Source organism: Callorhinus ursinus, unplaced genomic scaffold, assembly GCF_003265705.2.
Source record: "Callorhinus ursinus isolate GAN/ISIS: 27379988/994484 unplaced genomic scaffold, GSC_fseal_2.0 scaffold4, whole genome shotgun sequence".
Lineage (NCBI taxonomy): Eukaryota > Metazoa > Chordata > Mammalia > Carnivora > Otariidae > Callorhinus > Callorhinus ursinus.
In genome coordinates, this window is record NW_027397066.1 from 154,508,851 (window position 1) to 154,580,939 (window position 72,089).

Below are 72,089 nucleotides of genomic sequence, written 5' to 3' on the forward strand. Positions count from 1 at the left end.
ACCGAGCAGTTTTGCCACTTTCTTTTTATTTATTCCTTAGGAACATCTGGCAGCAATTTATTCCCTACCTGTGAGCTGTATGGACTATACTTCTTAGTGGCAGCCACAGGAGCCAGGAGTCATTCTTGACGTGGACTAGGCTTTTTTTTTTTTTCTTCTAATTTGTTCATGAACTCAGTTTTCTGCTGGCCTTTGTCTCTTTCTGCCAACATTATCTGCATTGAGGTTTACCAGATGCTTCCACTGAGCTTTATTTATTTAGGTTAAGTCGTTAATGCTGTTGGCCCCTCTGCTTTTCCTACTAGACTGTGATTCTGTGGAAGAGACTAGTTCTTAGTCAGCCTTGTGGTTCTGGTAACTGGTATGGGCCTGACATGGTGGGTGTGGGTGTTCAATGGAACTTAGCGGGGGAGAGTGGAAGGGAGGAAGGAAGAGAGCAAGTCAGGGAGGAAGATGGGGTGTTATTATTATTTTTATTATTCCTATTATTAATAGAGTCTGTTTTCATACTGTATGATTTCTGGCAAAGGAAACTGAAACCGAGAGAGAACAGAGAGGAGGGAGATGAATTCCTCCACCTGACCTCTTGGACGTTTTGAAAGAAGTGATTCAGTAGGAAGTTTAGAGCTTTGACTCTTAAAGCAGACTATTGGGGTTCAAGCCCCAGCTCTACTGCTCACTGCTTGATGAGCTTGGCCAAGTGTTTTAACCTCTCTGTTCCTCAGCTCTCACATCTATAAATTGGGGGAAAATGGAAGTGCACCTTTTTCATGAGGGTTTGATGGGAAGCAATGGGTTAACCTATGTAAAGTCCCAGGCAAATTGCCTGCACATGGGAAGCACCATTTTACTATTGTTGTTATGAGAGAGGGTTGAGCAGCCAAAATTTAGGGACTTTCCTGTAGGAAAAACATCTATGATTTTTTATCGATCATTTATCATATTTATTGGACACCTCATATATGCCAAGCATTGGGCTAGGTGTTAGAGAAGCTTAATCAAGACAGGAATGACATGAAGGCTTTATCATGAATTATACTTTGAATCATCAGAGGTACAAAGGAAAAAACAAAGTGCTGTAATAGTGAATGAGGTGGGGGTGGGACAAGGGAGGTGGTACCCTGAGGCACAATTATCAGACTTCCCCAATGGCTGTTCCAAACAGTACAGCACAGAGCTTCTCCAAGGCATCTCCGAAAGCAGAGGACATGGGCCAGCGCACGTGCATAACAGGGCAAAGTTTGGTCACAGAAGAAGCTGATGGAATGAGCTGTGAGCATGAGTGAAGCATCCCCTGGGAAGTGCCAGGGGGATGAAGTCCTGCCTTCTTGGTGAAGGCTCAGAGCCAGTGTCATTTGCACATTCCTGTTAGCATGTCCTCATTTGTACGCAGAGACTGGTGATGTCCAAGGATTTAGGTCACCCAAATAAATGAGAGTTCAGCAATTCTTTCTGTTGCCTCTGGCCTTTTTCAGGAGAGCTTCAGTTTCTTCCCTGTAGGTTTAAGAACCACAGAATTAAATTATAAACTGGATTTCCAAATTCTTAATTTTTTTATTTGGGGTATGTAATATCTGGTAATTATCCTTTTTTTTTCTTTTAGGATATTATTAAGAATTGATCTCTATTTTCTTTTATTTTTAGCACATATTTTCTGTTTCTGTGCTAAAATTGCTATATTATTGTGTATTGCGTGGGTGGGATTCATTTTTCAATCTTTTTAGCCTCTGGCAATATTAAGACCCCTTTGGTATCTCTGAATCTTTATATGGACAAGATGTCAAATTCCTGATTCTAGTAAGTCATTTAAGGACTAGAGAAGCTTGTGTTTGTGAGTAATAATAAAGATCTGGTTTTCTTTAAAAAAAAAAAATAAAGAGAGAAACAGCAATAAGAACCAGGAATTATTCATATACGCTTTTATACGAGAGTTCTCTTTTCTTCTATATTTGAAATTTACCAGATATTCTCTCCAAGAATGAGATCTATTTAAGAGAACTGGTCTGATGAACTTGAGAGCTAATACTACCTTATTTATAGAAGTTAGTTCTGTTTGCATCAAATTTTATTATGACAAGCATATATATATATCATATCATATTATAAGGTAATATATATGTATATTATTTTAGGAAAGAAACCCTCTCTTTTATTCTCTAAATGTATTATAATATGTAAAATATAGTAATATATATTATATGTCATAAATATCTTACTATGTAATCTTACTATGTATCTTACTATATCTAGTATACATAAATTTACTACATATAGTATATATGTAAGTTATTTACTATAAATAATATAGTAAATATTATTAATATTATTAACATTATATACCATTTTTATCTAGTAAATATTGTACTGAATTAATCAATGATTTTCCACTTGCTTTTCTTTTTTTTTTTTAAAGATTTTATTTATTTATTTGACAGAGAGAGACACAGTGAGAGAGGGAACACAAGCAGGGGGAGTGGGAGAGGGAGAATCAGACTTCCCGCTGAGCAGGGAGCCCAATGCGGGGCTCAATCCCAGGACCCTGGGATCATGATCTGAGCCGAAGGCAGACGCTTAACGACTGAGCCACCCAGGTGCCCCTCCACTTGCTTTTCAATACCTGAACAGTTGACATGTGTGCCCATGGGAAAATAACCCAGTCATGGGCTAAGTCTAGGCAATTAATATGATTTTTGGAAAAGATGCATTTTAATTTATTTATTAAGATTTATTTATATATTTGAGAGAGCAAGAGACAGGAGGGAGGGGCAGAGGGAGAGAGAATCTCAAGGAGACTCCCGGCTAAGCTCGGAGCCCAACGCAGGGCTGCATCCCACCATACTGAGATCATGATTTGAGCTGAAACCAAGAGTCGGACACTCAACTTACTGAACCACCCAGGCACCCTGGAAAAGATGCACTTTTAAAATACTATATGTTGGCTAACTGGATATATATATATATGTAATATATATATAATATAATAAATAAATAAATAAATAATAAATAAATAAATAAAAGTAGTGCTCCCAGAGCCAAAAAATTGCTACAGGTATAGCCAACATTAAGCCTCCTCCCTAAATATGACTTTACCCCAAGGAGACCACCTTCCTCCTCTGTGCCCTCAGAATTGCACCATCTTACAACTAGCTCTCCCAATAACCCTTTGGTCTCTCGAAAGTGTCCACCCCCGTCTGCCGTTTGCTGCATGATTCCTGCCTAAAAGCAGTCCTCTACGATGCCAATTTTTAAGAATGATCAGAAATGACCTGGCAGGATCATGGCTCAGATGTAGAACACTTAAAGTAGGTTTTGAGAGTGTCCGCTTTGTAAATACTCCCATTTCCTGCAGCGGGCAAGGAGAGTGTTCCCTCCTTCAAGCCCTGGGGGCAAGTCGCTTGTATTTTTCTTGTGGCATTGAGAATTGGTGAGTTCTTGAAGAGCTGAAAATTAACCACCTTTGGGCTATCCCTTCCTGTCCCCAGCCCCAGGTAATAAAGAAATGGTTTGGAATGAATGAATGAAACAGAATGGAACAAAGTGTCAAGTATGATCAAGTGTGAGTCCCCCTTTGATGAAAAAAAAATTCATCAAGATGAAAAGCTTCTGCACAGCAAAGTAAACAGTCGACAAAACAAAGAGGCAACCCACAGAATCGGAGAAGATATTTGCAAATGACACTACAGATAAAGGGCTGGTATCCAAGATCTATAAAGAACTCAAACTCAACACCCAAAAAACAAATAATCAAGTCAAAAAATGGGCAGAAAACATGAACAGACACTTCTCCAAAGAAGACATTCAACTGGCTAACAGACACATGAAAAAACGTTCATCATTACTAGCCATCAGGGAAATTCAAATCAAAACCACATTGAGATACCACCTTACACCAGTTAAAATGGCAAAAATTGACAAGGCAAGAAACAACAAATGTCGGAGAGGTTGTGGAGAAAGGGGAACCCTTACACTGTTGGTGGGAATACAAGTTGGTACAGCCACTTTGGAAAACAGGGTGGAGTTTCCTCAAAAAATTAAAAATAGAGCTACTCTATGACCCAGCAATTGAACTACTGGGTATTTACCCCAAAGACACAGATGTAGTGAAAAGAAGGGCCATATGCACCCCAATGTTCATAGCAGCAATGTCCGCAATAGCCAAACTGTGGAAAGAGCCAAGATGCCCTTCAACAGATGAATGGATAAAGAAGATGTGGTCCATGTATACAGTGGAATATTACTCAGCCACCAGAAAGGATGAATACCCAACTTTTACATCCACATGGCTGGGACTGGAGGAGATTATGCTGAGTGAAATAAGTCAAGCAGAGAAAGTCAATTATCCTATGGTTTCACTTATTTGTGGAACATCAGGAACAGCATGGAGGACATTAGGAGAAGGAAGGGAAAAATGAGGGGGTGGAAATCAGAGGGGGAGACGAACCATGAGAGACTGTGGACTCTGGGAAACAAACTGAGGGTTCTAAAGGGGAGGGGGGTGGGGGGATGGGTTAGCCTGGTGATGGGTATTAAAGAGGGCACGTACCGCATGGAGCACTGGGTGTTATACAAAAACAATGAATCATGGATCACTACATCAAAAACTAATGATGTACTGTATAGTGACTAACATAACGTAATAAAATTTAAAAAGAATTCTCTTCTGGGTTTTGTCAAGTGCACAACACACCTTGCAAGGAACTGGTTTTGTAATTTGATGCTTTTTTTTTCCTCTCTGGAAGCTATTGTTACAATCACTGAAGTTCACTCTCCTCTCTCTTCCCCCCCCCCCCGCTTCTCCACCACCTCCTCCTCTCCGTAGGATAGCTGGGCTAAACACTGGGCACTCGGTTAGGTTTTAAGGTTTCAGATGACAAATTTTTGATATAAGTTTTTACCACCTCTTGCATGAGATATACTAATACTAAAAATTATTCATTTTTTAACTGAAATTAAATTTAACTAGGTGTCCTGGGTTTTTATTTGCTAAATCTGGCAAACCTACACATTTCAGCTTCTTTAACTATCTTTAAGAGAAGGGAAAGTGAAATTCTGTGAAAACCCTGCAGCCCCTGGACCTATTATGAAAGCTCCAAATCTACTATATTCTTAAAAGTTTCTGAGAAAAGAAAGCACACATTTTAAATAAAAGTGGGCAATAGAATCAGAGATCATCTATTCCTAACATTAAGAGCATTGTGTATTTGCTGATTATGCTTTTGTATTTGAAAAAAGGGGAAATGTGGTACAGAGGAGGAGAAGCAAGACATTAACCGTTCTAAGGAGAAGTATGTGCCACTCAGTTTAGAGAAAGGGTCAGTAAGAGAAATTCAACAGGGACACTTTTCCTTGCAGTTTGTCTTTTCTCAGGCACGCTGTGGATTGGTGTCCCTGAGAATTCAGCAGATTCAGAGCTACTGAACAAGGACCACCTTGAGGATGGTATTTAATTTTTTTCTGTCTTCTTTCCCATTGAAATAATGATCTCATCTTGATATGAGAAAAACAGAAAGTATCCACAGTACCAGGTTTTTATATTTTTCAGTTAGATTTTAAAAGGCATGCACTTCTAGAATGCTGTCTAACTTTGATCATATGGTGAATGGCACAGCAGTTTTTTATCAAGAACAGAAAGAACCCTTCACTGGAGCCAGGAGTCCAAGGTTCCTGCTCGGCACTGTGGCTCACTGGCTGTGTGATCTAGAACATTCCAGCCAGCATCTCTGATCCCTATCATGGAGGGAGCATGAGATCCCTAAGGCCATTTCCTGGTCGTAGTCCTCTGATTCCATAATGACCCAGGAACATTAGCAGCAAGTCTCCTTTGTGAAATTTTCCCTTCCAAAATGCTAGATTACTGGCTTTTTCCTATCTTATTCTGCATCTCTCCCCTTTGCTCCATATAGTCAACAGTAGGGAAAAGTTCTGTGAAAAGCCCTGAAATAGCAACAGCCAAAAAGCTGACATGGAATCCACTGGTCTCCGCTGGGGCCACATCCTGCCAAATACTTGTCATCAAGTCACCAGTAGGACATGGGAAGGAACCAATGCTCGGGTGGCAGTGGCTCAGACTTGTGACTTGTGTCATTAACCTCCCTAGAGAACCCAGGCCAATGAGGAAGTCACTGGAAGAGCCACTAGAATGCCAAAATACCAACTAGAGGAAAAATGCCCTCTGGGATGGCAGCCAGTTCACTGCCTGTGTCTTGGCAGGGCTGGGAGCTGAAACGGTATCTGGCATCAGCCTCTCAATCCTGCCCCCCAAAACTCCTCAGTTACTACGGCAACTCAAGAGAGCTCTTTGAGGGGTGCCTGGGTGGCTCAGTTGTTAAGCGTCTGCCTTCAGCTCAGGTCATGATCCCAGGGTCCTGGGATCGAGCCCACTCCCGGCTCAGTGGGGAGTCTTCTTCTCCCTCTCCCACTCCCCCTGCTTGTGTTCCCTCTCTCACTGTGTCTCTCTCTGTCAGATAAGTAAATAAAATCTTTAAAAAAAAAAAGAAAGAGAGAGAGCTCTTTGAAAGAACTCTGAGGCTGGGAAATTTTATTAATTGTGTGTCCTGGAATCAGTTCTGGGCATCACCCCAAATCTACAGGAAGTAGAATCCCAGACCTTGAAAAATGGCTCCTGGTACCCACAGGCTCCAAACTTTCAAAAATCACCATTATATGTGCCACATTCTGGCCCTTGAGATCACTTGCTAAACGTGAAATAAATGAACTGCTTAGTAGAGGACTAGCTCACGAAGAAAATGGTTTCTAGTTGGTACCACCAGAAGAGGAATTCCCTGGTCACCATCCCCAGCTACTAAGCACTTCAAGAGTTGGACCTAAAGCCCTGAAAATAAAGGTGGCTCTAGCTCTACAGGTTGGAGGTGTGTACCTTCTTCTGACCCAGTCGGGTACAAGTTCTCTGGAATAATTACCCTTTGAAATACATATTTATATAGTGCCCTAAATTCACTTTATTGCACATCTTAAAACTGACCTTACACGCACAGCTTTCTCCTGGCACTGAACAGTGGAATGCGAAATGCTCTGAAATACAGATTGTAATTTCCATTAAGAGAGAAAAGAATTCATGTCTTTGAAGATAAGCCATCTGCAATATAAATCACAAGGTTACTGCATTCGGAATGCAATGCTACTGTAATTTCAGTGAAGAGAGGAAAATATTGCAGCTTGCTTTCTCAGGGAGCTTGCACTTTCCAGCAGACTTTCACTTACATACCTCAGCAGTTCATTTTAAGTCTACTAATATGTATTAAGTACCTATGATCTGCTGAATTTCACACCAGGCACTGGAGCTATGGACATAAACAGAAAATTAAAATACGATGCATTCAATGCAAGATATGTATGGTGTGTTGCGTGAACAACAGAAACACTTAGTCCAGGAGAACTTAATCTTTTGAAGTAATGTTGATATTTCTACTTAATAGAGAAGAAAACTGAAGCCGAGGAGTTCACGTGAGTACTTCCTAAAGAGCAGGGCCTACAGGCGAATCCATATTGAGATGAGTCCACGCTCTTTGCAATGTCTCTGTACCAAATCTTTCTCACTTTCACTTTTCACTAAAAAATTACCAAATGCAATGAGCTCAATCATTTTTTAACAGTGAGAATCAATTTCTTTTCTCCTACACTCCTCTCCCATAAGCTTTCTTGTCTCAACAGTATGCTCCCGATTGAAAAATCTCACCCATCAAGAAAATAGAATAATCTGAACATCTAACAATATTAGCTCTTCTCTGTATTCCATCAGCATAGAAAATCTTCTAAATGTTTTCCTCTGGAAATAGCAGCCTTGGGGCTGAACATCAGCAGTGCCCTAGTGTTCAACCTTGACCTGTGAGGACCCTGACTACTGAGTGAGTGTAAGGAACAGGTCTCAGCTGAAGTTTGAGGCATACATTGTGCCAGATGATAGTCTTTTAGGAGAACACCCTTCACACTGGAAATAAGGGGACTTTAGTCAGTTGGCATGACCGGAATTTCTTTGACCATGAATTTTAGTGTGATAGGTGGGGAAAAGTAGAGATGTGCCTCCCATACATTGACAACCCAGCAGGTAGATGAGGAGAATTCCAAATAAAGGTCTATAAAGTGTATGAGTCCCTTGGAGCTAGAATGTATCTCAAGCTACAGTATTAAGAATAGAATAAAGCTTGTAGGAATCAGCCCATCCTGGAGCACCTTGGTAGCTCAGTCAGTTAAACATCCATCTCTTGATTTTGGCTCAGGTCATGATCTCAGAGTCCTGGGATGGAGAGCCCTGTGTCAGCTCTGTGCTCAGTGGGGAGCCTGCTTGTCCCTTCCTTCTGCTCTTTCCCAACCCTTCTATCTCTCTCAAATAAATAAAGATCCTAAAAAAAAAAAGAATCAGCCCGTTCTGTATGCAGGCTATGGATTTTCAGATGGTAGCTTAAAAATATTGCTGTTTTAGGACACAAAAGGGAAGTACGGAATAAATTAGGAAGAGTAGGCAGAATTTATAAGTGTTAGTGCTAGTGTTAGAAACATGCCATGATCGTGCAGCCACTCTGGAAAACAGTATGGAGGTTCCTCAAAAAGTTGAAAATAGAGCTACCATATGACCCAGCAATTGCACTACTGGGTATTTACCCCAAAGATACAAATGTAGGAATCTGAAGGGGTATGTGCACCCCGGTGTTCATAGCAGCAATGTCCACAATAGCCAAACTGTGGAAAGAGCCAAGATGTCCATCGACAGATGAATGGATAAAAAAGATGTGATATATGTATACACACACACACACACACACACACACACACACACACACACACGCACACAATGGAATATTATGCAGCCATCAAAAGGAATGAAATCTTACCATTTGCAATGATGTGGATGGAACTGGAAGGTATTATGCTGAGCAAAATAAGTCAATCAGAGAAAAACATGTATTACATGACCTCACTGATATGAGGAATTCTTAATCTCAGGAAACAAACTAAGGGTTGCTGGAGTGGTGGGGAGTGGGAGGGATGGGGTGGCTGGGTGATAGACATTGGGGAGGGTATGTGCTATGGTGAGTGCTGTGAATTGTGCAAGACTGTTGAATCACAGATCTATACCTCTGAAACAAATAATACGTTATATGTTAAAAGAAGAAGAAGAAGGAGAAGAAGATAGCAGGAAGGGAAGAATAAAGGGGGGCAAATCGGAGGGAGAGATGAACCATGAGAAACTATGGACTCTGAGAAACAAACTAAGGGTTTTAGAGGGGAGGGGGGTGGGGGGATGGGTTAGCCTAGTGATGGGTATTAAAGAGGGCACGTACTGCAAGGAGCACTGGGTGTTATACACAAACAATGAATCATGAAACACTACATCAAAAACTAATGTTGTAATGTATGGTGATTAACATAACATAATAATAAGTAAAAACAAACAAATAAATAAATAAATAAAAAAGAAACATGCCATGATATTTAGGGAATTTCTAATTGGATGTAGAGCAACTGGATCTGAACTAAAGAAAGGCACTCTCAGGAATTCTGGGAACTATCCATGTCTCAGTTTTTGCCAATGTTGAAAGAAGGAGAATTAATATCTACTAGTTTTAACTAGCAAACTCTTGGACTACAAATGAGAGTGTTAATGTCTGGCAGTCACTGACTGATCTTTTCATTGTCTCTACAGTTCTGGGTATCCAGAATGTCATACAGTTGGAATCATACAATAGGTAGTTCTTTCAGACTGGCTACTTTCACTAAGAAATATGCATTTAGGGTTCCCCCATGTCTTTCCGTGACTTGATAGTTCATTTCTTTTCAGTGCACGTAATATTCCATTGTATGGATATACCACAATTTGTTTATCCATTCACTCACTGAAGGACATCTTGGTTGCTTCCAAGTTTTGGCAATTATGAACAAAGCTGCTAAAAAACATTTGTGCACAGGTTTTCATGTGGACATAAGTTTTCAACTCATTTGGGTATATACCAAGAAGTGCAATTACTGGTTTGTATGATAAGAGTATGTTAAGTTTTGTAAAAAGCTCTCAAACTGTCTTCCAAAGGGGCTGTATCATTTTGCATCCTCACCAGCAATGAGACACCACATCACCACACCATTTAGTGGTGTCAATGTTTTAGATCTTAGCCATTCTAATATGCATGCAATAGTATATCGCTATTGATTTAATTTGCAATTCTCTAATGACAGATGATGACATATGATGTGGAGCACCTTTTCAAATGCTTATTTACCATCTCTATGTGTTCTTTTTTTTATTCGTTTCAGAGGTAGAATTTAGTGGTTCATCAGTTGCATATAACACTCACTGCTCTTTACATCAAGTGCACTTAGTGATGTAACTGTTCAGATCTTTTGCCATTTTTCAATTGGTTGTTGTTGAGTTTTAAATTTCTTAAATATATTTTGGACACAAATCCTTTAACAGATAAATGTTTTGCAAATATTCTCTCCCAGACTGTGGCTTGTCTTTCCATTCTCTTAAAAATGTCTTGGGAGAAAAGGGGTTTCTAATTTTAATCAAGTCCAAATTATCAACTTTTTCTTTCATAGATCATGTTGGTGGTGTTGATAAATGAGCCCAAGATAGTCACACTGGCTTAAAATGGCCCCAGGTTGTTACTGTTTCACAACAGGCTGAGACCATCAGCTCAAAGCCTACTGGCACAAAACACGAACTCTTACATATCCAATTGCTTTAAACACAATCCAAATAAACATTATTAGCCTTTCGGAGCCTACCTATTTTGCATACCCTGTGAAACTGCATCTAACATCTGCTAATCATAATTAAGACAAACCCTGTAGCTATAAAAGACCAAACACTGCTGCTGCCCTTCAGAGATCTCTGACCCAGAGACTCCCCACCTTGCTGCTGAGCAACATCACCTGGACACGTAGCCCCCTCTCTGATGTCCCCTTTACTCCCAGGAGGTCCCTTGCCTCATTCCTTTTCTGGGTGATGACCTATGCCACTGGCTCTGGAAAGTCCCTTGTTGGGAAGGACTTCCTCTCTAAGGCAGTCTATGAATGACTTCTTGTGTGTCACTGCTTCTTATGACCCTGTCTCTTCCTTAATTACCCCAAATCCTCAAATTTACCATGTTTATCCAAAAGCTCCTTGTCAAACCCTAAGTCAACTAGACTATCTCTTGCATTATTTTCTGGAAGTTTACAGGTTTGATTTTAAATTTAGGTCTATGATCCATTTCGAGTTAATTTTTATGGAAGGTGTAAGTACAGTCTGTGTCTACACTAACGCTTTTGCATGTGGATGTCCAGATGTTCTAGCACTCTTTGTTGGAAATACTGCCCTATCTCCATCAAATTGTGCTTACTCCTTTGTCAAAGATCAGTTGACTGTCTTCATGTGGGCTTATTTCTGGGCTCTTTATTCTGCTCCGTTGATTTACTTGTCTCTTCTTGCCCCAGCGCCACACTGTCCTGATTACATTCTTGAAGTCAGTGTGAGTCCTGTGACTTTGTTCTTCTTTAGTATTATGTTGGCTCTTCTGAGTCTTTTGTCCTTCCCTATAAACTTTACATTCAGTCTATCATCCACAGAATACCTTCCTGGGATTCCAGTATGCTTTTGTCCACAACATCTCTCATAATGTGCTTACCCAAGCAATCAATACTCCAGTGAGGTGCAATTGTTTTCCAGTTACTTCTCAGGTTTTCCTGTTGTCTCCTCCTTTCTGATATTAACTGCTCTTTTTTCAATACCTTTGTCTTGGCTAGTCCTTCCAGAGCAATATTAAATACAAATTGCACATATAGACATCCCTACCTTGTTTCTCTATTTGATTATAATGTGTTTATTATTTCACCTCTAAGTTTAGTGTTGCTGTTAGTTTTAGGCAGACCTTTTATCCTGTTTTGTCAGTTTCTTTTCATGCTTTCCTGAAAGTGTTTCTTCTTGATCTCCTCTACTAAATGTTGCCTTTTATCAAGTTCTGCTTTTGCGTCTCTCAAAATGACTGTGTGATTTATGTTGTCATGTTAACATAAATCAGATCTCTCAACCTACCTCTCCATCTTGAATTCTCCTTGAATTCCTAGTTTAAACCTTTCTTGCATTAACCTGGGGGAGTTCTTTATTTTAGTAGACCCAACATTTAACTTGTTAAAGTTTGATTTAATATTTTTGCACTTACATTCATATGTGTGATTGAATGTTATTAAAAAAATAATCTTTGCCTTTGTCTATACTCTCAAGCACTTTAAATAAGGATTGTCTATTTCTTGATGACTTGGAAAACGTTGTCTATGAAAGTGTCTGGACTTTTGCTTTTGTAGGGAGTCATCCTTTGATAAAACTCTTCCAATTTATTGTCTGATTAATGTCTTATTTAAGATTTTAAGGCATGAGTTTGTATTCAACTTGGGGCATTTGTATTTTCTAAGAGGCTGCTCATTTCAATTTTATTTTCAAATATTTAAATAAGGAATTTTGTGGAGAATTATCCCATAGGTTAGAAAATCTGTTTTTATATGTTGTTACCCTTGCTGTTTCATTTTTTAATATTTAATTTATTTTTATTGGGGTATAGTTGACAGGCAATGTCATATTAATTTCAGGTGCACAACATAGGGATTTGACAATTCTACATGTTACACAATGCTCACCATCATAAGTTTAGCCACCATCTGTCACCATACAGAGTTATTACAATATTATTGTATATTCTTCATGCTGTACATTCTCATGACTTATTTATTCTCGTTATTCTTTCTATTGCTATGTTTACTGTCTCTTTTCTTGATGAAATTTCACAAGAACCAGATTTTATGACCATTTTAAGTCAATTTTAGTATATTTCCCCTTTAAATTCATTATAATTAGTCTTTCCTTTCACTGGGCTAGCTTCTTATTTCATTTTCTTTCTTTTCTTTTTTTTTTTTTTTGGTACCTGAGGTTGAATGTCCATTCACCTACACTCATTAGTTCATGTTTAATAAGAAAAGCACCAAAAGCTATAATTTCTTCTGATACAACTTTATTAGCATTTAATTTTCTGTATGTAATGTTCTCATTGTGACTGATTTCTTTTTCAATATACACCAAAAAAGTGTATTCTTTGTAGAAAAATGAGAAAAGGAAAAAAAACAAATCACTCGTAGTTTCACCAGATATAACATCTGTTACTTAGTTTTGACAACACATTTTGTTAAAATGCCTGAGTGTCAAAACCCATAATGAACAGGGTTAAGAGGGCAAAGTGGGAGAAAATGTCTGCAATATATATGAGGAAGTTGAATAGTTTTGGTATAAAATCAACTCTTGTAAAGCTCTAAGAAGGAGCAGAATACCTGTCAGGCACTTCAAAAAAGAAAATGTATGTTGGTCTAAAATAGATTTTTAAAAACTCAATTTTATCTAGTAAACAAAAAAGTGCAAATTACAACCACAGTGGCACATCTTTTTTGCCTATAAATTAGCAAAGACTTTTTTTCCCTCTAGTTATAATCTCCAAAGTTGCCAAAGTGGTGGATAAATTGGCTGTTTGTCAACTTCTAGTAAAAGCTGAAAATAGTGGCACCTGGGTGGCTCAGATGGTTAAGTGTCTGCCTTTGGCTCAGGTCATGATCCCAGGATCCTTGGATCCAGCTGGCATCAGACTCCCTGCTCAGTGGGCAGTCTGCTTCTCCCTCTCCCTCTGCCCCTCCCCCAGCTCCTACTGGCTTTCTCTCAAATAAATAAAATCTTAAAAAAAAAAAACCCTGAAAATATATTTAAAAAACCTTAAAAATTGACATATCCTAAGAAAATTACTGCCGATGTACCAAGGATTTAGCTACAAAGATGTTTATTGTGGCTAAAAACCATAAACAACCTAAATGCTACATAATGCTAAACAATGAGGGTTGGCTGATTTCACTATGATAGACTAAATGAAGGAAATAGACAATTATTACAAATGACAGTGCAGAAAATATTCAAAAAGGGAAGGATTGTCATGATATACTGACATATCCAAATGTATTTGTTGCATGATTTCATTTTGGAAATATAAAGATACTGTGACTTGTTTGCATTTGAAAATGCTTATGCACACATATATTATGGGTAATTTTTCTCCTCTTCTCTATTCCCTGCTCTTCTTCTGCTTAATGTAAAATTTAGGAAAAAGCAAAAATTAGGTTATATAAAAATTGCCCATGACATCTTTAAAAAAATGTTTTCATTAATATTCCAAGCTTTTTTTCCTGTTGTTATATATTATGTTTTGCTTGTTTGTAAAAAGACTTTCTTTTTTTACAGCAGTTTTAGGTTCACAGGAAAATTAAAAGGGAGGTGCAGAGAGTTCCCATATATCCCCTGCCATGCACATGAACAATCTCTTCCATTGCCAACATCTCCCAACGAAGTGGTACATTTGTTACAATTGATGAAACCTATTCCAGCCTTTTTCACATAACATCTTTTGTTTTGCCTTCAGATTTCGCAATTAGAAAGTCACTGTGATCATTTCTACCACAGATATTTCGGAAGAAGTGTGAGGACAGAGTCTGTTGGAACTGAAAAGAGCTCTGGACACACAAGGGCATACAACCCAAGAGCAGACAACTATTTGAAAAAGTTTAATAAGAAAAGATAAAGATGTAAAGATAGAATCGTTGGTAGAGAAGTCATTGAAGGCAAAAATCATACCCAATTTGTTGCCTATGCAATTTTTGGCTCATTAAATGTTGACTTGGTTTAAGTTTATTTCATAAGACTTAAATGTCTTTCAAAAGACTTAAGCTAGCTGAAGGTAGGCAACATTTGCAGTTTTCTTTATAACCTCCCAGAATATCTACCATGTTTTTCTTTTTTTTAATGAGTGCTTTTATTTTTTATTGAATTTTTTATCTATATAATTGCAGATTCACTTGAAGTTTAAGAAATAATACAAAGGGGTGCCTGGGTGGCTCAGTTGGTTAAGCGACTGCCTTCGGCTCAGGTCATGATCCTGGAGTCCCGGGATCGAGTCCCACATCGGGCTCCCTGCTCAGCAGGGAGTCTGCTTCTCCCTCTGACCCTCTTCCCTCTCGTGCTCTCTATCTGTCATTCTCTCTCTCAAATAAATAAATAAAATCTTTTAAAAAAAGGAAATAATACAAAGATCCCACATACACTTCACTAAGTTTCCCCCAATGGTAACATTAGCATAAAATAATAGCATAATATCACAACCAGGATATTGACCTATACATAATTTGCTGGTTTTATTCAGATTTCCTCAGTTTTACTTGAACTCATTTGTGCACGTGTATGTGTTCTATACAACTTTATCATCTATTTAGCTTTGGGTATCCATAACCACAGTTGAAATACCATGAATATCCCTCGTGTTGCTTTTACAGCAAAGCTGCTTCCCTCCTGCCACCCCCCCCATATGCCCGAAGTTCACATATCTGAAAGCCACTTGTCTGTTTTCCATTTTTTAAATTTTGTCATTTCAAAATGTTATATAAATGGAATCATACAGTATGTAACCTTTTTGGATTGGCGTTTTTCTCCTCCAGCATAATTCACCAGAGATTTTCTATATTATTGTGTTGTGCATATCAGTAGTCATTCTCTTTATTGCTGAGTAGCATTCCATGGCATGGGTGTATCGCATGGTTTACTGTTTACCTGTAAAAGGACATCTGGGCTGATTCCAGTTTGGGACCATTATGAATTAACTGCTACAAATGTTTGCGTATGGGTTATTGGGTAAACATAATGTTTTATTTCTCTGGGATAAATACCCAAGACTGCCATCACTGGGTTATATGGTAATTGCATTTTTAGTCTTGTAAGAAACTGCCAAACAGTTTTTTCAGAGTGGCTATACAATTTTACATTTCTACCAGCAACGTGTGAGTAATTTAGCTTCTTCATATTCTCACCAGATTTTGGTGTTTTCATGATTTCCTATTTTAGCCATTCTGATAGGTATGTAGTGATGATATTGCATTGCAGTCTTGATTTGCATTTCCTTGAAGTCTAGGGATGTTGGGTATCTTTTCATTTGTATATTCTCTCCAGTGTTCATGAGTTCTGCCATTTTCTAACTGGACTTTTTTTTTAATGTTGATTTTGAGAGTTCTTTATATATTCAGGATATTAGTCCTTTTTCAAATAGATGTAGCTCATCTTTTCATTCTCTTCACAAGGCCTTTTGCATAGCAAAAGTTTTTAATTTTGATGAAATCAAGTTTATCAATTTTTTTCTCTCATGAATTGTGCCTTTTGTGTAAAGCTTAGGGACTTTTTACTTAGTCTTAGATCCTGAGAATTCTCTTTTCTCTTCCCTAAGCATTGAATAGTTTCACATTTTGTGCTTTGTCCTAGATCTATTGTGACTTTTTGTATAAAGTGTAAGGTTTAAGTTGAGATTCATATTGTTTGCCTTTAGATGTCCAATTGCTCCAGTACCATTTGTTGAAAGGCTGTCCTTTCTCCATTAAATTGCTTTGAATTGATGTCAAAAATTAGGTGAGCATATTTATGTGGATCTGGATTCTGGATTCTCTATTCTGTTCCATTGATCTCTGTTGCTATTCCTCCACCAATACCCCAATGTCTTGATTACTATAGCTATACAATAAGCCCTAATTTTGGGGACGTGATTCCTATACTTTATATATATATGTTTTTTTGTCAAGATCATTTTAGCTGTTCTAGAGCCTGCACATATCTATATAAATTTTAGAATAAACTTGTCCATAGCCAAAAAAAACCTTGCTGGGACTTTGATAGAAATGGCATTAAACAGATAGACAATTTGGGGATGATTGATGTCCTTACACTGAGTCTGAACTTAAGATGCCTTTCCATTTTTTTTTTTAGCTTCTCTTTGATTTCTTTCATTAGTATTTTGTTATTTTCAGCATACAGATTCTGTACATGTTTTAAGTTTATACTTAAGTGCTTCATGTACTTTGGAGCAACTATAAATGGCATTTTGTTTTAAATTTTTGGCAACTTCATGTTTATTGTAAGTATTAGAAATGAGATTGACTTTTGTCAGTTCAGCTTTTATTCTGAAACATTGCTGAGCTCATTAGTTTTAGTTCATTTTTTTTTTTTTTTTGTAGATTCCTTGGGATTTTCTGTATTCACAATCACACCATCTGCATATAGAGACAGTTTTAGTTTTTCTTTTCCAATTGTAAGACTTTCTTTCTTTTTTTCTGGCATTACTGGAATGGCTAAATCTTCCATTATATGTTAAATAGGAGTGATGAGACATCCTTGCCTTGTTCCTGATCTTAGGGGGAAAGTATTCAATCTTTCACCATTAAGTATGATGTTATCTGCAGGTTTTATCCAGTTGAGATAGTTCTTCCCCTCTACTTCTATCTTGCTGAGATTTTTTTTTTTTTTGCTTAAATTTTGTGTTGGACTTTGGCAAACACTTTTTCTGCCTCAATAGATATGATCACATATCCTTAAAAACGTGATTTGGTGAATTACATCAATTGGCTCTGAATGTTGAGCCAGCCTTGCATACTTAGAATAAATACCACTAGGTCATGGCACATGATTCTTTTTATACAGTGTTGTATTCTCTTTGCTAATAATTTGTTGAAGGTTCTTCCAACTCAGATTATGAGGGATTTTAGTCTATAGTTTTGCCTTCTGTACTGTCTTTGTCTTTTTGATATTGGGGTAATATTGACCTCATATAATGAGTTGAAAAGTATTCCTTCCTTTTCTATTTCGTGGAAGATGTGTAAAATTGATGTTAATTCTTTTTAACTATTTGGTGGAGTTTCCCACTAAAATCATTAGGTCCAGGAGATTTGGGAGGCGGTTAATTACAAATTCAACTCATTTAATGGTTATAGTTATTCACATTACCTGTTTTATCTTAACTATGTTTTAGTAGTGTGATTTTTGAGGAGTTGGTTCATTTCTATTCAGTTGTCAAACTTATGAGTATAAAATGGTTTGTAATATTCTTTATTAGCTCTTTGATGTCTGCAGGATCTGTAGCATAACCTTACTTCAGTTTTTATATTGGTGATTTGTATCCTCTCTTTTTAAATTTTTGTTAGTCTTGTAGTAATTTATCAATTTTAATGATTTTTTTTGAGGAAACAGCTTTTTTATTTTTTCTATTATTTTCCTATTTTCAATTTCACTTACTAGCTCTTATCTTTATTTCCTTCCAGCTGCTTGCTTTGGGTTTATTTTGCTTTTCTGTTTCCAGTTTCAGGAGGTAGGACTTTGAGATATTGGCTTGAGATTTTTTTTACATTTTTTCATTTAAGCTTCTGTGCTATAAACTTCCCTCCTAGCACTGCTTTAGCTGCATCTCACATATCTTGATATGTTGTATTTGCATTTTTATTTATTTCTATGTAATTTTTATTTCCTTTGAGATGTCTACTTTGACCTGTAGATTACTTAGAAGTGTATTGTTTCATTTCCATGTTTTCAGATATACTCCTTTTTTCTTTCTGTTACTGATTTCTAGTTTGATTTCATTATGGTCAAAGGACCCACTCTGTATGATTTTAATTCTTTTAAATTTGTTGAAGTTTGTCCAGTCAGGTATGATTTATCTTGGTGAATGTTTCATGTGAACCTGAGAAGAATGTATCTTCTGCTCTTGTTGGGTGGAGGGTTCTATATATGCCGATTAGATTCTGTTGGCTGATGGTGTTGAAATTTCTATACTCTTGCTGATTTTTTTTGTCTGATACTATTATTAGTTGCTGAAGAGAGCATTGAAGTTTTTAACTGTGAGGATTTTTATTCTTTTTCTGTCAGCTCCATCAGGTTTTGTTTCAATATTTTGAGGCTCTGTTTTTTGGTGCTTACCCATTTAGGATTATTACATTTTCCTGGTGGATTATGCTTTTTTTCATTATGAAATATCCCTCTCTACTTCTAGTGATTTTATTTACTCTGATGTTCACTTTATCAAATATTAATATAGCCACTCCCACTTATTCTTCTTAATATTTCAATATTATTATTCATTTTTATTTTAAATTATTGTTTATGTCATATATCTTTTTCTATCATTTTCCTTTCAACCTAATTATGTCATGGAATTTTAACTTTCCTTTAATAGCATATAATTGGGTAATTCCTTTAATTTTTTGTAACCGTATTTATATTTTGGTAATTAAACTATTTACTTTTAAGATAATTATTGATATGTCAATGCTTAAGTCTGCCATTTTCTTCTTTTTTTTTCTTAATGTACCTCCACTACTTTTATTGGTAGAAAAACACACATGATGCATCACACCTTCTAATTGCCTCAGAAGGGATTAATCCACAATTCATCTTTTTTTTGTTGTTAGCAAAATGCATCTTTATTTTGTTAACAAAGCTGTTTCTATTGTTTTCTTTTTCCACTTTTTTTTATTATGTTCAGTTAGCCACTGAATAGTACATAATTAATCCTTGATGCAGTGTTCAATGACTCATTAGTTAAGTATAGCACTCAGTGCTCATCACAGCACGTGCCCTCCTCAATACCCATCACCCTGTTACCCCCCTCCTCCCCTCTGAAACCCCCAGATTGTTTCTTGGGGTCCATAGTCTCTCATGGTTCATTTCTCTCTCTGATTTCTCCCCTTTTGGATTTCCTTCCCTTTCCCTATGGTCTTCCGTGCTATAGCTTATGTTCCACATATGAGTGAAACCATATGATAATTGTCTTTCTCTGTTTGACTTACTTCACTTAACATAATCCCCTCCGGTTCTATCCATGTCAATGCAAATGGTGGGTATTCATCATTTCTGATGGCTGAATAATATTCCATTGTGTATATGTACCACATCTTCTTTACCCATTCATTTGTTGAAGGGCATCTAGGCTCCTTCCACAGTTTGGCTATTGTGGACATTGCTGTTATGAACATTGGAGTGCATGTGCCCTTTCTTTTCACTACATCTGTATCTTTGGGGTAAATTTACAGTAGTGCGATGGCTGGGTCATAGGGTAGCTCTATTCTTAACATTTTGAGGAACCTCCATACTGTTTTCCAGAGTGGGCTGTACCAACTTGCATTCCCATGAACAGTGTCAGAGGGTTCCCCTTTCTCCACATCCTCGCCAACATTTGTTGTTTCCTGTTTTGCTAATTTTTGCCATTCTAACTGGTGGTAAGGTGGTATCGCCATTTTCTTATATGTTTTCTCTGGTGCTCATTCTTTTGTGTCTTTTTTACCTTTCATTGGGTTAGTTGAACATTTTTTAGAAATCTGTCTTGATTTATACATAGTTTTTTTCTTAAGACTTAAGTTTTTTACTGTAGTCTAAGGTTCACCACAAAATTGAGAGGGAAGCACAGAGATTTTCTTTCCCCATTCCCACACAAGTATAGCCCCCATTATCAATATTCCTCACTATGGGGCACAGTTGTTATAATTGACAAACCTACACAGACACATCATAATAACCCAAGCTCCATAGTTTATTTTATGGCTTACTCTTGGTGTTGTACATTCTATGGGTTTGGACAAATATATAATGACATATAAATATCATTATAATGCCATACAAAGTATTTTCACTGCCATAAAACTGCTATTTGCTCTGTTATTCATCCTACCTGCCAACTCCTAATTTCTTTTTACTGTCTCCATAATTTTGCCTTTTTCAGAATGTCATGTAGCTGGAATTATGTAGTATGTAGCCTTTTCAGATTGGCTTCTGTCACTTATTAATATGTATTTAAGGTCCCTCCATGGCTTTTCATAGTTTGCTAGCTCAATTCCTTTTAGTACGGAATAATATTCCATTGTCTGGATATACCACAGTTTATTTGTCCATTCACCCACTGAAGGACATCTTAGTTGCATCCAAGTTTTGGCAATTATGAATAAAGCTGCTATAAACAAATTTAATGTAGTTTTTTTGGTGTATGGACATGTTATTTGTTTGTTTATTTATTTATTTATTTTAGAGAGAGAGGGAAGGGGGAGGGGCAGAAGAAGGGGCAGAGGGAGAGGAAGAGAATCTCAAGCAAACTCCTCACTGAGCATGGAGCCTGACACAGGGCTCTATCTCACGACCCTGAGATTATGACCAGAACTGAAACCAAGAGTTGGACACTTAACCAACTGAGCCACCCAGATGCCCCGGTGTGGATATAAGTTTTTAATTCATTTGGGTAAATGCCAAGAAGTGAAATTGCTATATCATGTGGTAAAAGTAAGAGTATGTGGTAAGAGTATGTTTAGTTTTATAAGAAACTGCCAAACTGTCCTCCTAACTGGCTGTACCATTTTGCATTCCTACTATCAATGAATGAGAGTTCCTGTTGCTCCCTATCCACCACAGCATTTAGTGTTGTCAGTGTTTTGATTCTTAGTCATTCAAATACATGTGCAGTGGTATTTTATTATTGTTTTAATTTGCAATTCCTTAATGACATATGATGTCAACATCTTTTCAAGTGTTTGTTTTCCATCCATATATCTTTTTTGGTGAGGTGTTTGTTAAGGTCTTTGGCCCATCTTTTATTTTTTAATTTTATTTATTTTATTTTTTTAAGATTTGTTTCTTTATTTTGGAGAGAGAGAGTCCACACAAGCAGGGGGAGGGGCAAAAGGGGAGTGTGAGAATCTCAACCAGGCTCCAACTCCTTACTGAGTATGGAGCCCAATGCAGGGCTTGATCTCACCACCCTGAGATCATGACCTGAGCAGAAATCAAGAGTTGACTGCTTAACTGACTGAGTCACCCAGGTACCCCTGGCCCATTTTTTAATTGGTTGTTCCTATCCTTTATTGTGGAGTTTTAAGAGCTCTTCATAGGGGCGCCTGGGTGGCTCAGTCATTAAGCACCTGCCTTCGGCTCAGTTCATGATCCCAGGGTCCTGGGATTGAGCCCTGCATCGGGCTCCCTGCTTGGTGGGAAGCCTGCTCCTCCCTCTCCTATTCCCCCTGCTTGTGTTCCCTCTCTTGCTGTGTCTCTCTCTGTCAAATGAATAAATAAAATCTTAAAAAAAAAAAGAGCTCCTCATATATTTTGCCTAGCAGTCCTTCATCAAATGTGTCTTTTGGAATTATTTTCTCTCATTCTGTGGTTTGTCTTCTCATTTTCTTGACACTGTCTTTCATAGAGCAGAAATGTTTAATTTCGATGAAATCCAGCTCATCAAGTGTTTCCTTCATGGATCATGTTTTTGGTGTTGTATCTAAAAAATCATTGCCATCCTCAAGGTCATCTAGATTTGCTCCTATATTCTCTTCTAGAAGTTTTATAGTTTTGTGTTTTACATTTATGTCTGTGACTCATCTTGGCTTAACTTTTGTGAAAAGATCTGTATCCAGATTCTTTTTTTTTTTTTTTTTTTTTTTAAATTGGTTTTTTGTCTTTTCAGCACCCTTTTTTTAAAAAACTATTTTTTTTTTATTTTTTTTTTTTTTTTTTTTTTTTGCACATGGATGTTCAGTCATTCCAGCACCATTTGTTGAAGAGACTATCTTTGCTTCATTGTGTTTTGCTGTTTTGTCAAAGATCAGTTGACTATATGTATGTGGGTCTATTTCTGGGCCTTTTATTCTGTTCCATTAACCTATTTGTCTATTATTTTACCAATACCACACTGTCTTGATTATTGTAGCTTTATAGTAAGTCTTGAGGTTGGGTAGTGTCAGTCATCGAAATTTGTTCTTCTCCTTCAATATTGTTTTTCTATTTTGCATCTTCCACCCCTCTATATAAACTTTAGAATCAGTTTGTCAACATCTATAAAATAACTGGCTGAGATTTTAATTGGGATTACACTAAATCTACAGATCAAGTTGTAAAGAACTGACATTTTGATAATATTAGGTCTTCCTATACATGAATATGGAATATCTCTCCATTTATTTAGTTCTTTGATTTCAATCACAGGGTTTCATAGTTTTCCTCATATAGAGTTTCTACATATTTTGTTAGATTTAAAATTAAGTATTTATTTTTGGACGGGCTAATGCAAATGGTAATGTGTTTTTAATTTTAAATGCCACTGTTCAGTGCTGGTGTCTAAGAAAGCAATTGACTTCTGTATATTAACTTTATATTCTGCAAGCTTGCTACAACTCTTATTAGTTCCAGAAATTTTTTGTTCATTATTTTGGACTTTCTACATAGACAATCATGTCATCTGTGAAAAAAAAGACGGTTATACATATTCCTTCATGATATTTATTTTATTTCATTTTTTGTATATTGCATTAACAAGGACTTCCAGTACAATACTGAAAAAGAGTGTTAAGACAGTCTTGTCTTGTACATAATCTTAGTGGAAAACTTCAAATTTCTCAACACTGAGTATGATGTTAGCTATAGGGTTTTGTATATATTCTTTTTTTCTCCAACAGATTTATTACTTTTTGAAAAGAATGGACTTTGAGTAGAAAAAACATGAGGAGAGAGGTATGGAATAGAAAATAAATATAAATGTAAGCTATTTTGCTAACTGTTTTATAATCACAACAAATTCGTACAGAGAATGTCCTATACAAAACAACACAATAAAGGTTCAGAGATCAAGGTATTCCCTTATGCAAGATTTCAGTATTTGAAATTTAGACAGCAGTCCTTGTCTTTGGATGGATCACTGGGTGTGTGACACAGTTCATGGTTTTAATCAGATTTGAACAGAAGAATGGCCACTTGGCCCAGATAGAAGTAGATGAAGTGTTTGGTTTCATGTGTCACATAACTACCAAAGTTTCTCACCATGATGCAATCCCAGGTGGAATTGTACTCCTTGTCAAACTCCTTTTTAATATGGGCCACAATGTCCTTCTCTATGCTATATTTCTCCAATGCCTGAGTTGCACATTTCACCCAGTTCTGTTGCATCTCCTCAACATGTTGGCATTTTTTATCAGGGCCTTTTGTTTGCACATGCTTACCATGGAATAGGGGCTAGTCAACAGCAATGGTCTTGGGGGGTGGGAGGGTTGGTGACACTCAGACCCAGCAGGAGCTGCCCTCACTTGGGTCTTTGTTTATATTTTTTAATAAGTTGAGGAACTCCCCCCATTCCTAGTTGACTGAGATTTTCATCATAAATATTTGTTGAAATTTGTCAAATGATTTACCTGCATCTATTGATATCATCATATGATTTTTCTTTAGCCAGTTAACAGGATGGACTATAATAGTTGATTTTTTAATGTTGGACCATCCTTGCATATCTGGAATAAATACCACTTGGTCATGTGTATAATTCTTTTTTCTACATTGTTGGATTCTCTTTACAAATATTTTATTGAGAATATTTTAGCTATGTTCATCAGAAATATGGGTTAATAATTTTCTATTTTTTTGCAATGTCTTTGTTAGGTAATAGGGTAATACTGGCTTCCTAGAATGAGTTAGGAAGTATTTCCTCTGTTTCTATCTTCTGAAAGAGATTGCAAAAAATTTGGTGTAAATTTCTTCTTTAAATGTTTGGTAAAATTCACCAGGGAATGCATCTGGGCCTGGTGCTTTATGTTTTGGAAGACTAGTAATTCTTTTTCTTTTCGAGAGAGTGAGAGTGCATGAGTGGGGTGGGGGGTGGGGGGTGGGGGGTGGGCGGGGTAGGGAGAGAAAACGAGAGACAGAGCATGAGTGGAGAGGGAGGGACAAAGGGAGAGGGAGAAGCAGACTCCCTGCTGAGCAGGGAGCCCAATGCAGGACTTCATCTCAAGACCCTGAGATCATGACCTGAGCCGAAGGCAGACGCTTAACCAACTGAGCCACCTAGGTGCCCCATCTCAACAATTTTTTTTTCTTTTTATTTATTTGACAATGAGAGACACAGCGAGAGAGGGAACACCAGCAGGGGGCATGGGAGAGGGAGAAGCAGGCTTCCCACGGAGCAGGGAGCCCCATGCAGGGCTCAATCCCAAGACTCTGCGATCATGACCTGAGCCGAAGGCAGACACCTAATGACTGTGCCACCCAGGCGCCCCATCATCTCAACAAATTTTAAAATGGATTGTTGAAGTACTCTTATGACGGATGCTTTAAAATCCTTGGTGGTGGTGTCAGAGAATTCCAACATCTAATTCATCCCCATATTGTAGTCAGTGGATTGTCTTTTCTCATTCAAGGTGTGTTTTTTGACTCTTAACACAACAGACCATTTCGTATCCTGGACATTTTGTCTAATACGTTAGGAGTTATAGGTCCTGCTTATATCTTTTATTTTAGTAGGAAGTTTGTTTCCCTGTTTATTTAGGTTTAGCATTCGGGTCTTGGGCTACTTTTGTGGGCTGTGGTTCCAATGGGTGTGCATTTGCAGTGTTCTTTTGGATTTTTTTTTTTTGGGGGGGGGTTCTCTGATCCCTCTGGGGCTTCCTCAGGTCTCTGGCTATGGGGATAGAAAGGGTTTCTCAGGCCAGGATTCTAGTGTCTCTATGTTGAGATCTCCCAGCTGGTGTTCTGTGTCTTCTCTGGTGTCCCTGAATATGGAAGGCATTTCTTGAGCTTGCAGGATCAGAGTCTTCTTAGGTTGCTGCTTATTTTGTTTCTGCATCCCTATAGCTGGTTCCAACCAGCTTGGTGGCCTCTGGAGAGTGGGATTGGCCATTTGCTATGGCTGAATCCTTCCCACTGGTTCTACCTGTTGACCTTGGTGGCTCCCAGTAGGAGAAGGAATATCAGGAGTATTAGGCTTGGGGTGCCCAAGCGGATAAAAGAGGCTTCCCAGACTAAGTCTCTTGTGATAAGTTTGTGCCTCATGTCAGTTCTGGCCCCCTGCCTCAGTGTATCTCACCAGTGCAGGCATGTGGGGACCAGTAGGGAGGAGCACTTTGCCTTGCCTTTTTTTGTTGATGGGGCTCTTGATTATTTTGTCCTGCTAATGGTGTCAGGCTCACTCATGTTGGCAGAGGGTCTCCCATTCAATCCAAGAAAAGAATGAGTTTACCTGGGCACATTTTGTTGCCAGTTTGGTGGTCAGGAAATGCTGGGTCTTCCTCTTTTGGTTGAGGGAGGATGCAAGACACCTGAGCACCGCACTGTTCCTCCAGTCCTGGAGTTCCAAACCAGCTTGCCTTCTCCTTACTACCATTCAGACTTCTCCTTGCTTATTTTCATTATTATTTTTGCATTATTTCCAGGGTTTATAGTTGTGCTTGGGAGGATAAAACAGGGAAAAATAGATCTGTGTCATTTGTCAGGCTGGAAGTCCTACCATAATGTTTTTACTAACAACTTAGAAATTGACCTCTGAAAATATTTCACAAATGCAGTAGGTTAGTTTCTGTGCCTTATCACACCAAATAGTCTGAGAAATGAACATAGTGTAGAGATATGTATTATTTTAATGTGATTAATCCTCCATGGGTTTAGACACATTTATGGCTAGTACTGGTTTGTGAAGCAAACGTTAGAATTAAATAGAGAAAAAGCATTTTTCTCTACAGTCATGATATATGAGGTTTCCCTCCTGATGAACACAAGAAAAAATAAGCTAAATTTCAATACAAACATATGTCTGTCCTCTCAAGACAATATACCTAAAACAACTTACAGAATTTCTACAAGGTTTTTTAGATACAAAACTTCATTATTAAAATGATATACACATGGTAAAAATATGCAAACCAGTGATGTGATGCTGTATCAGGCTCCCAGCACCTCTCTTGACTGAAATTTACAACTGGAATTAATTGTAGATGACTTTGGCTCATGACTGTGTAATTTATTCCAGGCTAGAGGTTTCAGAAACAAAGCATCTTCATCTGTCTCTGTCTTCAGCCCTCCCGAGAGGAGCCCATTTATCAGCCTTCTTTATTGATTTTTTTTTTAGAGAAGTGATGCAACACATACTAGATATCCAGATAAATTAGTGATTATCGCCTCCTTTGCATAGTTCTGAATTTCAAAAACCCATATACATGTATGACATATATCATTCTGTTATAGAGGAATACTTTATAATACCTAGCAAGTGTCTCATCACCTAAAACATACATACACAAGCACACGTATGCCATCCTACTGGCTTTATTGGTTTAGAAATGAAAATTATATTGACAGGTTATTTTTGATATCCCTTATGTGATAATTTAGTTAACATTAATTATCATTGTGATATGTAATTGTATTTATGCATAAGCTATTTGAATATTTTTCATATTGTCAATTAACATTTTTTCAGCACACTTTTATGTTCATGACCTTGTTTTGTTCTTTTCACAACTCTGCTTTATAAAGTATCTTCATTTTGCAGAGGTGCAAGCTGAAGAGAAGTGTAGAACTTATTTTTATTAAGGTCAAACAGTTAACTTTTAGCAGCCGGAGACCAGAATATAGATCTTCTGACTCCAGGCTCTTTGCAGTAAACATCAATCCCTCTGTGACTAAAGTCCAAACACAGGATAAAAGAAAACAGAACAGAATACAAAAGGAGTTATTTCATGCTGCATGGGGAGGTGCTGTTTGTAACCAGGAAGCACTGCTAATTACCAGCCTGGTGTTAATTACTGATCTGTGTCTAGTTTATGACTAAACATTATTCATACTGATTAATTCTGATATGAATCAGATCATTTCATCATTGGCTAAAATTCACACTTTGGCCATACCTCTGTGAGCAGTCTCCTAGTTCATACACCCCACATACAGAGACTGTAGTTAACTAAAAAAAAAAAATTATGGTTCATAGGAATCTAATTTCTAAATTGCCAAAAATGCATAGAAGATTATTACATAGAAAATGATGTAAGACTAATTAAATGCCAATTAATCCAACTTCCATTCAGAATCCTGTGCAGAACAAGAGACTAAATTTAGGACCAATTCTTTGTATGCTCAGATTTAACTAGAGAATCCATCTTCACTTTATATGAACAATATAATTTTCTTTGTTTATTCAACATGCTGCATTATTCGTTTTATTATAAAAATTGTCTACTCGCAAGGTTTTCAAATAATTGAGTCTATTTGTTTCGTTTCTCCTGATGTATTAATATTTTCTTTGCATGGTATTTTAGAAAATATATGACCTAGAAAGCAGCCTAATTCTTGTCACAGCTGCAACCTTACTGAGGCAGAAAATTTGGCATTTATATGAAATGAAACCATCTCTAATGCTTTGTCTGCCCTTCTAGAATCCCCTTTGTTTAATCACCATGTTTGGAGCTTATAAAAGGACTGCTTTCAGGAATAAGTAGATAGAAATGAGGGGATGCTGATGTGTGAATAAAACGGTGATATAAAAGAAAATTGATTTTGTTCCTTCTTCAGCTGAAGTCTGTGGAGGTTGCCCTGCCTTTCACTGATAGCTGTATGGGTTAGTCTCTGATTCATGAATTACAAGCCTGACTCCCCTCCCCCCCTCCGCCGCTTCCCGTTCCCAGACCAGGATTGCCCTGCTCCACGTTTCCATGGTGCTGAGCTTCCCTATCATAGCACATTATTGTTATTGCTTATTGTGTCTTCCGAATCCTCTGATAGACATACGGAGTCAGGGACACTGTCTGCCTTGTTTCCCATTGTGGCACCAACATCTAGCACAATGCAGGCACATGGCAGCCCTTAATAAATGTTTGTTTAAGGAAAGAACGAACGCGGTTTAAAATTTGAGGTCCTGACCACTCTTACTCAGACACTGAAGACTTGGCCTCAATATACATGTGGATACTACCCTTCAGAAACAACACTTTTATGTTCCCTTTGGTAGTACCAGCATCTAACTCAATGTCAGCAATATGTTAACCGCTTGATAAATGTTCCTGAAGTACTGAATTAGCAAGTGCTCATCTTGGGAGGGAACCAGTTACTTGCGGATCAGATCTGGAGACCCTCTGGGCATCACATCACTAAGAGTTGTCTTCTGGACTGTGTCTGTGTAGGGAACAGGCACATCTACCTGTCAAAGACATTTCCCTGATTCCTAAGTTAAACAAAGTTTACATCCTTATACAATTTTCAGCCGAATATAAACTAGACACCCTAATAAATTCAATAGTTCAATTCTGATTTTCCTGGTACCCTATTTTTTGATGCTATCCGTGAAGAATGCAGTCCCAAGTTAATTTCTGAACATCCTTTATTTTGATTCTGAAACCCATCACACAATGAGAAACAGCGGCCCCTTGGGCATGGTGGGTTTTATGTCTCTGACCTGGCATTTTTTAGTTATATTTTCCCCCTAAATTCAAATAGTCTCACTTGGCATTTGGAAGACTGATTCAGCATCCCCTAAGCAATAAAGATTTAAGTTAATTAAAAAAAAAAAAAAAAGAAAAAGCCAAGCAGAGCTGGTCTCTGACAAATAGAGCACCTAAGAATGCCATTAAGGAGACATTTATGTTTATATTACTACAGAGCTTTGAAAAATGTTTAATATTAGAATATTAATGTGTTGGGTTAGCCAGTCACTAACACCACACAAAGCTCCTAGGACAGTGCATCGTAAATAGTAGACTTTTAGAAATTTTTTTCTCGAATTAATGAATACAGGTTATAAAGTATTCTACTTTATACTGGGAAAAATGTTGGAAACATGGAAAACATGGTTGAATCTCTTTAGCTGGTGCAAAACAAAAACAAGAAATGGGAAATACAAAAAAAAAAAAAACTGAAAGAAACACGAGGGGTCTTAGTGGTGTATTTGATATTCTCAGTAAGAAATAGGAAAAATTAATTTGCATAGCTAGCAAGGGAAATCTGGATGGGTTGAAAGAGTTCCTTCCCAGAGAGAAAAGGGAACAAAAGGCAGGGGGGGGGGGGGGCGGCGGAGGGAGGGAGGTCTTAGCTCTTCATGATAAAAGGAGGAATGCATTCCATCTTAGAACATTCCATCTCCAGATATCTCCTGGGCTGGGAGATCAGGGAAATGTCTTTGACCGGTAGATGTGCCTGTTCCCTACACAGGTTGGGTCAGAACTGCAACAACTGTGAAACCACCTTCAGCTTGAGGCTGTACCACTCTGTTGGCCTGCTTTGGACTGGGATCGTGGTGCTGGCCAGGCAGCATCAGGAGGTGTAACAGCTGGAAGCTGGAGTGAAGGAGCAGAGACCCAGCCTCAAGGGAAGAAGAGACTCAGTTCAGGTGCAACTTCAAGGAAGGTGGTGTTAAGACCATGAGGGGACAAGTCATGTTAACAAGGAGGGAGCCACAGAGAAGATACCAGCTGGATGCCCGGGTGAATGGCAAGTTATTTCACAGCTGGTAGTGGGAAGGAAGGTTCCTGAGACTCCAAGAGTGCCTATCATAAGATGGAGTGATTTGGGGATTTTCTTGGTCAGTTCCTGTTGCTACTAGCAAAATAGCATAGACTGAGAGACTTACTCAATGAACATTTATTTCTCCCAGTTCTGGAGGTTGGCAAGGGTGAGATCTGGGTGACGGCACACTTGGGTTCTGGTGAGGACCCTCTTCCGGGTTTACAAACGGCTACCTACTTGCTGTGTCCTCACATGGTGGGGAAGAGTAGGCTCTCATCTATTCCTCTTCATATAGGAACACTAATCCCATTATGCGGGCTCTGTCCTCGTGACTTTATGGAAATCTAATTACCTTCCAAAGGCCTCTCTCCAAATACCATCATATGGGCATTAAAGCTTCAACAGATTTTTGAGGGGGATACATTCATTCTATAACAGGGATTAAAGGAAGGAATTAATGTACCTCTGGGTGAGTGTTCAGAGAGAGAAGTATTTTTATTGCCTGAGTCACATGATCCAAACCTCCTCTTGACCTTTCCTGTGGAGATCTTCAGCTGTCAATACCATATATCAGATGACAAGTCATGTGGTGGCTCTGCGTGTGCCCCTCTGACCCTCACGTCCCCTTTAGCTTCAAGCAAGGCACTGCATCCATCAGCAGAGTTTGGGGCTAGAGAGGAGTGACCTTGCGGTAGACATCCATTCACATATAATCCATTAATCATGTGTAAGCATCCTTGAAGTTTGTAGAAATACAAATGCAAACAAGAGATCTAGTTTGGGTTCTCATGAAGCTTACATTCTAGAGAGGAGGCAGACAGTGTGCAGGTCAATCAATATATTAATAAGATAATGTTGTGAAGTGACACTTGCCATGAAGAAATGAATAGGAGAACTTGACGGAGTGGCTGGTGGGGGGGTGGAGGGATGTACTTGAGATTAGGAGTAAAGAATGAATTTGAAGTAGGTCATATTGGAACTGAATCCAAATGACAGAAGGATAGAGGCATGTCAGGATCTGGAAGCAGAGCGTTCCAGGCAGGGGTTAAACAGTTAACTCATATTTAACAGTGAGTTAAATATGTGTGAGAAATAGAGCGAGGGCCAAGATGACTGAAGACTATTCTGTCCCTCACCATTGGCAAAGGACTGAATGCTTGTGTCCCCACCAAATGCAGATATTGAAGCCCTTACCCCCAGTGTGATGGCATTTGAAGATGGGGCCTTTGGGAGATACTTAGGGTTGGATGAGGTCATGGGAATGGGGCCCCATGATGGGATTAGTGCCCTTATAAGAAGACACACTAGAGACTTTGCCTTTTCTCTATCCTCACATCCCCATTAAGGAAAGGGCCTGTAAGAAGGATGCCACACCTTGAGAAGGAGACCATCTCTAAGCCAGGAAGATGGCTCTCACCGGAACTAGTGGTGGTCAGCTTGATCATGGGCTTTCCAGTCTCTAGACTATGAGGAAGAAATTCCTGTTGTTTTGAGCCACCCCACTCTCTGGTATTTTGCTATCACAGCCCAAACAAACTAAGACGCCATCAGAGTAACCCTGAGCAAATTAGAGCCGAACTAAGCCTTGTTAATCTCACCTGTAAAATGGCAATACATAGGCCACCACATCAGAGTGTATTGAGAGAATTAAATGAAATTATGCATTTCAAGTGTTAAGCACCTTATCTGAGACATAGTAAATACTCAGAAAATCTGTTACCATTAATGAATTCTGTAGGAATAAATGTGAGTGATGATAAAGACCACTAGAAGTTTTTTGAGGAGTTGTTTTATTGTGTGTTGTGCTATCAAAACCATTCTTGCTGGAGGCCCACCAGGTGGAGGGGGAGGTGGCATGAGTCATGGGATCTTTGGGATGTGAACCACAGCTGTAGCTTTGCCAATGGGGAAGCAAATCAGGTGCCAAGAATTTCTTTGGAAAGGGAAAAATAAATACAAGAATGATTGACTGAAAATGATTGGATTGGAAAATGATCCGAAGAAGGAAAGAAGTTGAGAAAAAATTTATGTGCTTTTCTTTTTTTTGTTATAATTTTTTTATTATGTTATGTTAGTCACCATATGTGTGTTTTCATTGCCTTCCACTGATTTAGATAGGACACACAATCACACAAAGTGGTAATAGTGTGTTCATTTGTTTCTCTTAATCAGTTATTTGAGTTTGCATCTGGTGAAAGAAAAATAGAAGCACTGAGCATTATGGGAGGAAAAGGAAGCCGTCTCATGTAAGGTTGAAGAATAGTATTTCTGTATATTTCTTAGATTGCCCTTTTATAGTTTGTAAACCCAAATATTAAGGGAAAATAGCATGACTATCTCAAGCATAACATGCTCTGCTGTGTAGACATTTATTCAAAAAACCTTTCATGAGCTCTACCATGTGCCCAGCACTCTCTGAGAGGCACTCAGTGCTCAGAACGTGGTTCTTGTCCGCAGAACAGCAGCTGCCGAAGTGCATCTCGTTGAAGAACAATGAGGTGCTATGCCATTTTTTCTTGGCAAACCCACAGCTAGGCACAGGCCATTCAAAATAGAAACTGAAGACGCTCCTTGCCAGTGAGATGGTGGGCAAGTTATCCAGGCTGACTCTCTTGCTGAAAACAAGGAAAAATCCTGGTTGGAATGGGAGGCAAAATCTCATAGCATCGATACCCCAGCAGGACAGGAGCTTCCGGCCAAAAGTTAAGTGAAGGTAGCCACCTAGAGAAGCACACTGTAGCTCCAAATTTGCTCAACAAGATCACACTGAGATTTGGTTTTCATGAACACACAGGTATGGGGGACTAGAGCAATGCTCAGGGCCCACCTAAGGTGATGGGTCTAATAGAAATCCCTCATCCATAAAGCTGGGATCCCAGTAGCCATGTCCTTGATGGGAAGGTGAAACCGAAACAAAAACATCGATGTGGACACATGGGTAACAATTATTCACTCAGAGTCACAATGACCAGGATTAACAGTAATAGAAATTCCACATCATTTCTTCTGTTCATCAGCAATTTATTTCTGAGCAGATGAAGTATCTGTTCTGACAGAGAAAAAGAGAGGGTATTCAAAGGAGATTAAAAGTGACATCAAGTCAACATACCAGCCTTTGTTGCTTTCAGGTTCAAGTTGAGGTATTTTGGAAGCAAAATCTAGTCTTTTTCTTTTTTGGCACTTCTTAAGCTCCCTGTGTGGTCACGTGACAAAGTTCTCTCCAATGGAGTGTGAGTAAACGTAACATGGCTCTGCAAGGGACTGCAGATCTGGCCCATAAAATCTCTTGCACACACTCCTCCACTTCTGCCTTTGGACTGAACAGTGATGAACACCATCGTCCAGAGCGATCGAGTGTCAGGATGGAAGAGTCTCCATCAGCCCGAGTGCCTGAATGGCTGTCAGTAGAGACGACCCACAGACCTGAACAACTGTGAGGAGGTAATAAGCTGCGGTTGTGTCAAACTCCCTGACACGCCAGGATCTGGTGGTGGCTTCCAGCTTGCCTAATCCAGCCAGTGCAGAATCCAAGCACCAGCCGTTCTGCAGAGTAAGGACCTGCAGCTGCAATATCCCCAAACCACAAAGAAATTGGGGGCTGGAGCAGAGGGGAATAGTGCATCCTGAGAAAGGCAGGAGAGAAGGGAAAACCAATAAACTAACTACTTATTTTCATTGTTTTATTATAGAGATCATTGCTGGTGATAAAATCCATGTTGAGATGAAGAATAAAGCAAATCATGGTAATGTCCCCTTCCCGATGATGTCCCTTCCACACCCCGAGAGGCAGCCCCTGTCCTGACTAAGCATTCACTTGCTTTTCTTCATAGTTTCACAGACATATATATGTAGCAATAAACATATTATTCATGCCTAATATTTTCTTTAAAATTTTTAAATAAGTGATATATAGTTTTACTTAAGAATCATTTTGTACATTGTGATGGTTAATTTTGTGTTAACCGCAGGGTGCCAGATAAAGCATTGTTTCTGGGTGTGTCTGAGGGTGTTTCCAGGTGAGATTAGCATCTGAATCCGTAAAGGGGATTGCCTCTGCCTATGGGCATCATCCAGTCCTCTGGGGGCCTGAATTGAACAACAAAGTTGAGGAAGGAAGAATTTGCCCCTTTTCCCTTCTAACCTACATACAAGTGTGAGTGGGGATATTAGTCTTCTCCCGCCCTAGGACTGGGATTTGTATCATCAGCTCGCTGGTTCAGAGGCCTTTTGGAGTCGGAGTGGAAAGACGTCACGGGCTCTCCTGGGTCTTCAGCTTGCAGACAGCAGATTATGGGACTTCCCAGCCTCCACAATCATGTGAGCCAATTCTCTACAGTAAACCAGTATATATATTGGTTCTGTTTCTCTGGAGAACCCTGACTAATCTAATACATATATGGTCTATGATTGATTGTTTTACCCAATATTATATTTGTGAAATTCATGAGCATGGATGCATGAGGTGTCAATTTCATTTTTTGCTGTTAAATCATATTCTATCTTGTGAATACAATAGTTGCTGGGTCATAAAATATATGCATGTTCACATTTATTTAATAAAATTAAATTGTTTGCCACAATAATATACTAATTCCCAGACCCACAACAGTGTAAGAAGAATTTCTTTTGCTTTCCATTCCTGCCAACACTTGGTCTTGTCACATTTTATTATTATTATTGCCAAACTGATGCTTTGTCCTGTTGCTACGTCTTCTCCCGCATCATAGCTTGTCCTTTTAGTCTCTAAACGCGGGCTTTCCGTAAAGAGGAGCTTTAAATTTTAATGTGTTTGCATTGTGTGTCTTACTGAAGAAATTTTTCTTCCCATCAAGGTCAGTGGTAACTTGAGCCTCAAACCACAAGAAAGCTGACTGATGGATCTAAATCTTCAGGTGGACACTCCCCACCATAACAAAGGCTGAGAAAAGCAAGTTGACCCCTGTCTTTCTTTGCAAGGTGCATTCAGCAGTCCCCCCTTCCCCATCATTTATTTTCTCACTGATTCTAAGGTCCTTCAGGGGTTTTATACCTCCATGAAAAGGTGTCCTCTACCTTGTATGAACTCTTGCATTTATAGTTCTACTAATGTGCTTCCATTTGAACTGAACTTCTCAGTATATAAGGCTTGGAAGTCACTTTTAGCAGCCTTGGGCTTCAGCCGAGCTAACTTGCTGGATTGTACTTTAGCTTTGTTTTCCACTCTGAGGATTTTCCTTGGTTTCTTACCATCTCTGGCATGTATTCAACAGAGTTTTTAATGGTTTATCTAGACTTTAAGATTGTTTTCCAGTGGGAGGATTTTCCAGGGTATTTTGTATGACTTACTGGCCATGAACTGAAGTCCAAACAATACATTTTCAGACAAGAAAAAAAGAACCCACTTATCATTGGGTGAATGGGTTTAATTGATAAGGGAATATAAGGTATAGCAGTGAAGAATAGAGCCCAGTTCTTGAGCACAAAAGGGAAACAAGAGCCAAGGCAGATTTTACTCCAGTTTCTCTCTGAATAAGTGGGAAGCTCTTTACTCTCCCCAAATCTGACTAAAATTCCTTTAAAATAATTTATCAGCCAGAGGATCACCAGTGTTATTTAAATTATAGCACAATTCCTGACAAGTAAACAAACAAACAAAAAATTACCTTTTTAAAATTTCAATTTAATCATTATCATTTTTTTAGTTTTTTTTTTTTATTTTTTTAAAGTAAGCTCTATGCCCAATGTGGGGCTCAAACTTGACCCTGAGATCAAGGGTCTCATGCTCCACTGACTTAGCCAACCAGGTGCCCTAAGAAACTTTTTTTTTTAAGATTTATTAATTTATTTGAGAGAAAGAGAGAGAGCCTGTGCATGAGTACGTGAGCAGGGGGAGGAGCAGAGGGAGAGGGAGAGAATCTCAAGCAGACTCTTCTTCGATGAACGTGGACCTAATGTGGGGATCAATCCCACGACCCTGAAATCATGACCTGAGCCAAAATCAAGAGTCAGCACTTAATTGATTAAACCAGCCAGGCACCCCAAGAAACTTTTTTAATGGAAATTTAAAAATATACATATGGTTCTGTCATCCTTTGCTAAACATACATCAATATCAAAGGCTTTCCATTGTTTACAAATTTCTTAGCACGATAAGGCCTTCCACTGTCTGCTCCTTTGCCTGTAGTGTTCTCTCCACCCAGAGTTTCAGTTCTCTTGTTTTGTCCACCCAATTTGCTCCTGCTCATCCTTCAAGAATACAGAAACTGCACCACTTCTGTAACAGTTTCCTCCTTCACCCTCAATTCCTTCTACACAGATGGTTTCTTCCTCCTCCTCATTCCATTGAATGATCTACACAGAAAATTGTGTCACATCACACCATATTGTTATTTGTTAAGTTACTGTTTGGCCACTGAGTACACTATTAAGTTATTTGGGAATACTGCCAGTATCCTAGACAGTTCCTTATCTCAAAACACTCAATTACTGTGCCTAGAACAAAGAAGGTGTTCAAAAAATTGATCAAATGACTAAATGGAGTGACACAATTTCCTAATCAGGTTGGGGGGTTGTACATTTTAAAAATAAAATCAGGAATGCCATTCAATATGAAATCTGGGTAGCATCCCCATTTCGGCTTTTTCTTAACTCCTGTTAAAATAAGTGAAGTGGGGCACCTGGGTGGCTCAATTGGTTAAGTGTCTTCCCTCAGCTCAGGTCATGATCCCGGGGTCCTGGGACTGAGCCCTGCTTTGGGCTCTCTGCTCCGTGGGGAGCCTGCTTCTCCCTCTCCCTCTGCCCCTCCCCGTTGCTCGTGCTCTCTCTCACACATGCTTTCTCTCTCTCAAATAAGTGAATAAAATCTTCAAAAAAGTAACAGTGAAGCTGGAGAAAAACGGAAACTAAAACTTGTGTCTCTAAAAGCTAAGACTAACAAGCTAATGACAGAATGTGATGGTACTTTCTACCAGCAATAAAATAGATATAACTGGACTAAAAATTAAGCACATCTAAGGCCCACATTACTAGATTTTGTCTTGAGTCACACAAGATTTCTGGAAATAAAAAGCTGAAGGACATAGCATGCCTGTCTGGAAATCCACCATCTTTATTCCCATACTGAAGAGACATAGGGATTGTACCAGTAATAATAATATGCTAATTAATCTTCAACACTTTGGGCACGGACTTCAGATATAAGAGGAATTCTCCCATCCTCCTCTGCTCTAACATCTATCAAAAAGAGTCCCACAAAAAACAACCCTGCAGGAAATGAAAGAAAAGTATGAGCTCCTCATAGGAGTGGGGGCTTGCAGTAGTGCATTCTGTTCATATAAGCACAATTCCCAGCAGTGAAATCAGTGTAGTTTGTGTTCTTGTGTATGTAGTGGGGAGGGGCAAGCAGAACATCTTCGCCAGTGCTCTCTTCATTGGATCAGAATAACAGAGGTCCAGACAGTGAAAGGCAGAAGGCGCCTGTGGCCTGAAGACTTCAGTTAAGAACCCGTCCGTTCACTCTTCGCATAGATACCTGAAAAGCAGATGAAACCATGAAACAATGGGGTGGACCCACTTATAGTTTATATATTTTACTTATTGGTAAGCATACAGTGTGTGCAGATTTCTTAGGAGTATGGGTAAAGATAATAAGACCAAAATGAAGTATATGAAGATTTTTTTATAAAAAGAAAAGAGGATAGCATCAAGAAGACTCAAAGAAAAATACAGCTACCAATGACCTGAGAGGCAAAAATTCACAAGGAAAGAATAAACTGAAGCCAAAAGGAAAAAAAAAAAAAGAAAGATAAATTGATGAGATAAAAAGAGAAATAAATGGAATATAAAAAGACTGGCATTTAAATGAGCACTCATGAGTGACTTCTGGGAGGCGATGGCACTTGACATGGCTCCTGATGGCTCTTGAGGGACATGTGGAATTTTATGTTTGCAGGAAGGGAAGAGTAAAGGTTGTTCAGGGAAGAGGGAGAATTTGAGCATCTTGGAAAGATGAGGCTGGAGAGTCAGGCTGGAGTCTGATTTCAAAGCAATATTAGGAAGCTTGAACTCTTTCTTTTGGATAATAAAGGGCCAATGAAGTGTCCCTTGGAGGGGATAGTGTGATTAGATTTGACTACTGAAATGGGCAAGGTATATTCTTCCTGTCCCTCACCTCCCCAGCTGTGCCTCTCACTTCCCCACAGATGGCCAGGAGCATCCTGGAGTTTTCAGCTTCCCTCTGTTTTCAGGAAAGTCTCACTCTTAAATCGGTTACTGTACATTGTGTTCCCCCCAAATTCATATGTAGAAGCCTAACCCATGATGTGGTATTAGGAGGTGGGGCCTTTGGGAGGTGATTAGCTTAGGAGGGTGAAGCCCTCATGAATGGAATTATCGCCATTATAAAAGCGACCCCAAAGAGCAACTTTGCCCCTTCTGCCAGGTGAGTACATCATGAGAAGTTGTGACCCAAGAAGCAGCACATCACTAGACCTCAGACTTCCTGGCCTCCAGGACAGTGAGAAATAAATTTCTGTTGTTTATAAGTTCCCCAGTCTATGGTAATTTATCATAACAGTCTCAATGGACTCAGACACACTTTGTTATTTAAATGTGTTTCTTTTCACTAGCAATTGGAATGTTCGTCACTTCCCCAGCCCTCTTAGAAACGTTTATATCATTTATATTTACACATATACTTTTGCATCAATTCATTAACATGATTATATCAAATAAGCTTTCTAGTGCATTTTTATAACAAATTTGATTTGATTCGTTCCAGAGGTTTTTTTTCATGCATACATAAACATATAGTGTCATGCCACACCTAAACCTGTGTGTGGGATCTTTGTCATCTTTAGCTTTACAAAAAAATGGAAGCATATCACACATGCTTTATTGAAGGTGCATTCCTTTCTTAGCAGTAACTGGAAATATCTTCAAATTAATTGGTATAAGGCTAAGTCATTCCTTTCAAAACTGCATATCTTGTTGTTTCTATGTAATATATGTTTAGTCATTTTCTTACCGATAGATTTACTTTACTTTGTTTCTAGTTTCTTATCACTACAAGGTAATAAACAGAGCATACCCTAAAAACAGGGTTTCTGGGTCCAAGGGTATGTGTAATTATTATTGTAATAGGAAGTGGCCAGATTGCTTTTCAAAAAGGCTGTAAGACTACATTTCCAACGGCACTGGAAAAGAACACTCTGTGGTAGAGATCTCCACCATGATAAATGTCATAGCTCTTTTTGACATTATTGTTGCCAGTCTGATGGATATAAAATGATATCTTACTATTATTTTAATTTGCATTTCTCTGACCACTAGTGAGGAGTGGTTGGATCTGTACTTCAAGAGTTATTACTTATATCCTGCTTTGCAAATTCTTGTGCCTTCATCACCTTTTTTGATAGAGGGCTAGCTGACTGGGTCAATTTAGATTCTCCCTGGCCTCCATTGACACAGCGTCCCTAAATACTGTTAGAATTCACATTTTAAGACATGAACTGATTCCTCTGTACAAGTCTCTCCCTCAAGAGAGTTAGTATGCCTTTCCCAAGCTAGATAAAGTCCAAGCAGGAGGAATCAGGAAATTCACTCACATCCCTCCTCCGGGGAAAAATGGGTGAACACTACACAAATCCCTAATTCCTAAAACACCTAAATGAGTGAAGTACCTTATCAAAAAACACAGGTCTGTAGTTGTGGGATAAGGTCTCTCTAACACCACCTCTGCAGACATGAACTAACCTGCAAATAAAGCATTTCTCTGAGCATAACAGGATTTCAGAATGACAGATGTGACTCTGGGCAGTCTTGAAGGATACTCTGATAGGGTGGCATGTATCTCTCCCGTTGATTACTCAGTGTCTGTGCTCACCATTCTAATCTATCCCAGCCAGCTGCATGTGGCAGATTATTACCTAGTCAATACGGAACACGGCCAACTGCTGAGGTGGTGTTGGTCATTATGCCAGCAGGCTGAGCAGTCACTGAGACCAACCCTTTCCCCCGGAGCCCGTTAATAATTAAAATGATGTGGATTGCTCGATCTTCTATACGCTACAATAAAAAAAATTGACAGAACTCAGTCTTGTTTTTATGACTAACATCATCTGAGTTGCAAGATGCCCAGTAGGAATTCTCTGCTCCTAAATGCCACCCAAAAATATCCATCTGGCCATGGCATCCTCATCCAGTGTTAGCTGAGAGCATGGGTTATTCCGGCTGATTCTAACCCATTTGCTCCAAAATGATAAAAGAAAGAGACCTTGCTGCTTCCCTTTTAAAGCAATAGTCTCTTGGATACCAAAATAATTACATAACCACAGACATTAAAGAAGAAAAGACCATCCCTGTACATTTGACAGGTCCCCAGGTCAAATCAAGAAAGATTAAATGCCTTCCAATTACAATTAGCCAATGTCAGGATCAGGACCCTAACACGTGTATCCTGACTATAACATGAGTATTAGAATGCTCGTGAATGATTTTCAGGGAACCTGCGAAACCTCTAAAATTGTGTGAAAATTTTGTGTCTCCTCTTGTTTTTGTGGGAAGGAGTCCATGGTTTTTATCAGATTCTCAGATGGGTCTCAGGTCAAAAATGAGTTAAGAGTCACTATTCCAGGGAAGTCCTCATTCCAGCTGCTAGGAGGGACTCTCAGAAGGACCAGACCAAGTTAGAAACCTTGAAGATAGATAACATGACCCAGGCAGCAGAAGGCACAGTACTTTGGGTGGAGAAGCCAAGATTGTGATTCTCTTTCAACTTTTGGGTTTATTCTCTATGTGCTCTGTTTTGTTTTGTTTGTTTTTCATGAGGCAGATGTGATCACATGGAGCTCAGAGTGTTCTCTGTTTGGGACCTTTCTTCATTTTTGATGGCCGAGGGACCCTACGGTCAGGCTCAGTGGACAGAAGCCTGGAGAAATGAACTCCACAGGCTCCATCCAAGGCTTCTCCAGCACTTCTCAACTATCATTGTCTTTGGTGAGGAGGAGCCAGAGGACCAGCTAGATCAGAGGGGACCAAAGAACAGAAGGTAGAGCTGATTGGACATTTGTCCAGACCTTCCTTGACCCAAAAGAGTAGCAGAAGCTGAGACTTTCCTGCTGTTTAGCTCAATTCACCAGAGCAAGAGATCAGACCTGAGGGTCACATAGGAGCCTAATTAGTAATAAGGCATGTAATGACTAATAAGCCTAATAAGTAATAAGACATTTACCTGGAGGGGCCACTCTGTGCAGCTCGTAGAGGTCCAGCTCAGGAATAAGTGGCTCCATGGAGATACAGAACTAGAGACTGGCCACATCTGACACGACTAATGTGATTTACTATGAATTATCCACGGCATCTAACTGCATTCAGGCTTCCAACAGACATCATCAGTGGATTGTGTAGGGGAAGAGCAAACTCACTTTTAGAGCAATGTCATGGAAACTAGATTTACAAAGTAAGTCTGACATACATGGCTCAGCATACTTTTATATACATACATGAATATGCATATGTACACAGGCACACATTTGCATGTGTATGTGTCAAACACTTGCCTGTGGTAAACAGAAATGACTTTCAACAACCACTTCTTTAGATGATCCACACCACTGGTGTTCTTAATAATGCACATACTGAAGAGATAGAGATGATCCTTATACTCTCCTCTTTCATCATTTGTGGCTTAAGGTTCAAATGGCCCACATGGCTGAGAACAACATGGTACCTCCCTCCAGCAACCAGCAAATAGTGTCTACTGCTAACCCTAGACTAAGTCTCAGGGGTCAAAGGCACAGCATAGCTCCAGCCAGCTTCGTTCGGTTTGAAAGCTGCTGCATCAGTGTCCTGTGCCTTAAAATGTTCATTTATTCTGTAAGTATTTATTAAGGGTTCACTCTGTGAGAATCCCTGTTCTAAGAGCTGGAGACACAGAAAACTAAAACCACTGCCTTTTTCAGAGATTGCATCTTGGTGGAAGGAGACAAGCAACCAAATAAAGCAATCATGTGAGATGATGATAATGCTATTGGAGAAAAATCAGGAAAGAGGGATGGGGCTGCAGAAGTGGGGCAGGGAGGGCGTGTGCATGTCATTGAAGAGCAAGAAGGCCTCACAGAATAGGAGACATTTGAGCAAAGACCTACGGGAGGTGAGAGTGTGCCATGTGGCTGTGTAGGGGGAAAGAGCTCTAGGCAGAAGGGATGGTAAATGCCAAGGTCCTGAGGCAGGAACGTGCCGGGAGACCAGTGTGGCTGAGGCACAGTGACTGGAAGGTTGAAGAAGTGACAGTGGGCCATGATCTGGCACCCAGGAGTGGAATCTGACTCTGATGTTTGATTTGATTAGGTTTTTTTTCCCCCTGAGCTGCTGAACAAATAACTGCATTTTTTTTCCCCAAAGAATTTAAACTTGAAAAAGGTAGTTTCTGGAAAAGAGGTTCTATAGTGGTCTCTTCATAATCTCTCTCTGTTTCTTCCAATTCTTGTGTCCCTCAGACCTTCTTTAGCTCTCTAGCTGCCCCTACTTTTGTTGCACGGCTTAAGTTTTCACCTTCAAACTCGAAAGCAGGTGAGAGCCAGCGGCACCTGTATGTCACCAAACCAGGCTCACGAAATACATGCTTCGAGAGAAAAGTACCAGTCGTTGACCCATTGCCAGATCCCTGGGGGAAAGCCCGGGGACTGAGGTAGTCACGGCTCCAGGCACAGAACAGCCCAGGATCCCATGTCTGGCATCCCAAGAAGGACCTGTTGGCTTGTGTTCACTCCCTGCTGCCGCTGCCCATATCCTGCAGCCACAAGCAAATAGGATAGGATATCGGCCCTGCCACAACTTCTGGGTTTCTTTTCTAGCCTTGGTTGAATTCCAATAGGTTCACTGCCCACCTTCCTCCAAATCTGCTTGTCCCCCTCATGTCCTTGTATGCCTTGGTGACTGGTTGAATGCCATCATCCCCTGTGACAGTTACTTGATCTAGACCCTGGGTGGGCGTGACTATGTTGCTTTTCCCCCTAATTACAATTTTTTTTAGTTTTTATTTACATTCCAGTTAGTTAACAGTGTAATATTGATTTCAGGTGTACAATAGAGCGATACAACACTTCCATGCATCACCTGGTGCTCATCACAACAAGTGTGCTCCTTAATCCCATTACCTGTTTCACCCATCCCCCGACACACCTCCCCTGTGATAACCATCAATTTGTTCCCTATAGTTAAGAGTCTGTCTCTGGATTTGCCTACCTCTCTCTTTTTTCCCCTTTGCTTTTTTTGTACCTTAAATTCCACATATGACTGAAATCATATGGTATTTGTCTTTCTGAATTATTTTTAGCATAATCTTCTCTAGCTCCATCTATGTTGCAAATGGCAAGATTTCATTCTTTTTTTATGGCTGAGTAATACTCCATTGTGCGTGTGTGTGTGTGTGTGTGTGTGTGTGTGTGTGTGTGTGTGTATCACATCTTCTTTATCCATTCATGTGATGGACACCTGAGCTCTTTCTATAATTTAGCTATTGTAGATAATGCTGCTATAAACATCAGGGTGCTTGTATCCCTTTGAAGTAGTATTTTTATTTTCTTTGGGTAAATACCCAGTAGTGCAATTACTGGGTTGTATGGTAATTCTATTTTTAACTTTTGAGGAACATCCATCCTGTTCTCCAGAGTGGCTGCACCAGTTTGCATTCCCACCAACAGTGTAAGAGGGTTCCCCTTTCTCCACATCCTTGCCAACACTTGCTGTTTCCTGGATTGTTGATGTGAGCCATTCTGACAGGTGTGAGGTTATATCATTTTAGTTTTGATTTGTATTTCCCTGATGAGCAGTGATGTTGAGCATCTTTTCATGTGTCTCTTGGCCATCTGTATGTCTCTTTGGAAAAATGTCTATTCATGTCTTCTGCCCATTTTTTAATTGGATTATTCATTTTTTGGGTGTTGAGTTTTATAAATTCCTTGTATATTTTGGATACTAACCCTATCAGATATGTCATTTGCAGATATTTTCTCTCATTCCATAAGTTGCCTTTTAGTTTTGTTGTTTCCTTCGCTGTGCAGAAGCTTTTTATTTTGACGAAGTCCCAATAGTTTATTTTTGCTTTTGTTTCCCTTGCCTCAGGAGACAAATCTAGAAAGAAGTTGCTACGGCTGATGTCAAAGAGGTTACTGCCTACGTTCTCCCCTAGAATTTTTTATGGTCTCAAGCTATTCCAAAAAATAGCAAAGGAAGGAAAACTTCCAGACTCATTCTGTGAGGCCGGCATTACCCTGATACCAAACCAGATAAAGACTCCAATAAAAAAGAGAACTATATAGGCCAATATCCCTGACGAACATGAATGCAAAAATTCTCAATAAAATACTAGCAAACCAAATCCAACAATACATTAAAACAATCATTCATCAGGGTCAGGTGGGATTTATTCCTGGGTGGCAAAGGTGATTCAATATTAGCAAATCAATGTGATACACCACATTAATAAAAGAAAGGATAAGAGCCATATGATCCTCTCAATAGATGCAGAAAAATCATTTGACAAAGTACAACATCCATTCATGATAAAAGCCCTCAACAAAGTAGGTTTAAAGGGAACATATCTCAATATAATAAAGGTCATGTATGAAAAACCCACAGCTAATATCATCTTCAATGGGGGAAAACTGAGAGCTTTTCCTCTATGGGCAGGAGCAAGACAGGGATGCCCACTCTCACCACTTTCATTCAACATAGTACTGGATATCCTAGCCACCGCAATCAGACAACAAAAAGAAATCAAAGGCATCCAAATTGGCAAGGAAGAAGTAAACCTTTCACTATTTGCAGATGACATGATACTCTATATAGAAAACCCTAAAGACTCCTCCAAAACACTGCTAGAACTGATACACAAATTCAGCAAAGTCCCAGGATACAAAATCAATATACAGGAATCCATGGCATTTCGATACAGCAATAATGAAGCACCAGAAAGAAAAATGAAGGAATCGACCCCATTTACAATTGCACCAAAAACCGTAAGATACCTAGGAATAAGCCCAACCAAAGAGGTGAAAGACCCGTACCCTAATTAAAATTTGAGTCTACCTGCTCATCTCACCGTCCCCTGCTGTGCGCCTTGGCCCTTCGGTAATTGCCTTTCTAGCCAAGTGACTCATGTGGCCTCCAGCTGTCCTGCCTGTTCCATTCTCTGCAGAGTAGTGAGATGAGCATTCTCCAGGGCAAATCTGATCCCATCACTCTTCTGGGTAACTTAGGATAAAATCCAAAATTCTTCCTATGGCCAGCAAGGGCCTGTGTGATTTTTTTCCCTCACTTGCTTCTAGAGCTTAACATGGTTCACTTGTCTCCCCCCTGTTTCCTAAGCTTCAGCAGTTCTGCCTTTTTTATCTCTTAAAATATACCGCGTTACTTCCCACCTGAGACTGCATTTGCTGTATCCTCTACCTGAAACACGCTTTCCTGGGTGTGTCCTTCTCTCCTCAGTAACTCCTACACACCCGTGTGTCTTAGCAAGTGTGGCTTTTCCTCAGGAACACCCTTCCTAACACTCAACTAAGTTAGATGCCTCTCCTCTATGGTGTTTTTGCACCCAGAACTTTTATTTTATGGTACTTAGCCAAATGGTCATTGATTCATTATGTGATTGTTTATTGTTTAGACCATAAACCCCCCAAGTGCAAAGATTCACTCTTTCCTTTTACCATGTGTTCTCAGCTCCTGTTTAAAAAAAACAAAAAACAAAACAAAACAAAAAAACAAACTGTAGAGGCTCCTGGGCGGTTCAGTAGGTTAAGTGTCTGCCTTTGGCTCAGGTCATGATCCCAGGGTCCTGGGTTCGAGTACCACATCGGGCTTCTTGCTCAGTGGGGAGCGTGCTTCTCCTTCTCCCTCTGCCTGCTGCTCCCCCTGTTTGTGCTCTCTCTCTCACTATCTCTGCATGCTCTCTTTCTCAAATAAATAAATAAAATCTTAAAAAAATAAAATAAAAAATTTTAAAAAGTTGTATTCATAACACTTGTTAAAGATGGTAAGGGAGACCTTTTTCAGGGGGACTAGTACAGTGAAGTTTTGTAGTAGCGTCAGGCTCAACTCTGAACATGAATGCAGGTGGGGATTTACAGCCAAGCAGCAGGGAGGGGGGCAGTGGTTGGAACATCAGTTAAGCGGAAATATCAGAGCTGAGGGATTATTGCTGGAGCAGCTCAACAAGATTCTTGCTGAAGGCCGGCCAGGGCAGTAAAGGATCAAGGGCATGGAGATGAAGAATTTGGTCAGAGTTTTACACTGACCCACTAGGATTCTTACCTGCCCAGGACAGAGTCCAGGGTCGGGGCCTTGAGGACTTAGCAGGCTTGACTAGGTTTGGAACACGGTCACACCTAGCACAATGTCTAGCACATAGTAGTAGGTGGTCAGTACATATATGTAAAGTGAATTAAGTGGCTTAGAATCTGTTGGTGTAGGAGAGTGTGATTCAGAAACAAAGCTGCCCACTCTAATTTTACCCCTAAATTAAGCTTACAGTCAAGCTCTTCTCAAAAACTGAAAAATGAATTTAATAATTTAAATTGGCCTTAAATTGGAATTCTTTTTTTTTCCCCATCCCCCCAGCCCCTCCCCTCTAGAACCCTCAGTTTGTTTTTCAGAGTCCATCGTCGCTCATGGTTCGTATCCCCTTCCGACTTACTCGCCTTCATTCTTCCCCTCCTGCTATCTTCTTCTCTTTTTTTTCTTAACATATATTGCATTATTTGTTTCAGAAGTACAGATCTCTGATTCAACAGTCTTGCACAATTCACAGCGCTCACATAGCACATACCCTCCCCAATGTCTATCACCCAGCCACCCCATCCCTCCCACCTCCCCACTCCAGCAACACTCAGTTTGTTTCCTGAGATTAAGAATTCCTCATATCAGTGAGGTCATGTGATACATGTCTTTCTCTGATTGACTTATTTCACTCAGCATAACATCCAGTTCCATCCACGTCGTTGCAAATGGCAAGATCTCATTCCTTTTGATGGCTGCATAATATTCCATTGTGTATATATACCACTTCTTCTTTATCCATTCATCTGTCGATGGACATCTTGGCTCTTTCCACAGTTTGGCTATTGTGGACATTGCTGCTATAAACATTGGGGTGCACGTACCCATTCGAATCCCTACATTTGTATCTTTGGGGTAAATACCCAGTAGTGCAATTGCTGGATCGAATGGTAGCTCTATTTTCAACTGTTTGAGGAACCTCCATACTGTTTTCCAGAGTGGCCGCAACAGCTTGCATTCCCACCAACAGTGTAGGAGGGTTCCCCTTTCTCCGCATCCCCACCAACATCTCTCGTTTCCTGACTTCTTAATTTTAGCCATTCTGACTGGTGTGAGGTGGTATCTCATTGAGGTCTGGATTTGATTTCCCTGATGCCGAGCGATGTTGAGCACTTTTTCATGTGTCTGTTGGCCATTTGGATGTCTTCTTTGGAAAAATGTCTGTTCATGTCTTCTGCCCATTTCTTGATTGGATTATTTGTTCTCTGGGTGTTGAGTTTGATAAATTCTTTATAGATTTTGGATACTAGCCCTTTATCTCATATGTCATTTGCAAATATTTTCTCCCATTCTGTCGGTTGTCTTTTGGTTTTGTGGACTGTTTCTTTTGCTGTGCAAAAGCTTTTGATCTTGATGAAATCCCAATAGTTCATTTTTGCCCTGGCTTCCCGTGCCTTTGGCGATGTTTCTAGGAAGAAGTTGCTGCGGCTGAGGTCGAAGAGGTTGCTGCCTGTGTTCTCCTTTAGGATTTTGATGGACTCCTGTCTCACGTTTAGGTCTTTCAACCATCTGGAGTCTATTTTTGTGTGTGGTGTAAGGAAATGGTCCAGTTTCATTCTTCTGCATGTGGCTGTCCAATTTTCCCAACACCATTTGTTGAAGAGACTGTCTTTTTGCCATTGGACATTCTTTCCTCCTTTGTCAAAGATTAGTTGACCATGGAGTTGAGGGTCCATTTCTGGGCTCTTGATTCTGTTCCATTGATTTATGTGTCTGTTTTTGTGCCAGTACCGTACTGCCTTGATGATCACAGGTTTGTAATAGAGCTGGAGGTCTGGAATTGTGATGCCGCCAGCTTTGCTTTTCTTTTTCAAGATTCCTCTGGCTATTCGGGGTCTCTTCTGGTTCCATACAAATTTTAGGATTATTTGTTCCCTTTCTTTGAAAAAAGTGGATGGTATTTTGATGGGGATTGCATTGAATGTGTAGATTGCTCTAGGTAGCATTGACATCTTCACAATGTTGGTTCTCCCAATCCATGAGCATGGAACGTTTTTCCATTTCTTTGTGTCTTCTTCAATTTCTTTCATGAGTATTTTATAGTTTTCTGAGTACAGATCCTTTGCCTCTTTGGTTAAATTTATTCCTAGGTATCTCATGGTTTGGGGTGCAATTGTAAATGGGATCGACTCCTTGATTTGTCTCTCTTCTGTCTTGTTGTTGGTGTATAGGAATGCCACTGATTTCTGTGCATTGATTTTATATCCTGCTACTTTACTGAATTCCTGTATGAGTTCTAGCAGTTTTGGGGTGGAGTCTTTTGGGTTTTCCACATACAGTATCATATCATCTGCAAAGAGTGAGAGTTTGACTTCCTCTTTGCCGATTTGGATGCCTTTGATTTCTTTTTGTTGTCTGATTGCTGTGGCTAGGACTTCTAATACTATGTTGAATAGCAGTGGTGATAGTGGACATCCCTGCCGCGTTCCTGACCTTAGGGGAAAAGCTCTCAGCTTTTCCCCATTGAGAATGATATTCGCTGTAGGTTTTTCATAGATGGCTTTTATGATATTGAGGTATGTACCCTCGATCCCTATACTCTGAAGAGTTTTGATCAAGGAAGGATGCTGTACTTTGTCAAATGCTTTTTCTGCATCTATTGAGAGGATCATATGATTCTTGTTCTTTCTTTTGTTAATGTATTGTATCACGTTGATTGATTTGCAGATGTTGAACCAACCTTGCAGCCCAGGAATAAATCCCACTTGGTCGTGGTGAATAATCCTTTTAATGTACTGTTGGATCCTATTGGCTAGTATTTTGGTGAGAATTTTTGCATCCATGTTCATCAAGGATATTGGTCTGTAATTCTCCTTTTGGATGGGGTCTTTGTCTGGTTTGGGGATCAAGGTAATGGCGGCCTCATAAAAATGAATTTGGAAGTTTTCTTTCCATTTCTAGTTTTTGGAACAGTTTCAGGACAATAGGAATTAATTCTTTAAATGTCTGGTAGAATTCCCCTGGGAAGCCATCTGGCCCTGGGCTTTTGTTTGCTGGGAGATTTTTGATGACTGCTTCAATTTCCTTAGTGGCTATAGGTCTGTTAAGGTTTTCTATTCTTCCTGGTTCAATTTTGGTAGTTGATACATCTCTAGGAATGCACCCATTTCTTCCAGGTTACCTAATTTGCTGGCATAGAGTTGCTCATCATATGTTCTTATAATTGTTTGTATTTCTTTGGTGTTGGTTGTGATCTCTCCTCTTTCATTCATGATTTTATTGATTTGGGTCATTTCTCTTTTCTTTTTGATAAGTCGGGCCAGGGGTTTATCAATCTTGTTAATTCTTTCAAAGAACCAGCTCCTAGTTTCGTTGATCTGTTCTACTGTTCTTTTGGTTTCTAGTTCATTGATTTCTGCTCTGATCTTTATTATTTCTCTTCTCCTGCTGGGTTTAGGCTTTATTTGCTGTTTTTTCTCTAGCTCTTTTAGGTGTAGGGTTAGGCTGTGTATTTGAGACCATTCTTGTTTCTTGAGAAAGGCTTGTATTGCTATATACTTTCCTCTCAGGACTGCCTTTGCTGTATCCCAAAGATTTTGAACAGTTGTGTTTTCATTTTCATTGGTTTCCATGAATTTTTTTAATTCTCCTTTAATTTCCTGGTTGACCCATTCATTCTTTAGTAGGATGCTCTTTAGCCTCCATGTCTTTGAGTTCTTTCCAACTTTCCTCTTGTGATTGAGTTCTAGTTTCAAAGCATTGTGGTCTGAAAATATGCAGGGAATAATCCCAATCTTTTGGTACCGGTTGAGACCTGATTTGTGACCTAGAATGTGATCTAATCTGGAGAATGTTCCATGGGCACTAGAGAAGAATGTGTATTCTGTTGCTTTGGGGTGGAATGTTCTGAATATGTCTGTGAGGTCCATTTGGTCCAGTATTTCATTAAAGTCTTTATTTCTTTGTTGATTTTTTGCTTAGATGATCTGTCCATTTCAGTCAGGGGGGTGTTAAACTGCCCCACTATTACTCTATTGTTGTCAATGTGTTTCTTTGCTTTTTTTATTAATTGCCTTATATAATTGGCTGCTCCCATGTTAGGGGCATAGATATTTACAATTGTTAGATCTTCTTGTTGGATGGACCCTTTAAGTAGGATATAGTGTCCTTCTTCATCTCTTATTACAGTCTTTGTTTTAAAATCTAATTTGTCTGATATGAGGATTGCCACCCCAGCTTTCTTTTGGTGTCCATTAGCATGGTAAATGGTTTTCCACCCCCTTATTTTCAATCTGGCGGTGCCTTTGGGTCTAAAATGAGTCTCTTGCAGACAGCATATTGATGGGTCTTGTTTTTTAATCCAATCTGACAGCCTGTGTCTTTCGATTGGGGCATTTAGCCCATTTACATTCAGGGTGACTATTGAAAGATATGAATTTAGTGCCATTGTTTTGCCTGTAAGGTGCCTGTTACTGTATATTGTCTCTGTTCCTTTCTGATCTATGCTGCTTTTAGGCTCTCTCTTTGCTTAGAGGACCCCTTTCAATATTTCTTGGAGAGCTGGTTTCGTGTTTGCAAATTCCTTTAGTTTTTGTTTGTCCTGGAAGCTTTTGATTTCTCCTTCTATTTTCAATGACAGCCTAGCTGGATATAGTATTCTTGGCTGCATATTTTTCTCGTTTAGTGCTCTGAAGATATCATGCCAGTCCTTTCTGGCCTGCCAGGTCTCTGTGGATAGGTCTGTTGCCAATCTAATGTTTCTACTATTGTAGGTTACATGTCTTCTCTCGAGCTGCTTTCAGGATTTTCTCTTTGTCTCTGAGACTCTTAAGTTTTACTATTAGATGTCGGGATGTTGAACTATTTTTATTGATTTTGAGAGGGGTTCTCTGTGCCTCCTGGATTTTGATGCTTGTTTCCTTCCCCTCATTAGGTAAGTTCTCTGATATAATTTGCTCCAATATACCTTCTGCCCCTCTCTCTCTTTCTTCTTCTTCTGGGATCCCAATTATTCTAATGTTGTTTCGTCTTATCGTATTGCTTATCTCTCGAATTCTGCCCTCGTGATCCAGTAGTTGTTTCTCTCTATTTTTCTCAGCCTCTTTATTTTCCATCATTTGGTCTTCTATATCGCTGATTCTCTCTTCTGCCTCACTTATCCTAGCAGTTAGTGCCCCCATTTTTGATTGCACCTCATTAATAGCCTTTTTGATTTTGACTTGCTTAGATTTTAGTTCTTTTATTTCTCCAGAAAGGGTTTGTCTAATAACTTCCACACTTTTTTCAAGCCCAGCTAGTATCTTTAAAGTCATGATTCTGAACTCTAGGTCCGACATTGTACTAATGTCCGTATTGAGTAGGTCCCTGGCTGACGGTACTACCTCTTGTTCTTTTTGCTGAGGTGATTTTTTTCATCTTGTCATTTTGTCCAGAGGAGAATACATGAATGAGAGAACAAAATGCTAACAGGTTAACAACGTCCCCAGCAAATATACTCTATACAAATCAGAAAAGACCTGAAACCAGGGGAAAAGAAAGGGAAAAAAAGAAAAAAAAAGAGAAGAAAAAGAAAAAGAAAAAGATAAAAACAAACAAAAACTGAACAAAACAAAACAAAAAAACAGAATATGATCAAATATGACCAGGCTGGTGCATAGATCAGTGCCACACACTAGATTTTGGGTGTATTTTGGTGTGTTAGAAGAATGTGTCTCCTAAAATTTTAAAGGATGAAAGACATATATGTACAAAATAAGGGTTGATATGATGAAGGGATGGAAGATGACTGTAAAGATGAAAATTATACAAGATTTTATAAAACGAATTGATAAGATAAGAAGTTGTTTGAAAAAAGAAAGAAGATTAAAAAAAAGAGAAAAAAAAGGGAGAGAATGTTATCAGGCAGGAGACTAGAACAAAGCCATACTCTAGTGATTTAGGGTATATTTTGATCTGTTAGAAGAAACTGTATCTCAAAATTTTAAAAAAGAGAACATATATATGTGTATATACACATATATATGCCAAAAATAAGGGTAACTACTATGAAGGGAAAAAATATGATTCTAAAAATGAAAAATAAAAAGTTTTTTTAAAAAAGGAATTGATAAGATGGTTGAAAAAGGGAAAAAGAAAAATTCAAAAAAAGCCAGTTAAAAAATTAACTTTGAAAAACTAATGAATCATGGTAAAAAAGCCATGAATTCTATGTTGCAGTATTCCCCTAGTGCTGGAGTTCTCCCGTTCTCCTTGATGGGTAAACTTGGTCTTGTCTTGCCGGCTGTTCGTGCAGATCTTCTGGGGGAGGGGCCTGTTGCCATGGTTCCAAATGTCTTTGCCGGAGGTGGAATTGCCCCACCCTTGTCGGTCCGGGCTAAGCAAGCTGCTCGGGTTTGCTCTCAGGAGCTTTTGTTCCCTGCAAGCTCTCGGTACAGCTTTGGAGGACCAGAGTGAAAACGGTGGCCTCCCAATCTCCGCCCGGAGGAGCTGAGAACTCAGGGCCCCGCTCCTCAATGCGCCCCCAGAGAAAAGCAGCAGTCACTCCCGTGTCCCCGGTCTCTGGCTGCACTCCGTGCTCACCTGGCCTGTGACCGAGTTTTCTATCTCTGGCACCTGACCCCGTGTGGAGTCTCCAGCAGATCCCTGCGGTGTACTCCCGCACCGCTCCTCCCGGGGGAGGAAGGGGAGTCTCCCCGGCTCTGCTGCTTGTTGGGTCCCTGCTGCAGGAGCAGTGGCCCAACTTGGCTGCGGATCACAGTTTATGGCAACCCCGAGCTGAGAGCCCGCTCCTCGGCTCCGTCTCTGCACCCACCTTCTCCGCTCCGATACCTGGGAGCTCTGCCACACTCAGGCACCCCCAGTCTTTCTGTGACCCCGAGGGTCCTGATTCACACTGTCCCGCAAGGGTTGCACCCCCAGCTTAGTCACTGGAGCGACGTCCCTCAGCGGAGCCGGCTTCTAAAAGTTCTGATTTTGTGCTCTGCGGCTCTATCACTTGCCAAAAGCGGCCGACGGAGGCCCCCTCCCCTGCCGTCTATCCTCCCGAATATCGCCTCGGATTCACTTCTCTGCACATCCTACCTTCCAGTAAGTGGTTGCTTTTCTGTTCAGAGAGTTGTTGCTACTCTCTTCTTTGATCTCCTGCTGAGTTCGTCTAAGCCGATATGAGGAATTCTTAATCTCAGGAAACAAACTGAGGGTTGCTGGAGTGGTGGGGGGTGGGAGGGATGGGGTGGCTGGGTGATAGACATTGGGGAGGGTATGTGCTATGGTGAGCGCTGTGAATTTTGCAAGACTGTTGAATCACAGATCTGTACTTCTGAAACAAATAATGCAACATATGTTAAGAAAAAAAAGAAGAAGAAGATGGCAGGAGGGGAAGAATGAAGGGGAGTAAGTCGGAGCGGGAGACAAACCATGAGAGACGATGGACTCTGAAAAACAAACTGAGGGTTCTAGAGGGGAGGGGGGTGGGGGGATGGGTTACCCCGGTGATGGGTATTAAAGAGGGCATATTCTGCATGGAGCACTGGGTGTTATACGCAAACAATGAATCATGTAACACTACATCAAAAACTAATGATGTAATGTATGGTGATTAACATAACAATAAAAAGATAAAAAAATAAAATGGCCTTAACTGTCTCTGAAGTTGAGTTTTCTTTGAGTTCGTTTTGCTATATAGCAAAATAAAGCGCCTTGAAAAAGTATCTCTCCCACAATAGAAACAATTCTCTAAGTGATTTTTTAAAAAACCTAGTTATAGATTTAGAAAGCAGCGTTTCCTTGTAAGACAGTATTATTTATGCCATGTTCCACACCAGACATTTTCCTTCTTGAGAGCCAATAGGAACAGATGCAAGCATCCAATGGAAACCTGAAATATTAGCAATTGTTCCATTAGTCACTTAAACATTCTAGTCAGCCTTGATGCCAGTTGCTTTGCCCAATAAACAAGAAAGTAATTCCTCTTCCTACTTAAAATCATGGCTACAAATTTTAAAGTCATTTCATGGTGTGTGGACAACCAAGTTATTCTGTAAATGTATTACTATAAAGGCACAGGGGACCTTAAGCTAATTCTCAAAACAAAGCACATTAGATCAGCTTCTGGATATTTTCTGTTTTGTTTTGCTTTTGGCTCCTATTTCAAGCCTTAAAAGGCTCTGGGCCACACAGCTTGGGTATCCCTTATGGCTACTAAAATCAATGGAAGTTCAACTGATTTACTTTGCCTTTAAGTAGATAACATGCGAAATGACCTTCTGTGAATGAAAATGTGATTCCCTCAAAGACTCTCGTCTTTTTGCAAAAATAAAAAGATTGTTTTTGGAAAGAGAATTTTTTATTACTTTCCCATACAGAAAACTCAACAGCGTACACATAGCCCAGTTTGGTGGCCAGTTGTTTAGCCTTTGCCTTTTCCAGCTTGGTAATGCAGCCCCCGACTTTGGCCCCCAGGACGCTGCCTCCCCAGTGATGCCTCGCCAGGGTCTCATCTTATCTGTCATTGTCATTGGTCCTGACAGCTTCCACCAGCTATGCTGAGCTCCATTGTCTTCCGAGTTAACCTGTGTGAAGACAACAGTGGTGCAGATCTTCCTGGGGACCAGATGCCCCAGCATGGCCTTCCCCTTGATAATGCAGTAGGGAACCCCCATCTTGTGACCCAGGGCAGGCAGGAGGACAACCCACTCAGTGGGACCTGTATTATGTGCAGTCATTCCCAGCTGTGCCTTCCTGTTTTCCACTAAGGTGGTAGCAGTATTACCGCCCCCCCCCCCAAAGGACAGGCAGCTTGTTAGCGGGGACAGCCCCCTTTGCCCACAGCTTTCTTTTCATCCTAGGCCAACAGTCTCTGCTTCTTCTCTTGCTTTTTCTCTGGTCTGTATTTGTGGGCTGGCTTAAGCAGTTGAGTAGCTGAATGAACTGGTTCATCGCAGGAGACACTTTCAGATGTTTATGGAAAATAGCCCTTTGCTGCTGCAGCCGGATGTAGCTGGACCATTTGACAAAGAGCTGGATGTCCTGCTCGATGCCAAATTTCTTGGGCTTTTTCTCAAAGGACTGATCACCTTCTTGGTCTGCTTTTTCACGACAGCGGGGGGCCGGGCCCACCTTCTTCCCCTTCGACTTCTTTCCTTTCAGCATCTTGGATGGCTGGGGGAGAGAGAGAGCCAAAAATAAAAAAGATTTCATGATTTTTTAGTCAGGGCTCTGCTTATTTCTCAAACATAGCAACTATTCTCACCTTACCCCAGTGTGCCTGCCATTTCCTTTTTCTTTTGTTCTGATTTCATGTTTTTTTCTTTTATTGAGCTTTTTCTTGGGTTGAAAAAAATGTCTTGGGGGCACCTGGGTGGCTCATTCGGTTAAGCGTCTGCCTTCAGCTCAGGTCATGATCCCAGGGTCCTGGGATCGAGCTCCGGGTCGGGCTCCCTGCTCCGCGAGGAGTCAGCTTCTCCCTCTGCCCCTGAACCTCCTCACTCGTGCTTTCTCTGTTTATCTGTTTCTCTCACAAATAAATAAGTAAAATCTAAAACAATTTTTTAAAAATGCCTTAATGTCAGGCTCAACTCTGAACATGAATGCAGGTGGGAATTTACAGCCGAGCAGCAGGGAGGGGGGCCGTGGATGGAGCTTCAGTTAAGAGGAAATATCAGAGCTGAGGGGTTATTGCTGGACCAGCTCAACAAGGTTCTTGCTGAAGGCCGGCCAGGGCTGTAAAGGATCAAGGGCATGGAGATGAAGAATTTGGTGCAATGAGTTAAATTTAATGCAAACGAGTTAAATTTAATAACACTGAGTATATTAAAAAATGTTAAACTTATTTTATAATTACAGTAGGACACTATGTAAATTTTAAAAACACAAAATGACACTAAGTAATGCTTGTAGAAGTATTCATAGGAAGTAAAGTTACAAAACACATGTGGGAGTGACACCCTAACCTCAGGATAGCAGAGACCTCCCAGAGAAGAAAAAACAAAACAAAACAGGATGGGCCGGTGGTTGTGATTTAGCTTTAAAATTTGTCACATTCTAATGCAGTACACAAAGTGAGATTTGCAAAATTGCAAGCAAATAGAGTTAGTGGCTCACTCCCAGAACCCAATCTGGAAATGCTCCAGAGTGAAAATGAAATTGATGGACCTGACTAATTAACTTAAAGACTGTCAGAATCCCTTGGGATGCCTCAAGTGGGTTGGTGTGTGTGGGAACTGCACAGCAGACAGAAGGAGGACTGGAAGCCACAGCAAGCCAGAGGCAGAAGGAGATCTCTTAACTGTGCACTCTTCTCTTCCCAGATCAGCCCAAACTGGTCAGCCAAAGTCACTACACACAGGAGGAAAACCTGAGGGACAGCCTAGTGTCGGAGCCAGGGACGGTAACTCGTAAGTGGAACCAGAGCTCAGGAAGTGTGGGAGAACAGACAGCAGCAAGTCCTGGTGGCCACCTGAGGGAGGTGACGACCCTCTGGTAACATGAGCTCACAGTGAAATAAAATGAGTGCCCAGAATTTAGCTGGAGAATCAACATAAGGCAAAGCACAATTAATTGATTTCACTTCTATGTGGAATCTAAAGAAACAAGGCAAAGTAAGGAACAAAGAAACAGAAACAGACTCATAAATTGTTCGGGAAGGTCATCGAAAAGACATGACAGCCAGTTGACCTGTGAGATGCCCCCCGCCCCGGACGCTTCTCACCCCGCCTTTCCTGCTCCCAAACACTGTTCCTAGGACATGGGCTTGAGATAGTGATGTAGTGTGGAGAACACCCGCACAATTTACATGACTAAACCCGGTTAAAGCCTCTTTACTTTTAGGATTTGGTGGGCAGGTTCGGGGATCCATTTGTCTTGCTGCTCGAGACAAGCCTCCTTTGTAAGTTTCCTTTGCTTATTAAAACCAGCCCCTACCAACCTGGAGTGGCCTGTGTCTTTCTTCAGTCTCTCCCAGTTTCAGATGACACCAGGAAAACTCCCAAGAGGATTGTGAACCAATACAGAGAACAAACGTGGTTGCCGAAGACGAGGGGTGGAGGGGTGGGTGCAATAGGTGAAGGGGATTAAGAGGTACAGACTTCCAGTTATAAAATACGTAAGTTACTGGGATGGAAAGTACAACACAGGGAATATAGTCAACAATATTGAAATACTGTCTTATGGTGACAGTTGGTAACCGCACTTACAGTGGTAAGTAACGTGTAGAAGTGTTGAGTCACTATGTTGTCCACCTGAAACTAACATAACATTGCACATCAACTCTAGGTCAGTTTTTAAAAAAGTAAACAAAAGAAGTATTTTTCAGGAGGATATTGGTAATTTGAAGCAGGAACAAAGGGTTGTGAGGGAGAGGCAATTGCAAGTTATCATTACAATAAGAAACTCCATAAATGGATTGAATGTCAGAAGGGATATAGCCAAAGAATGAGCTACTTAAACTGGAAAAAAACATGTCAAGGAATTCTCCCAGAAGACAACAAGAATGACAAAAAAGTTCAAACTATAGAAAGAAATGTTAAGGAGAATAAGAGAAACTTCAGAAGAAGAGAATGCAATCAATGGAGGGGAGAAAATATTTGAAGAAATAATGACTGAGAATTTCCTATAATTAAAGAAAGAAGGAAGATTACAGATTGAAGGGGTTTAGAAAATGTAAACAAAAGAGATAAGAAAAGCCCACGCTTTTTTATAATATAGTCAAGTTTAAGACCATCAAAGTCAAAGAATCCTGACACAAAGAAAAAAAAGTCACGTTGATACTAGATTTTACCAGATTTTTCAGGAACAACATTAGATGAGACTAAGCTAATATTTTCATGTTGAAGGAGAAAATAATTTAGAATGTTTTAGAATGCGTAGAATGTTTTCGTCCAGCTGAGTTTTTGTTTAAGTGCAATAAAGATATTCTCAAGCATATTATTGCCTCAGAAACACAAAGACTCTCTTTGAAACCACTCTTGGAGGAAGTATTTTGGCAAAAGAAAATGCATCCAGAAGATACAAAGAGATATATAGAGGAAGTAAAGGTGAGTAAACCTGAATTCGGATTTCACACACATGATTCATATATTCTTTTTTGTGTCTGGATTCGTTGCTTAGCATAACGTCTTTGAGATTCATCTACGTTATTATATATGTCATCTCTGATACTTTCAGTTATTCTAAATTTTAGGGATCAGAAGGAAGAGAGTCAAAAGGGCAAACAGCATAGATGTGAAAGACCTGAGCTGAAATTCTGACTCTTTTTAGTTGTGTGACTTGGCACAAATGATGTAATCTCAGGGCTGGCTGTTTGGATAAATCTCTAAACCTCAACTTTCTTAACTTCAAATAACTATAAAAATACTCAGCTCATAAAGTTGCTGTCAAGATTGATATAAAATAAGTGAGAACATGGTGCTAGACACATAATAGTTGTTCCAGGAAAAAAAAAAAAAGATTTGTTCCATCTGAATATAGCAGGCTAGTCACAGATATTGACTAATTACACCTCCTTAATGACCAGCCACAGAGGGGATGAAAAGAAGGAAAATTGTTTTGTTTTTTTTTCCCCATCAAACATGACAATAGAAACCTTATTTTCTCCCTTGGAATACAATTTCAACGTTTAAAAGGGATTATATATAATATATAATTTCAGTTTGAAAACAAATGAGCGAGCAATTAAACACAGGGAGCCAGCAGCAAGGCTTGGGGGTGGGGGTGGGGGGGCACTCTTTTCCAAGTCTTGAACTTCAGAGTGTGGATCCCAGCCATTTCCACTGTCTTTCCTCAGGGAGTCTAAACTTAATTTTAGAGATTTAAAGATGGTCATTCCTGTTAGGTTAAAATATTCTGTGATGTTCTTCAGCAAGATGCTATGACCCAAACACAAATCTTTTTCATGAGAATAAAGCGGAACCAGTATATCTTGTGGCATTAAAATGAAATGATAGACCGAAAAACCCCATCATTCTCCTGGCTACGTTTCAATCAGCTCAGAGAATTTCTTCCCATACACATTAATTATTCCAAAATGTAGAGAATTAAAAATGTAACAACCATTTCCAATTATCTGAGCTGTTCTTCAAGAACTATGGGGCGTGAACCACTGTAAAGAGCTAATTTAGGAAGGAAGGCAGTCTTTGAATACATTGAACATGCAAACACCTTCGAGTACACTGACACTTTGTTATCATCGGGTTTGATGTGACAGTTGAAATTACCATTTAGCCGAGGCATTTCTACATTGGTAATTCTTAGACTGGGCTTTTTACAGTGGAAAAAAATACTAAAACAATCAGTTTTCTTCTTGTGGTTAATTTACATGAATAGAAAGAGAGAATACAAGTCAGTCCTTTTTCTAATACTTCTGAGTAGGGTTGACCTTATAGAAATTTAATTATAAAATACATGTATGAACCTGGATGAATCTATTAGGAGGCTGTAGTACAGACAAAGGATTTGAAGTCATTTGTCTCAAATAAGAACTACAAAGTTAGGAAAAATAAATATGTCATTGCAAAGAATACATTTTATGGTGTTTTTTTAGATTTCATATATATTTCTTCATTTATCTATAAATAATTCTATAAAACAGGAAGAATGAGGGTTATGATCTCCACTTTCTAGGTAAAGAAATTTTGGACTGAGAGTTTTGAGAAGACTAATAGTAGAAGTGATGATGCTTTTCCCCAGATGTCTTCACTGCCTCAAATTTTTATGGGTCCTTTATCATTTATGAAGCATTTACAGATAACATGTTAAGGCAGAAATTCAAACCAGGTTACTCCAAACCAGGGAGAGAAATGATCCCCATAATGAGGAAAACCAGGATGACTGAATGCCGACAGACTCAGACTCTCATTGTTGATGTTTCTTCCTTCCTCTCCTACCTCAGCCCTGCTCTGTGTGTGGCCGTCTTTCCTTCCCTCTGCAAGTGGGCTTCCTCCACGTGGCTCAGTAGGTAAGTACAAGCAGCCCCAATACCACTTCCTCCCAACACCCACAGTAAAAAATGCCAGGGCCAATCTTCTTCATTTGGTCCAGTTGAAAAAGCTGGGGGGCGCCTGGGTGGCTCAGTTGGTTAAGCGACTGCCTTCGGCTCAGGTCATGATCCTGGAGTCCCGGGATCGAGTCCCGCATCGGGCTCCCTGCTCAGCAGGGAGTCTGCTTCTCCCTCTGACCCTCTTCCCTCTCGTGTTCTCTATCTCTCAAATAAATAAATAAAATCTTTAAAAAAAAAAAAAAGAAAGAAAAAGCTGGGGACCCAGCTTGGGTCACATGCCAAGTTTTAGCCATTCCCTGAGATCAGAGTTGTGGGAGCCTGTGAGTGACACAGTAGGACCCTCTCTCTCATGTGCTAGTTGGGAACAGAATACGTGATTGACCACACACGATGGGAGAGGTTGATGCCCCAAAGAAAAGGATATTGGCAAATATTCACTGTCTCCTGTATACTGGCATAGAAATAAACAGACGGGCAGCTTAATGGGTCAGATTAGAACATTTAGAAACAGATACATCTATATGTAAGGATTTATTACAAAATTTTTCTGGAAATTCAAATAGGTGGGGAAAAGATGAGTTATATAATTAATGATGCAAAAACTGAATTGATAATGTTGTGAAAACATCAGTATTTGTTGAATGAATGAATGAGTTAGAGTCTCAATTCTGCCACATGTAGTTCTGGGATCTTGAGATACTTTTCTCTCATAACTTCCATCTTCATTTTGATTATTCATTGTCGGAGGATTAAATGAGCTCTTAAAACCACAGAAGCCACAGTGGAAGTTTTGGCAGAGGACACAAAGACATAAATAAAAAATACACAACCCCATATAAAATAAATGCAAGAAGTATGCTGGAAAACATTAACGCTAATAGTCCATTTTGGTGAAGGGGCAGACATACATAGCACTGATTTCCAATTTAAGTTGGCACAGTCTCTTCTGAAAGTGACCTAGAATATTTTGCCAAAATTCTACAAACTTTGTACGTGTTCTCATGCTGACATTTCACATCTATGAATTATAGCTCTATCGATTACAGATGTGACATTATTATGCTTGAATTACAAAGATCCCTTTCTAGTGTTGTTTCTTAGAACAAACAATTAGAACTGACCAGAATATCCAATAGTAGGGAATCACTGAATAAATGATGGTGGATCAATAAATAGAAACTCTATAGTCATTAAAATGAATTTGTAAAACAATACCGAATGACACAAAATGTTCACTGTGTAATTTATATTTTACTTTAGTAAAATACTGTATATATAATATATAACATATATTATAAAATAAAATATTTTAATATTTTATGTTAAAACAGAGAATGTACAAATAGTAAAGGAAGTAATTCCATGTGAATAAATAATATGTATTTAGGTGACTTTTTTATTTTTTAAGAATTGAAGGGTGCACCAGTGTAACATGGACAGATATTGCCAGATAAGGACAAAGGCTTCACAATCTCACCAACCTTGTTCATTCCCAAGTCTGTTCTTTTTAAGCCTCAATTTCTTTTGTTCAAAATGGAAATAACCAGACGTACCTTACTGCAAAAACTGTACACTTTAAATGAGATAGTATATGACCAGTGCTTAGAAGAGTGGTGTGCAGCGCATAAGCACCCAATATATAGGATGGAAAAACTGGTGCACCCTCAGAGGTCAACCACGGTGCTTCTGTGTGGTTGGACAATGGATTGTGTTCATTCTGTTGTTTTGTTTTCTATAAATTCTTCATAATTCACATGTTAGTTTTGAGACAAACACAAAGATAAAAGTAATTTTATAAAATCTCTTGAAAATGTGAAGAACATTGTAAAAAGACTGGTGGGAAAGAACCAACGTGAAAATTGTAGTTGTCTTTGGAAGGTGAATTTTTAGCAATTTGTTTTTTGTATTTTTCTCCATTTTCAAAACTTTTTTTAACTAGCATGTATTTCTTTGTTAGTTTCCTATTCTACCTCCTTTTTGTTTTACCCTCACCACCCTTTCATTTTCCAAGGTAAGGGTGGGGAATACAAACATGAAGTAATGGAAATCGTCTTCTTTGCCAGCAAAGAGATTCTGTTCCACCTTCTGCACATTGCTTCAAGCATAACAAAGTCATAATAACTGTGGATTTGTTTTTAATTCCCAAATTGGACGTGCCATTTGGTATGTGGTCTGAAACATGGTGTGGCTGTGGGACTTAACATGTGAATTTAAGACTTGCCTGAAAATCAGAAATGAAGCTCTCTCAGGAGTCAAGACCTCTTTCCATGTGGCACCCGCAGGCATGATGTTCAGAGCCCTCTCTGATGATACCATGTCTTCAGAGAAGACTGATTATGCTTTTGTCCATTTTTTTCATTGGTCTGTAATGTAAGAAGGATCCAGACACTTTCACACACCTACAGGGGAAAAGTGTTTGCTGTCACTGTCACTGATACATTAAAGTATGAATCAACTTACTATTATTTTATCAGATAGATTTTCTTCTGTAAGATGATCTGCTTTCATTTACCTCCAGAGCACTAATTTTTTTAAAATTTTATTTACTTATTTGAGAGAAAGAGAGAGAGCAGAGCTAGAGAGAGAGCATGAGGGGGGACAGAGGGAGAGCGAGAAGCAGACTCCCTTCTAAGCAGGGAGCCTGACACGGGGCTTCATCCCAGGACCCTGGGATCATGACCTGAGACTAAAGCAGATGCTTAACCAACAGAGCCTCCCAGCTGCCCCCTTTTTAAAAGATTTTATTTATTTATTTATGAGAGAAAGAGAGAGAGCACAAGCCGTGGGGGAGGGGCAGAGGGAGAAGGAGACTCCCTGCTGAGCAGGGATCCTGACCTGGGGCTTGATTCCAGGAGCCTGAGACCATGACCTGAGCCAAAGGCAGACACTTAACCAACTGAGCCACCCAGGCGCCCCTCCAGAGCATTAATTTTTAATTTGATCTTCTTAGAGAGGATCATAAAAGTTATTCCTCCAAAAATACAAAGAAATATCCATGCCTATACAGTATTAAGATTGTAACACAGGAATAAAGAAAAATTTGATTGTGCCCTAAGTGTCCCAATGTTCTTGTTGCTAAAGAAAGTGAATGGGCTGGAGGCCAATGTAGCTCTATCTTATTCGTTTAAAAATGTTGTTTTGATTCTTATTAGCTTAAGAGCCATAAGTATTCACCTACTTTTAATTTTATGTTGGATTTCTCTGCATGAAAGTAGGAAGACAGCCTAGAGAAAACCAGAATAGACCCAAACAAAATCCACTAGTATGGAATACATGAACATGTTTCTTTCTGCTCGCCTTGCTTTCTCTCTCATAATCTGAAAACAGACTAAATGACTCCATAGGAAAAACAGGCATTGCCCAGTAGTAGGTGTATGAGTGATTTTTAATTATGCAGGTGATCTACCATCCCCAACAAATAGACTAAAAGTCTGGGTTGAAGGGAATTTTGCTAGCTTGACTTGTTAAGATTATTTCCCAGTGGATGACTTTTGGCCCCAATGCCTCCCTCAGCTCTCACCTGTACAGCACCACGCTGTGTAGGAGCTAACATGTTATTTTGATATAGTTTGACTCTTTAAAGAAATCTTTAAAGGACAGAATAGCTCAGGGTAAGAAACATAGGTGGTAGACAGAGATCATCAGCTCAGTATTAATAAATGTGCTGAGTGACAAGATGAATAAACTCTAGAAATCTGTACAACATTGTACCTGCAGCCAACAATAACTTTAAAGTGTGTTAAGAGAGCAGATCTTGTGTTAAGTGTTCTTTCCACAAGGAATGAAGGAAGGAAGGAAGGAAGGAAGGAAGGAAGGAAGGAAGGAGAAAGGAAACTGAATGAATGGATGAAGAAGTCTGAGTTAGAGTCTCAGGTCTGTCACTTACAGTTCGGGGATCTTGGGATAATATTTTTCTTCACGTAGCTTCCATCTTCATTAGATTGTTGGAGGATAAAATGAGATAACAAGTGTGTAAAGCACTTAGTAAACAATATATGTAAGTGCTCAGTAATTACTTCACTTTGAGAGGATGGTCATGTTACCTCTGGATTCATAAACACTGCAAGAAAAAGTAATGTCAGCCAAGACACAAAAATATCTTCTCTGGCTAGTGCCTTACTCCTTTAGACTTTGGCAAACTTTCTCACGCTGCAGAGGGCGTGGCACCGAGACTATTGGAAAAGCTAAATGACACAAGCAAAGGGAAAACTTTTCCCCCAGAACAAAAGACTAGCCTCACTGAAGTTGGAATTGTACCCTCGCTACAAATCAGCTCAAACAAAGGAAGGTTATTTGTTGTGTGCCACTTGCCAAGAATAAAAAAAGAAATCTAGGACTTGGAAAATAAGAAACATGTTCACATTCTTTTCACTTTAAAACTGTTACTCACTACATTTGCATGTACTATAACAAGCATCCCTTTCATTTATCTTGAAAAGATGGTTGATTTGCCCCCAGAAAGATGATTATTCTTAGAACTTCTGACTCTTCTAGGCCCAAGGAAGTCTGCAAGTTCTACAGGAAGCTGTTTTCTTCTTTATGCGTTCCCTTCCCCCACTTTGTGGCTTGAGTGCTTCTAGGGTAATTGGTCCACACGGAGCATGCAGCTGAAATGTAACCCACCCAACTGTTCTATCCTGTTTTGAATTCATAGCCCGTTGCACTGCAGCAACCAACAAGCTCATGTTTAGGAAAGGAAATGAACAAACACAAATATCCTGGCTTCCTTCTGAGCTGAAGAGTTGAACAGGGCAGCCAGCTCAGCCAGCAACCTTCAGTCCTCAGTAGCATAAGAACTTGGCCTCCATCGCTTACACTGCAGCATATATATGAGACTGGAAAACATGAAATGATGGCTGCAGTGCATAAAGAGAGTGTAGCCATCCACTAACAGTAGCAATTCCCCAGGCCCAAAGCAATTTCTGGGAGCAGGAAAAAAAAAAAAAGCACGCTTAGGCTATTGTTGCTAGTGTTTGAGGCTGGTGGGCAGCTGCTGGTTTGCTCTCCTTATTTGCACATTTGCATGACATGTGAGGAAAGATAAGGCAACATCAGTGGAGACAGAGTTTAGGAGTCAAAACTGAATAGAGCTGGGATCTCAGATTTCAATGCCTACGGGACCAAGCGGATGACCAGACTGTGTAAAGCAGACCAGGTATGAGCACTTCCTGGGGTTTGGTTCATAACGTGCTTTAAGTTTCATTCTTGACAAAGTTACATTCAGTTTGCATGTGTAAATGTGTAACGGTGTTCCTCACTTCCACCAAAACATGGATTAGCTCCCAATTTGCTTGGGCCTGACAGTGTTTCTTGCATTTCATCACTTTTGGAAGAGACATAGACTTAATCACTATTTTATTTCCTTTTATTTATGCTATAAGAAATCAGCAGCCCATGTGCAATGACAGAGGGCAGCCGATACTAGTCGGTGTGCGGCAGACAATAAGGAGTGGTGGAGACTGTGGACAAGTGGAGAGAACATGCTTTGTGCTCTGGACTGAATTGTGTCCCCACCCAAATTCATGTGGTGAATCCCTAACCCCCAGTGCCACTGGTTTTTTTGGAGATAAGGCCTTTAGGAGGTAATTAAATGTAAAGGTAATAGGGTGGGGCCCTAATCCAATAGGATTAGTACCCTTGTGAGGAAAGGCTCTTTTTTTCCCTGTCCCAACTGCACAAAGGACAGGTCATGTGAGCACAGGGTGAGAGGGCCTACAAGCCAAGAGAGAAGGCCTAAGAATGAAACCTACCTTGCCTGCATCTTGACCTCAGACTTCTAGCCTCCAAAACTAGAGGAATAACTTTCTGTTGTTTAAGCCACCCAGTTTATCGTACCCTGGCATAACAGCTCCAACGGACTCATGCACCTTGTCAAAAGTAGGCAGTTGCTTCTTAGTTACAGATTATTATTACCAGGCAAGATGAAAGCCCAGGCTGACTAGATTTTCCATTTTTATTATAAAACAGAGACCTAGGTTTTTACATGAACAATTTCCTGGTTTTCTAATGTTAAGGAACTAATAAATGTAAACACAGTGAAATTACAAAATGTAGTATATAAAGTTCTTCATTATCACATTATTTGTAGAAGTAAAGTGTTGGAAATAACCCAAGTGTCCATCAACAAGAGACTGGTTAAATAAACAGTGGTATATTTGTGAATGGATTCAGAACAAGTATACCCTTTCTTTAACAATGTTTTGCAATACGGGGCACCTGGGTGGCTTAGTCTTTAAGCATCTGCCTTCGGCTCAGGTCGTGGTCTCAGGGTTCTGGGATCAAGCCCCACATCAGGCTCCCTGCTCAGTGGGAAGCCTGCTTCTCCCTCTCCCTGCTCATGTTCCCTCTCTCGTTGTGTCTCCCTCTGTCAAATAAATGAATAAAATCTTAAAAACAAAACAAAACAATGTTTTGCAATGCCCCTTCGCAATGAATTCATTAATAATATAATCCCCAGGCACAATTTTTTAAAAAATTAATTGTGTTGGGGCCCCTGGGTGGGTGTCCAACTCTTGGTTTTGGCTCAGATCTCAAGGTGGTGGGATCGAGCCCCACATCCAGCTCTGTGCTCAGCTCAGTTCACTTGAGATTCTCTCTCCCTCTCCCTCTGCCCTGCCCACTCATACTCTCTCTCTAAAATAAATAATCTTTTAAAAAAAAAGTTACTCACGTCTTAACTCAAATATGAAAACTCTGTAATTTTTAATTAACTATAAAATAGACATTGCAATGTAGAAATGTTCAGACTCAGCTACTCTAGCTGCCCTAACAGTATGATCAGGCTTACCAGTCCATAGAACCACTGTGAATGCAACAGCTAGACATGCAGACCAATACACATGTTGCCCCGAAGGAAATCGTGAAGAAAGCTAAGTACCCTCTACTCTCAATTTCTACAATCTGGCAATTTCCATGTAAAATACATTTCGTGTTTCTAGGTAAGCTAGAATCAAGTTCTAGGCTTGGATAATTATAAACAACCTCACGAATGTCCAGGGGTGAATTTGAAAAAGTTATATCACCTACAGGGAAGACATCCATCAGGTCCTGTATTGCAGCATGCCTAACGTCCCCACTAAGTGCCAGTAGCACCTCTAATCTCTGTGACAACTAAAGACACCTCAACAAGCTCTCAGTACACTTTCTAGGGGTGGGCAGTGTTGTCTTTTTTGAGTGCTGCATACCTAGTGTTTGTTTTCAAATATTGAAGCCCTAATTCCCAATGTAATGATATTTGGGAGGTAATTGGTTTGTGAAGATGGAGCCCTGATGAAGGGAACAGTTTCCTTATAATAAGAGACATGAGACTACTCTCCTCTCTCTCAACCATATGAAGAAACAGCAAGAAGGTGGCCCTCTGCAAACCACAAAGAGGGCTCTCATCAGACACCCAATCCGTCAGCACCTTGATTTTGGACTTTCCAGCCTCTGGGACTGTGAGAAATAAGTGTTTGTTGTTTAAGTCATCAGTCTATGGTATTTTGTTACAACAACCTGAGCTGACTAAGACCTTAAGAATAATGGGGACAGATCGTTTCTCGTGTTTCTTCCTCTCTTTAACATGTAATAAACCTATAGCTCTTACTGCAGTGTATAAGGAACTAGAGGTACACGTTCATAGTGAATTGAGGTCTAGGTGCCTATGGAATCGCCTCTCCAAGGAAGCGAAGATTTTGTGAGATTCCAGGTCTCTGAAGACAAGACAGAGCACATGTGGGATGGAGAATATAAAATCAGTCATGGGGGGGTTGGGACAGGGGGTGCAGGGTGAGAACTGAGAACTGCTCATGAAAAAAAGCTGTCAGCTCTTAGGTGTCGGGAGAAGCTCTGGGCTTTCCTGAGGCAGACACCACGTACTTTCTGAGTATCAGCTGAAGGATTTTGAGTGAGAGTGAAAAATGAATGAGTTCTAAGGCCTCTGAAGGTCCTGATGGTGTTAGACTGAGGTCAAAGGCCAATATTCAAAGGTGACAAGAAAGGAACTGATTTAAGACTGAGTGAAAAGTACCACTTTTACGGACTTCTTTATAAAAATACCACCAATAAACCTTAAAAATTAAGGTCTCAACAATTATTTCATTCTGCCCCCTTTTTAGCAAATAATTCTTTCATCAAGAGTCCCTAATTATTGGTTGCTTTAAAAACAAACAACAAAATGTTTCAGGTGCAATGACTTGGGGCCACATCTGGATCAGCTCATCTCGAGATTGCTGTTTGCATACCACCGTCCCCCCTGCCCCCTGCCACCATTCCCTCATGTGTGTGATGGTTAATGTGCTTTAAAAATACATTACCCAAATTCTGCATTCTCTACAGGGTGTGATTACATGAATAATCTTGTCAGAACAAAGTAGATGCTCCCTCTACCATCCACTCGTCCACCCCCTCTTCCTCCGTGGCAGTCAGCCCTCCTCCCTCTCTAGAGTTTATCCCAAAGTTTCTCATCATCTGGAAAATAGAGTCAGGACCCCATGAAATAGATGTGAGTGAAGGAGCATGTTTTAAAGACAGGAAGGATCTGGTTAGGAAGGAGAGGTAGCATACACAAGAGAGAGGGTGTAGTCTTTAGTGTTAAGTTTCTGGGAGGATGTGGGAGAATCCTTGAGTGGGAGAAGGAGTGTTCAGGCCTCCCCTACTTCCTTTTCCTTCCTCCCCAATTACTTACGAGTCCAATTACTTACGCTCCTCTGTGCCTGGTTTTCTCAACTGCAAAATGGTTGTAATAATGGTGTCTTCCTTCCTCCCCCATTTCCCGCCCTTCTTTTCAGGTCCAAACATATAGAATATTTGGACCTAAGTTGGCCATTATCTATCTTATTTTTTTAGTTTTCAACAATTTCAAGAGAGTTCCTAATCTGTTTTGCAATGATCCTAGGCTAGATTGGAGTCATTAAGAAAATCTTATAGTTCTCATAAAATAATTGGGAATACAATATTCTCCTTAACTTGTGTGGGATAGATTCCATGACAGTAGATTCAGTCTATTATAATTGGACTCATAATGTCCAGCCTTTTAAAACAAAATACTAAGCACTTTCCATCCCCCCAGCTCCCCAGCCCCACCCCCCACCTGAATACCAAAGACTGGTGACTTCCCAGCAGATAGGATGGAATGGGTCTTTCATAGTTTTCTCAAAAGTCTGTCTCCAGGAATCATGCATCCTGAGGCGACCCTGAAGAGCAAGGTTGAGTCTCCTGGGCTGTGCGATGGCCAGACACGTTCTCTGCTTCAGCCCCTGCTGCCTGCTTTGGTGTGGAAGCTTCACACTCTGATAGATGAGTCTTCAGCCCACATAGGTTATTGAGCAAATCCTGACTCAAGTGTGTCTATTAAAAGCCTCTGTTATACATTCAACAGGAGGCCTCTGGGTTTTTATTGCGTCTGACAGTGACGTCCCAGGCATTGGTGTGCAGGCTGCAGATGTACTTGCCAAGGGGGTGACCTGGGCTGGCTGTGGGTCCTCTCTCCTGCACTGCCATGCCCAGCTCACCCCATGGGAATAAATGTCTCCAGCCTCAGAGGCTAGTGCTGTTTTGTAAAAACGATCTGTTCTCATTTGCATCCTCTTTAATTTTTCTTCTTTTGAGAAAGCCAAATTTCGATTAACTTCAACCGACCCATATTGGATACTAATAAATGTAAGGTATTGTTATAGGTACTGCAAGGAATACAAAGTCACATTTACTAGGCTGTACGTCCCTCAAGGGCAGAGCCCATGTCTTATTATCCTTGTATTCTGCATAGTGCCCAGCACAAAGCAGGGGCTTCATAAATATAACTTGAACCGAACAAAATGAATGTCTCAGCTGTCATCTTTAGGTACTCATTATCAGATAAAAGAGGATAAGGCAAATGCGAAAAATTAATTAAAATCAAGGAAGAATGTACTAAGCCCATAATACAGAGATAAAGTGTTATGAAGAATAACAATAGAGCAATCACATATTTTAGGGGTTAATTAAAAGGAACTTCATGGAGTAGATAATAATGTGGTCCATGAAGAGTGGTGGTGTTGGGTGGAAAAACAGAGCTAAAAAATCAGACAAAGAACATTGAGGATGGAGGGAATAATATGAAAGAAGGTGCTGAGGCTCTGGGAGATGCGGAAGGTCAAGCCTATATAGGTGACATTGCATAGTAATGACACATACAGGCTCTGAGTTCCAATCCCTGTTCTGCCACTTACTAACTGAGCAGCTATAGTCCATTTACTTACGCTCCTCTGTGCCCCCGTTTCCTCAACTGCAAAATGGTGATAATAATGGTGTTCTTTTCCACAACGCCACTGAGAGGCTTATATTTGCTCCTACATTGTCTGGCACAAAATGAGTACTCAATAAATGTTATTTATTATTATGACTATAGTAGAAATTTGAACACGGGATAAATATTAGAAAGCTGCTTTCTAATTTCAACTATTCCACTACATAGGAGTCTAATCTTGGGAAGTTTTACTCAGTTAACAAAAGGATATGTCCATCAGTTAGCCTCACTGGGATTCAGCTTTTTCTCTACTAAACAAGAGGTTTGATAGGATTACCACTACGTCCTTTTTAGCTCTAAAATTCTATGAGTGTATTTATCATACATGGATTAAAATGCTAGACATTTGTAGGAGAACCAAAAGGAAACACAGATGCAAGCAGAATGCCAAATTGTGAGAGGCTCTAAGGGCCAGGCAAGAAGTCTGGTATTACAGCGAATGGAGAACTTTTGTGCAGTTCTGAATAGAGGAACAATCTATTAAGTTTCTAGTTTGAAGAGAGGATTTAAGGAATACAGAGGTATTTATTAGAGCCATCTCTCTCACCTTACTGCAACAAACCATCCCTGTGTAAATGATTTAACTGGGGGAGGACATAGTTGACAATTTGTTGTGTCAATAAATCAGTGCTAAATAAACAGTATAAAAAAATCCTGGGATTTACTTTACACTGACAATAAAGAAATCCAAATGTGAATTCTAACCATATCATATAGCTAGTCATATCTACAGAGGGATCATGGGCATTAAACACACAATTACTTGTGACTTAAAAAAAAAAGTGCTCCATGAGAACCATGACAATTTCAGTGATACACTGAATCAAAGTTGTCCAGATACATTCTTTAATGTATTTAATTCAAGGATTTTAAAGTGGAATATTTATTTATTTATTTTTAGAGATTTATTTATTTATAAATATATTTATTTTATATTTATTTATATATTTATAAACATTATAAATATTTATTTTTATATATTTTAGAGAGAGAGTGAGAGAGAGGGGAGGGGCAGAAGGAGAGGGAGAGAGAGACTCCTCAGGGAGAGAGAGACTCCCTGCCGAACGGGAACCGGGACGCGGGACTCCATTCCAGGACCCCGATCTCATGACCTGAGCTGATGTCAAGAGTCGGCTGCTTCACAGATTGAGCCACCCAGGTACCCCTATTTATTTATTTTTTTAATGGAATATTTAGATTTTGATTTCATATGACCCCTTTAAGATCTTAGAGTTTAAGTTTTTCAGTGATCCCTACTTTAGATACTTCCTTGATAAAACTGTTTCATTTAAAAAGTAATTGTACTTCTTGTAATTTGAACTTGTTACTTCTTGTATTCTGTCAACAAATATTCACTGACTGCCTACTCTACCTACCCAGGACTCTCCTAGGCTCTGTTGAACAACACAGACCAAGTTCATATCTCAGAGCTTATAAATTAGCAGAGAGACTAGATACTGAACAAGAAA

At 39.6% G+C, this 72,089-nt stretch overlaps 1 pseudogene; it reads right to left on the reverse strand.

Annotated features, from left to right (window-relative positions):
* Positions 1–23,519: 23,519 nt before the first annotated feature.
* Positions 23,520–23,847, reverse strand: LOC112825823 (dynein light chain 1, cytoplasmic-like; annotated as a pseudogene).
* Positions 23,848–72,089: the final 48,242 nt, after the last annotated feature.